Source organism: Cannabis sativa, chromosome 8, assembly GCF_029168945.1.
Source record: "Cannabis sativa cultivar Pink pepper isolate KNU-18-1 chromosome 8, ASM2916894v1, whole genome shotgun sequence".
In the NCBI taxonomy this organism is placed as follows: domain Eukaryota; kingdom Viridiplantae; phylum Streptophyta; class Magnoliopsida; order Rosales; family Cannabaceae; genus Cannabis; species Cannabis sativa.
Genome location: NC_083608.1, coordinates 38052047 through 38124135, shown reverse-complemented (window position 1 = coordinate 38124135; position 72089 = coordinate 38052047). Strand labels below are relative to the sequence as shown.

Sequence of the window (72089 nt, the reverse complement as noted above, 5' to 3'; positions counted from 1 at the left end):
TGTTTGTCGCTTATTTTAAATAAATAAAGAAATATTAAATGATGGCATTTTGTTCCCCGCAAACGACAGTGCGCTCGTGTAAATGTGTGTGATTTTGTATTTTTCTTTTAGGAAAAGAGACAAATTGAAATTTTAGTGACGCCGACACTACCACCATATCTCAAATTCAATGGTGACTTTCCTCAAAAGTAAAATCCTAAGACAATACAATTTGACCGATTCATAAATTCAAATTAATTGCTCGATCTCATCATCACCAATTAACTCCTATGGTAATGTTAATTAGGACTTCCACTTTTTAAGAATGTACTAATATAGTACAATACTAAAACAAATATCCATAAAGTTTTTTGTTTTTTTGACATAAATATTAATAAAACCTCAACTAAAGACATTCTCCCTCGCCCACCCAAATGAATAATAGATCAGAATCTTAAAGCTTGACTCAATAAACGATTTATTAATGTGTCACTAAACGTAAATATAGTGCTATATATAGCATTCATTTGCTAATTATACATATAGATATGTTGTATTATATTATATATGTGTATATTTGTGTCCATGTGAAGGCAGCTAAATTCACATGGAAATAATTAAATATACTCCAAAATATCGAAAGGATAGTATGGGGAGATAAGTGACTGATTGGAAATTGAATGAGTGCATCATGATACATGATCAATCAAATTTGTACGTGGCGACCCGATAAGAATAAAGACCTAAAAGACTATGATATGTACTAAGGAATATATAAATATAAAGTCCATATAGGTACAAACGATTTTAATATAGATAAATATACAATTTAACAATATATATACATATATGACATGCTAAAGACAACAACGATGCATCACTATAAAATGTACTATTAGTTTAATTATCTCATTTGCAGGTTTTTTTTTCAGTTTTCCAGGCAGAAACAATTGCTATATTAGTAGGATTGCGTTGGGCTCAAGATGTGGGACTTCCCGTGGAAAAAGTTTTTTTTGATTCACTTTCTTTGGTCTCAGCTTTGGAGGGTCAGACTGTGTATTTAAATGAACTGGGGATTATCTTTTCTGATATTAAAGTCCTATTGTCTAGTTTTCCTGGGGCATCTCTTTCTCATGTTAGCCGCAACTTTAATGTCGAGGCTCATAGATTGGCTAAGCATGCCCTTAGGATAGACAATGAACTTTCTTGGATGAAAGAAATCCCCCCTCCTTCTGTGTAACTTTTGTTACCGTTATTATCTTAACCTTTATCGGTTACCCCAACAAAAAAAAAAATACATATTATAATTAGAAATGACAATTATACTTTTGGGTACCTATTTTTAATGGAGAGGGGTAAAGATTGAATTTCAAAAGCGAGAGTAAGTATGGGTTTAAATATTCATATTCGAATTTGGATTGGATCGAGAGCAAGGGAATAGATACCCGCCCTAAATTTGTCCAGATATGACATATGTATATATTTAAGTTTTAAAATTATAACTATTATAATTAAAATAACTTCATGCTTTAGACTTTTTATTGATTACATTAATGTGATATTTCAGTTTTCATAAAAATGCTTGCAGTGATGGATATTAATAATCACACTTAACTATTTTAAATACAAATGATTTTAACCACTTAACTTTTATTGCTAATTTTGTATTTATAAAGTGTCTGTTTGTCACAGTTTTTGAAAAAGCTAAAAGATATTTTTTTAAAAAAAAAAAGAAAAAAAAAAGTATTTAGTAAGCAGTTAAAAAATAATTTATTATAGAATTTATGAAAAAGTTACAGCTCAAAGGTAAAGCTAGTACAACTCATAAACTTTTACAAAAACATGTTTTGATTAAAATGCTCAATAATAAATTATTTTTTACTAAAATATATTTAATTATTTATTATATATTAATTAAATAAAAATATTTTGTTTGAAGAAAATTATATTAAACATAAATAATATTTAAATTTCTTTTTTATTTTGTTTTAAAAATATTTATATTTATGTTATTCGTATTTCTAGATAGGTTATATGTAACATAAAAAGAAAGATACAATCTCAGAATCTTGGTAATTAAATTCCCTCCAATTAAACCAAGTCACGAAAAAGTGGGAAAAAGACCAAAACGCCCTTCCCACACAAAAGCCATAAAAAGATCACTAAGGGGTATTTTGGGAAATTCTAAAATCCCGACTAATCTCGACATTCCAAACGTCTAACTATAACGTCCCGCTATACTAAAAATACTAAGATGTGATTCTAATAGCCAAACACCGCGTTCCAATGTTGTCGGGCACTGAACATGCAAAATTACGAAATTTCTATATACGACATATAAAATGCATTATGAATTCAAATAAATCATCATAAATTAATAATTTAGATTAATTAATAAAGAATTTTTATAATTAAACCCCTAATTATCTAATAATTTTCAAATTTAAGCTAACCGGTCTTTACATGTTGGCAAGAGTCGGAAACTTGGGTGAATGAGCTACATTCCCATTATCTATCTCGAACGGGGGGTTGTTCATGAGTGATTAATAATAATACTAGTGACTATTCAATGATTGCATTAATAAAATAGCTACAGTGTTTACATTTATTAAAACCTTCTATAATAAGATTATTATTATAAAATGTAGTTAATTATAATTATTTATATAATTAAAATAATAAAATAATAAAATATTTTACAAAATTAATTAATAATTATAATTATATTTAATTTTAATTAATATTTGACAATAAATAAAATAAAATAAAATATATTAATAAATGACAAAAATAAAAGTACTATTATAATAATTTATTGATGACCCGTTAAAACTAATATAACTTTTATCACTGTTGTAGTAATTTACACACGCAAGTGTACGTATCGCGTAACAAGTAGTAAACTCACCAAGAGTGAGGTCGATCACACAGGGATTATAGTTAAGTACTTTAAAATTAAACTTTTACTTCTATTTGGTTTAATAAAATTTAAGAGAAAATAAAAACTAGAAAATAATAAAAACAGTGAAAGAAGAAGCAATTAAACTAATAAAGGAAATTAACAATGAATAAAAGCTAGGGTTTCATATCTATTGACTATGGCCTAATGTGATTATCTTCCTATTACCGATTTTTATACAATAGCATGTTTACTAAGGTAATTTATAGTCTTCTTAGATCTATAAATCTCAATTACATGCAAATTTTCTACTCTCGTGATAAATTAAACATGCAATCGGCATTAAACACAGAAACCCTATAAGTTATCTAAACCATACAGGTACTCTCGTCCTAGATCGAAATTCAGTTCTATTTCACTATAGCAAAAATTAACACTCACTTCTCAGATCTCGCATCAAAATCATAAACAGTTAATTGGTGATCAGACAATTAAAAATAATTAAGTAGGAATGAAATAGAATACGTAGAAACTGAGGAAAAATAAATTATATTAAAACCATAAAATAATGTCAACGATATCCATCTAAACCATAATTAAGTGTTTAGCTACTCATGTTTATGGAAGCAAAATCACACATATTAACTTAAGAAAAAAGAAGAAAAGAATGCTGAAAACCCTCTGAAGAATGTCTCTAGTATTGCAGTTGATCTCTCAAATTCGTACTCCGTATTCTACTATTTATTTCCTTCCGAATTGCTTGACAAAATCAACTGAAGCTCAGTTCTTATATAGCCATTGAGGGACTAAAAGATAGAAAAATGCACATGCTGAAAATCTTATTCTGCTTAGGATTAGAAAACCTATTCTGCTTAGGATTAGAAGGGGCGGTGAGTTTTCTGCTGCGTCAACTGATAGTATTTTAGCAATAAATCTCTCGATATTACTCGGAATTGGACGATTCAAGATGTTCTCGAAAGATAAAAGAGAGATCTAGAACTTTTATAGGGTTTGACTTTTCCAAAATCTAATCAGAACATAGTCAAATTTAGGCTTGAAGTTTCAACTTTATTTTCTTGCACAATATTCTCTATTTTATATATCATCTTTTTGTGAGATTTTTTTTATCTTTTTTTCCATCTTATTTTTTTGATATTTTCTAATCTTCTTCTATTTTAAATCTGTAAAAATAAATGATAAAAAACATAAAATTGCTCTAAACAAAAGTAGAACTAAATTAAAAACACACTAAATATTAACCTAAAAATAATACTAAAAATAACCTAACAATCATTATATATTTTTATCATTTTTTATATAACTATACCTTTTCCATGTATATATGTATAACATCAATAGAAGAATAGATGTTCACAAACAAATAAAAAAAAGACTTGTTTTTGTCCTTTGTCATTTCTTTTCTTTTTAATTATTTATTTATTTTTACTATTGTGATATTTTTATATTTTATTTTATTTTATTTTTTTGTCTTTTGTCTTTTTTATTTATTTTTTATTTTTTTATTTAATTGAATTTTTATTTTTTATTTTTATATTTTTTTGTTATTTTTAATGCAGAACTAAAAAAATTACGTAGTGCAAATTTTTTTCTACATCTTTAGGTATTTTGGATAATTTTATACATCATGTGTCAGCTATAGGGATCTAATACCTCAGTATTCTTTAATTGGGTAATTGATAACAATGATTTTTTTTTTCTATTCTTTTATTTTCTTTTTTACTTTTTATGAATGATCTTTTTTTATCATTTTTTTTCTTTTCAATATCATAAAACATAGATACGTTAGCATGTTTCGTATTAAGTACATTTCTTTATTGATTTAATTAGAATTTTAACTTTTGTTTGATTATGCATAACTTGGTAAGTTTCTTTATTGATTTAATTAGAATTTTAACTTTTGTTTGATTATGCATAACTTGGTAAGTTTTTTTTTTAGTTTCTTTAGTTCTTTTTTAATTTTGACTTCTTTATACTGTCTATAGATAATTAATTGTTACTAGTGTTTTATATATATATATAGCAACTTCCCATATTATTTATTAAATTAAAATTTATGAGACGCAATATTAAAATACACCAATTAAGATATGCTACATCTTTTGGTGCTTGACACCTCCCTTAGCATTTTACTTATTAATATGTACATATCTTTGTTGACTTTAATTAGAATTTTAACTTTTTGTTTAAATATTATACATAACTTTGTAAGTTTAATTTTATCAGTTCTTTTTTGCTTTTGTCTTATTTACATTGTCAATAATTAATTATATTTATTAGTACTTTCTTTTTTATAAATTTATTTAGTTTGTTTTTATTTTATGATATACATGTATAGGATATATTATTTTTTATTATTAAATATTGAATTAAATATATTATTTTTGTTGAAATGAATTAAGTAATTCACTACAAGAAAAGCTACTTTTGCCGGTGCATAAGCTCGTCGGCAAAAGTACGTGTAACTCGCCGGCAAACTTTTTCCGGCGTCATTTGTCGCCGACAATGGCTCGTCGGCGAATGACCTTTTGCCGGCGACATAAAGACTTGCGCCGACAAAAGTATTTACACCAGCGCATTTGTTTGCCGGTATAACGTACTCGCTTCTGCTGACTGATGTGTCTCTGACGACGTTTTGCCAGCGATGTAATGCGCCGGCAAAAATTTTGGCGCGAATCAGGGCATTTGGCACCCATTTGGCGCCTGATTTTTAAACTCGTCGGCAAAACGTTAATAAAAAAAATAAATTAAATTTAAAATTTATCTGCGACAAATGCGCATATTAAAATGTAATTAGTTAGATAATTACATATTAAAATTTTTTCAAAATTATAAGTAATTTTATATTGTAAAATTTATATGGGAGCCTGTATGATAATACTTGAGTATAATAATATTTTTTTAGTAAATATTTTATGTTTATTTTTTATATTTTTTTATTAAAAAGTAAAATAAGATAAAAGAAATTTTTATGTATAAAATTATATTTTAGTGAAGAGGAGGAGAGTCATCATCATCTCTTTTTTAGGTGTATTGCTTCCAAGGCAGTTGTGAAGGAGGTGTTCGATTGGGTGAGTTACATTGCTTGGCCGATTGAGTTTAATAGCTGGTTATGTTGGGTGGCATGGAAGATTTCTGGTGTTATTATTTTGATCTTTGTTGGTACTAATTACATGTGCTTTGGAGAAATAGGAACAATAGTGTGCATAATAGTAGTTGTTTTGCTATATTGAAAATTGTAAATGATATAAAAGATATAGTTAAACATAGGTTGTATAGCTTAAAAGATAGGAAGTTTATACAAGCCGAAAGAGGCATGTTTTTACGCCTAATTCAGTAGTTGCTGTTTGGTTTGTGGTTGGGCCGGTTGGTTGTGGCCTTGGTGTTTGCTTGTTTTGTCTTTGATTAATGAATATTCTCTTTAGTAAAAAAAAAATTATATTTTAGTGTTTTTTTTATATTTTCTGTAGATATATGTATATTACTTGTAAATATCTTAAATATTTAAGAAGAAATATAATTTTATCTTTAAAAAAAATAAGTATTGATATATAAAAATATTTTGTTATTTAAATTATGATAATTCTAAATTTTTTATTTATTTTCCCGCCATCCTTTCTCTTTTTTATATTTTCTCAAATTTAATAAGATTATCTTAGTAATTTAATTTTTTTTATTTGCCATATTCAGGATTATGTGTGTTTTGTTTTTGTTTTTGTTCTTACCAATTATTAATAATTTTGTCATTTTCCTATCTCTTTTTTTAATCTCTCAACTCTTTTTTCCTTTTCCTTAAAGCATCTTTCAATTTTTTACTCCATTTTCATTTTTTTTTAAGTCTTTTGTACATTTTTTACTATATTTTTTCTCTTATATTTTTTGTAAAGAATTTTATTTACTTTTTTTTTTTTTAGTTTTTCTTTATTAGTAAATACATAATAGTGTAAAAAATATATAGTATATTTATGATATTAATTTTTTTTTTTGTGTTGTTATTCTATTGTTTTCATAAATTTTTGTTAGTTAAAATTTTATTTTTCTTCTAAACTTTGCTGATTGGTAGATAATAGCGGAAAATATCAGATGAGCTTGCATTTAGCCAAAATAATTGGTGATCTTACTTTCAACAAGCGAACTTATACTTATATTATTATATTCTTGTTTAAATGTAATTTTTTAAATAATTATTTAAATATAATTAATAAAAATAAGAAATATGATTATAATGCACAAATTTATAAGAGTATTAGGTACATCTGGCAACGACTAAGTATATATTTTTATATATATACAATGATCTATTACTTTTGAATAGTGCTAAAATCTTTGAGTCTTTGGGACAAAGAATAGTGACTAGACTATTAAAAAAAAAAACCACGAATTGGCTATTGGTGACTGCTATATATCCATTGTTCGCTCACTCAATCATGGAGATATAAGCCTTATTAATATTATTCCCTCTTACCCTGGAATTTGTATCAACTCGGCTCCCCCGGTTTGGCCTTCATCTCTGGATCAAATAATAATAATTATATATATGTTTGATTCATAGTACTTTTTATAAAGTAATTAATAATGCAATAACATAGTTTAACTAGCCAAATAAAATAAACATAATGGGGTCTGTCATGGTTTGATTGGTTAAGTATTTTAAAATGAAATTACACACTCAACAATACTTTTTTATATATATCTGTTTTCCAAACTACTGAAAAAGTGCGAAAATCATTTCTAAATTAAATCGCGTTTTCATTATATATTCTTCTGATTTTATCAAAAGAAAATATAACAATTTATCAGTAAATATATTTTATAAACGCATCTATCATCGTAAAATACTTATCCAAAATTTTATATTTTATTTTTTTCGAAGTAAGATGGTCTGTATATATTGATTATATATAAATATAGGTTTATGTATAAACTATCATCATACAAAAAATAAATTGTTTTTTAATTTATATGAAATAAAAGAGAAAATGAAAATTTGAAGGGGCAAATGGCCCCTCGATCAGCCGCATATATGACTCAATGCTCATCAACCCATTTATATAAATATATATATATAGAAATTCATAAATATATATTATTTTAGGTTAATTACTTTGCAACTTGTCTTGCAAAACAATATTATTATATATTATGTACTACTTTCTCTATATGGCTGGAGAGAGAGGTTCTATTTTTAAAATTAAAGAAAAATCTGTATTGAAAGTATATAAAAAGAAATAATGAACACTAAAATAAAGTGAAAAAAAATGTCCACGTATAAGAGTAGTACAACAGCCTTGATATAGAATGCCTAATACAACTCTTTTTTTTCCTTCTGCAAACTAATTTTGTACGTTCCACCTATCACACAATGCTTTTATACTACAATATACATAATAGATAACAAAAAATAACAAGTCAACTGTTCCACTATTTAAAAATAAAGGTTATACATATGACTTGTGGTGATGTATATATATATATTTATCTATATATTAATGTCTCTTTTTAAGAAATTAAAAAAATTATACATAGTATATATATATAATTGTTTATATATAACTACATCAATATATAACAGCAGAGAGACCATATACAAATGTTTATACATATTCTCTCACGTAAGCACCCGCATATAAAATTCGCAAATGCACAAGGCGGCCTAGTGATAAAACTACAAAGCGATTCAATCTGTGTCCGCCGTGGCCAAGAACCTTTTATATAAATATATATAAAAAAAAATGCATATATTCATATATAGACACATTTATATATCTTATTTCTTGTCTTTTTGACTCACTAGTACCATGCAAATGATTTTTTAATCAATATTCGATCTGAATACCATAGGTGTAAATAGTTCGTAGTCAAAGAAATATTAATACTGCATGTATAAATAAAATTGTATAGAAAATTATAATAAGGGGTATTGAGGGCAAAATTATATGATAACTATATAATTGGTAATACTTAATTATTCCATGCATAAACTCATTTTTTATGGTAAAATTTTCTAATTTACATTTCGTTTTGCTTTTTTACTATTCTGTTAGAATGCTTTTTTACTATTATGTTAGAATTTCATATTTAAGTGTTAAGGTAAATTATTTATGTCGACACAATTGTACACAGAGCATATTTATTTTTTATATGATTTAATTATTTAATACTATAAAAATAATTCAAAAATAAAATTACAAAATTAAAAACTTTTTTTTTTCTTTAGTTTCTTTTCCTCCGTCTTTTTCTTCTTCTTTAAACACTGAGAGAGCCAACCTCCAATCTTGGACCCTCTCAACGTTGGCTGATGGTTACCCCAACCTCAAACGATGGCACAACCCAAGCTTTAACAACGGCAAGCGGCCCCAACCTCCTAAAGGACGACAAGTCCAAGAAATCATAAAAATCATATCATTATTATCACAACAAAAATATGTTCCTAAAAAAAAAATCAAGCCCAAGAAAATCCCGAATCTCATAGCCTCCTCCCTTCTCTACCTAGTGAAAAATACCTAAAATATCATATCTAAAAATCCCTAAAAAATCATTGTGATTAGCTTCAAACATACTCCTTTACATCGTTAGAGTGCGCTTCAAGAACAAGTCCACACTCTAAACAATGGTGTCCCCAACCGAGTGGTCGAAAACCACCTCTGTATGGTGCTTGAAATTAGAGCAAAACACATCAGACGATTTTCTCTTTTTCCCTGTTGTTGGAAGAATTTAGACAACACTAAATCATGTGAGTACTCTAGCGAGTACCCCAAAGAATGTATATAATAATACACTAAAAAAACACGTAAATCATAGTGGTTCAGTAGGAGCATCGAACTCTCAGCCTGCCTAGTCCACTTTTAAAAGAGTACTCTTGCTCTGTATATTCTATTATGATTAGCCCAAATTCCTTTGAATGGAGGCACCTACTTATAGGTGGTAAGCGAACAAATTGTGGTTATTATGATAGACCATTACAAATATTGATAGGCCTATTAATTACATTGATTACAATAGTTATAAAGTAAATGTAACACTTGCTTTAATGACACTTGAATCATTGACTGTTATTTTTATTGATTGGTGTGTATTTACACATTTTCTGGTTGACATCGCAGTTTTACTAAATGTGTAAGGTGTCTTTCTTGATACTGTAAGATATCTCTTTTACCTAATATTGTGAGGCCATTTCGATACCATGAGTTCTCTTTAGTGTAGTCCTTCTCACGGGGGAGGAGAGATTTATCCCAACAACACATGTCCCTAGTTCTTCAGTATAGCTTGTTTTGCGTTGGAGAACTAAAAAGTAGTTCGAGCCCGCCTTTGTTGTTTTTTAACTTTACAGGTTTCTTATAAGAACATGGCATAATAGTAATTTTGTGAACCTCGGGAGGTTCTTATAAATGCATGAGCCTCTTAGGATTCTTATTGATGCATGAATATTGTGGGGTTCTTATTGATGCGTGAACCTCTTGGGATCCTTATTGTCACGTGAACCTCTCGGGGTTTGTATCAATGCACGAACCTCACTGAGTTCTTATCGGTGTGTGAACCTCTCGGGGTTCTTATAGACACATGAAACATTCGGGGTTCGTATTGATCCATGAACCTGAAGGAGTTCTTATTGGTGTATAGATTGCTCAGGATTCTTATTGGTGTATGAACCTCGTAGGGTGCTTATTAATTCATGAAACAACTACTACAAGGAGCAAAATTCTCTTCAGTTTAAAATTTGTAATTTTTTAAAAATCGTCACTATTAAAAATATGTGACTATTTAAAACTATTGTCTATAATTGGGTCTTCTTGACAGTTTTAAATAGTCGTAAAGAATCCATGATGGTTTAATATAGTCACAAAAAGTTGGGCAGGATTTTTCATTAAGTATCCCCAACGGTTTAAAACTATCTGGTTATTGTAGCATTTTTAACACGCAAGTATACGTATTGTTAGCATTATAGACTCACAAAGAGTGAGGTCGATCCCGCAAGGATTGTAGTTAAGTACTTTAAAACTATATTTATTATTCTATTTAGTTATTACAATTTAAGAAGAAATTAGAACTAAAAAATAAAATAATAAAAACAATAAAAACAAGTAAGTAAATTGATATATAAATTAATGATCATTGAAGGTTAGGTTTATTGATTTTAATTGTATCTATCTATTATGGTCTAACATGATTCAATTCTTATTACTGAATTCTATGCAATAGCTTATTTACTCAAGTAATTTATAGTCTTTTCAGATATATAAGTCTCAATTATATTCAAACTTTCTATTTTCGTGATAAATTAAATATAGGCATTAAATACAGAAATCTTATAAGCTATCCAAACCACATAGGTACTCTCTTCTTATATTAAAATTTGTTCTTATTTCACTATAGCATAATTGACACTCAATTCTCAAATCTCGCGTCAAAATCATAAATATTTAATTGGTGATCATGCAAGTATAAGTAATTAAGTACGAATGAAATAAAGTACATAGAAAATTGGTAGAAAATTAAATCACATTAAAATCATAAATCGATGACAAACAATATCTATCAATACCCTAATAAATTATTTAGCTACTCTTTTTCATCGTAACAACTTCACACATATCAATTAAGAACAAAAGAAGAAAATAGAAAAGAAGAGAATATGGAAAACTCCATCAAAAAAAGCCTTCTTAGTTGCTTCAGCTCTCAAATTTTTGTACTGTCAGAATGCTTGCTGGAAAATATCGAAGTCACACTCTTTTTATAGCCAAAAAAAGATTAAAAAAAAAAGATCTAACAAATATCATTATTTGAAATTTAAAGGGGCGGGCCGCGACACTTAAATCCTATGTCGCGGCCCATGTTCCCAAAATCCACATCCTTTGGGTGCTTGTAGACATGGGCCTATGCATTCAATTCCTATGCCTAAGCAGAACCCCCTTCATTTGGGTAGTGAGCATTTACGAATTTCTGCCTAGGCATAAAGATCCAATGCCTTGGCACGCCCATGCCTTTGTCTAATTCGACCTTCTCTGCTAATTTTTAGGTCTTTCAGGCCCTGGCATGGGTTTAGTACCAAATTTTGTATTTGCTTCGCCTCAAGAGCTCTAATCGCACCAAAACTTTTAGATTTTTTTCTCAAATTAATTTCAAAGTGCTCTTGCCGTAAGAGTTGAACTGTTTGACCATTTTTCCATATTACTTCATTATTTTTCTATTTTTCTTCTATTTTAAACCTGCAAAATAATAGCTACCAAAAAGCATAAAATTGCACCAAACAAGAGTAAAACTTACTTATTTAGAAAGGCATGCGTGTTTCCCTTGCTTCTCCCATGGCAAAGAAGAAGAGGATTATCTGAAAGCCAGTCAATGCAATCATGATGGGCAATGGAGCTGAGGAGGATCTCCCTTTAATCCAAGATGTGATAACTAAACCAGAGATAATCGAAGAATTTTATGATTCAAGCGAGAAGTGATTAAGAATGGACCAGAGCTTTGGGAAGTAGAGCAAGATGTTCGTGGATACCCGAAACCAGTCTGCTGGGCTGAGGAAGTCAAGCAAGAAGATTTCCAATCCATGCTAGGCATTTATGGAGTAAGTTCAAGTCGAACCAGGTACCATCTCCTTCTTCTAGACTCTCTTATACTCAACCTATCAGAGTTGGCGATCAACTCGTGGCTAAACTTGACCTAGAGGAGATTGAGGTAGAGGCATCATACTGGAAAAATGCTATAGTTTGTATTGTTCTGGGTGTTAACCCTCCTTTTAAGGTGTTTGATGGATTTGTTAAGAGAATATGGGGAAATTTGGGAGTAGAGAAGGTTGTTAGAATGCACTCTGGTTGCACACTTGTTAATTTTAGAGATGAAGCTACCCATGACCTTATCCTTGAAGTTGGAGTCATTCACTTTGACAAAAAACCTGTGGTTCTTAGGCCATGGACAAATGATCTTGACTCGGTTAGAATGGTCAATTCTGTGCCAGTTTGGATTCGTTTGAATGGGTTGGGATTGCAATATTGGGGTAAGAATAATCTTAGTGCCTTAGTGAGCACAACTGGCAAGCCTATTTTGATTGACAAGGTGACTTAAGAACGAACAATGGTGAAATTTTCCTGTGACCTTGTGAAAATTGAGATTTCGAATGATCCACCAAAAACTATTTCATTTATCAATGAAAGGAAACAACTGGTGGAGCAAATGATTGAATACGAATGGCTCCCTTCTAGATGTTCAGCTTGTGCAAACTTGGGGCATACAGTTTCCAACTATAATAAGGAGAAGAAAGTTGTTTGGAAGAAGAAACCGATTGCTGGAAAAGAGACAAAGATGGAAAAGAAAAATGATCAACTTAATCAGGGCACAGGGGATATTCCAGGGAAAGTTATTTTGACAGAAAATAAGCCTGAAGTAGATTATTTGGCTATTGTTCAGGAATTGTCTAATGCTCAGGAGGTTACAAAGGAGAGGGGAATAGCTAGTTTTGATACTGGTAGCAAATGGATTACTCCCAAACGAAGAGCTCTCAGACAGAATAAAGCTAATATGTCAAAGGAAGCTCCAAAAATGGTAAGTTCTAGTAATGGATATGTTGTTCTACAAGTTGTAACAGCTGATGAGGTTGTGATTCCCAACTCTAATCTAATTCTTGATGAAAGCAAGTAATATAATAGGGTGGAATGTGAGAGGCATGAATAAAAAAGAAAAGCAAAATGCGATTCTTGATGTTTGTAGGTTGAATAAAATCGGCTTTAGAGCTTTGTTTGAGAGTAAGTTGAAACACGAGAAAATTCATGACATGATGAATAATTTTCCTAATTAGAATTTTTATTCTAGTAATGTCATTTCTGAGAGAATCTTGTTAATTTGGCAAGCTAAGTATGTTCAGGTGGATATTATTAGTGATTTTGCACAGCTAGTGCACTGTAAAGTGAAGTTTTGTGGGAAAAATAGGCCTTCTTTGTCACGAAAGTCTATGGAAGTAACTCAATGGAGGTTCGTAAAAGTCTTTGTGATAAACTTGCGAGCTTTGGGAAACTGAATGAGCCTTGGGTGATTTTTGGAGACTTCAACTCTATGTTCAGCTTTCAAGATAGAAGTGGTGGAAGACCAATTCAGAATAAAGACATACTGGATGCTCAATCTTTGCTTTCCTTGGGTCAAGTTGAAGAATTCAAAAGCTCGGGTTCTTTCTTCACCTGGACAAACAAACATGAGGTTGGGGATATAATCTTTTCCAAACTAGATAGAGTTTTTATAAACAATATCTGGCTGAATGATTTTCCTAATTTTGATGCTTGTTTTAAATGGGAGGTTATTTCAGATCATTTCCTTTGTTTAATCCAAAATCGTGAGCACAATAATATAGGGGTTAAACCTTTTAGATTTGGGAATCATTGGCCTTCCTATCCAGGCTATGCTCAGACAGTTATGGAGTGTTGGAATAAAACTGTTGCTGGTTTTGGTCTTGAAAGTTTAGTGCAGAGGTTGTTTAGAGTCAAGCATGCCTTAAAAATTTTCAACAGGCATGAAGTGGGGGAAGTAGCTATGGATTATAAAAATGCTAAGGAGATGTATTGTAACATTTAAGAAGAGGCAGTCTCTGAAATGCATTAGGTTTTTTGGCAGCAAAGGACAGATTTGCTCAGGTTCTCAAACAGCAAAGCAAGGTTAATTGGATCAAGTGTTGTGATGAAAATACAAGCTATTTTCATGCAGTTATGAGTAAAAGAAGACTGGAAAACAGAATCACCACTTTCATGAATGGGGACACAATTGTTGATGACTTTGAGTAAGTGGTAAAACACTTTGTTTAGCATTTTGAAAACTTTATGGGCAGTAAAAGTTCAACTTCAAGCACAATAGATGAGGCCTGTTTTAAGTAGGGTAAATGTTTGGATTTGGAGCAGCAAGTTAACTTGATTGGGTCTTTTAACAAGGGAGATGTTAAGAAAGCTCTTTCCAGCATTCATTCTTCCAAGATCCCAGGATTAGATTGTTTCGAATCTGGCTTTTATAAGGATTTATGGAGCAAAATTGGAGATGATGTCTCTATTGCGGTTTTGGATTTCTTTGCTAGTGGTCGTTTGCCTAAAAACTTGAATGAGACTGTCATTTCTTTATTCCCAAAGTGGCTAACCCCTCTTTTGCAAAGTATTATAGACCCATTGCTTGTTGCAACACATTCTACAAATGCTTCTCGAAGATGATCTGTTCTAGACTTTCAGAAGTGCTCCCCACTATTGTCAACAATAACCAAGGTGCGTTTATTAAAAATAGACTGTTGGCTCATAATATCATGATTTTTCAAGACCTCCTTAAGGGTAATACACGAAAGAATATTTCATCTAGGTGCATCATGAAAATTGATCTCAGCAAGGCTTACGACACAGTTGACTGGGAGTTTGTGGAAGACTTACTCAGGTTGCTCTACTTTTTTTCTCGATTTATCATGTGGATAATGACTTGTCTGAAAGGAACAAACTACCATTTGCTTTTAAATGGAAGAATTCAAGGTAGCTTCAAAGGCAAAAAAGGCCTCTGTCAAGGAGAGCCAATGTCCCCATTACTCTTTGTTTTGATAATGGAATACCTTACAAGGTTGCTTAGCTACTATTTTGGTAAAAAGGGCTTTGGTTTCCATCCTTTATGCAAGCACCTTCACTTGACTAACTTGTGTTTTGCAGATGACTTAGTTATCTTGTGAAGGTAACATCAACTCGATGAGACTTACCCATGAAGCCTTCATGAAGTTCTGCAATGCCACAGGTTTGTCTACTAACACCTCGAAGTCTCATATTTACTTTAAGGGGTTAGTGAAGAGGTCAAATCCAAGATCCTTGATTTAATCCAAATTGAAGAAGGTTGTTTTCCCCTCAAATACTTAGGGGTAAATGTTCGGCCTACCAAATGGAAAGCCCCAGACTGTGGAGTTATCTTGGATAAATTGAACAAGAACCTTAATTGCTGGGCTAGTAGAAATATGTCCTTTTGCTGGCCATGCACAATTGATTCACTCGGCGTTGCTTGGAATTAGGAATTTTTGGATGAGCATTTTCATCATTTCTTTCAAGATAATGGTTGTCATTGACAAGAGTTGTCGAGATTTCTTATGGGGAACAGGTCTGCCTCTCTAAAATCTTGGAGGAATTGGTTTTTGAGAAGGAAAAAATGGAATAAGGCTCTTTTGGCTAAGTTTCTTTGGGCTCTTGCTAGTAAGCAAGATTGCTTATGGGTCAAATGGATCAAATCAATTTATTTGAGAGATCATGACATCTGGAACTGTCCTAAGAAATTGGATGTTAGCTGGTACTTCAAGAAAATTTGGGTCTTAGAGATAATACGAATGAAGCTAGACTTAGCCTTGCTGTGAAAGGCAACAAATTCCGAGTCAAAAGCTAACATAATCTGCTTGTGGAGGAGGACATGGCTGACTATGCTGGAGATATTTGGGATAAACTAATTGTGCCTAAACACAGGTTCTTCTACTGACAGATATCAAATTCCCAACTTCTTACTCGGGATTACTTGAATCGGTTTATGGCTATTCAAAACATTATTTGTCCTATTTGTGAGGCAGAAGTGGAGACTCATGATCATCATTTTTTCAATTGTATATACTCTAAGCAGGTTTATGTTAATATTAACTCTTGGCTTGGAGATATACAGTGGTCAGATTCGATTTGTTGAACTACTTGACAGATGCAGGAACTTGACTCAGCATTTCCAAAGCCAAATCACAAATATTGTTATGGTTGCAACTTTGTATCATTTTTGGAAGAATAGGAAAAGATGCATATTTGATTTGTCTTGTGCTTCCACTAGATGTTTGAGCTTGGAAGTTAGGAAAATTGTTCAGCTTAGAATTATGAGCAAGGGTCCTTTTAAAGCTTGCCAAAAAAACTTGTATTTACTTAATGTAATTAAAAGTTGGTAGTGGTGGTGTTTTGTGGCTGCTGTCTGTAGCAGCTTGTGCCGTGGAGTGTTGTTGTGGCTTTGTGCCTTTTGCTTGTACTTGCTTGTTTTTTAATAAAGTTTCCTCTTGTTCAAAAAAAATAGAGTAAAACTTATTTGAAAATACACTAAAATCAATCAAAAAATAGTACTAATAAAAACCTAACAAATTCTCCCAAACTAAGCATTCACTCGTCCTCGAGTAAAACAGTAAAACAAAAAACACACAACCTAAATAAGTCAATCCACATAACTTGAGCAACTTTCAAGTAGACTAAATAACATGATTATGAAAAATTTCACCTATGCATAATAATCTAGAATTTTAGTTCAATCACACCCTTGACACACTTTAAATTTTTTTTTCACTCAGCTCACGAAACCATAATAAGCACTTAAGTAACAATTGAAATAATTTATGCATGCCAATTACAACCATCAATCCACTAATTCAAAATATTTCATATGCTTGCAATACTTACTATTCTCCACTAATATAAATCAATGCCCAACTAAGAATTAAAATGTCTTTCTAGGCTTGTAATGTTAGGCTTATGTATGGGTAGTTAAAATGGTCATTTAGGCTTGTCTATACCAGAAGCTTCTCCAATCATGTCACCCAATATTTTTCTCACAAACAATCTCATATCCCATTTTTCTTATTCCATGAGAGAATTTTATTCCACAATATTGCCACAACTTAATTTTTATTTTTTTTTTCTTTTCTTTATTTCCAAGTTGTTGCTAATAAATAAATTTTTTTCTCACATTCCCTCAATTTTCACCCTCATTCCCATACACATTTACAACTTCTCATCTAAATTCCCCTACACTAAAGATCCACTTATGGTATGATTATGGTCAAATTATAGAGATTAACGGGTTTATTTTGTGTAGGCTCCAACTATGTAGAAACAAAGAATCAAGTTAAGGCTCAAAAAGGGTAACTAAGATAAAATTACAAGGATGACTTGAAAGGCACAATCGATCCAAAAAAAATACCTAAATCACTTTCCTAGTTATGTAAAATTTATTATTTCGTCTCAAATAGCAAGCAAGCATGTTCTAGATTTTTTCACAGAACTTTCCACATTTCACAGTTAGCTTACATAAACCAATTCAATTGCTAAAAATTTACCTTTTATGATTCCATGTTCTTTTAAAGCACAAAATTGAAATTAGTCAAGAATGTAATATCACCATGCATACGGATTTTTTGAAAAAATAAATGAAATTTTCAAACTATGCTATCTACCTACTTTCAAGTTGACTCACATTTAGCAAATTGACTCATAACAACACAAAAACAACCAAAAACTAAAACTAAAATGAAAACTAAAAAAAAACTAAAGGCTAAAAATTTTAAGTTCACCGCCCGAACTTAGTTGACACATTGTCTCCAATGTGACATCAAAGAGAAATAAAAAGGGAACTTACCTAAGCACCGCATCACTATGTACTAATCAGATGATTCTTCAACGACATGGTTTTCAGTCTCTTTGTTAGTGGAAGTATTGGTGTTGGTTGCTTCGACATCTTCTTTGGCTTTTTGAGCTTCCTAAAAACCAAGATAAGCCTCCTTATTCTCATTGAGGTAATCAAAGTTAGCCTCTGGGTTAGCCTTCCAAAACTCATAGAAGACGTCCAAACCAACTGACTCTAAATTGTCCACCTCCTTTTGAAGAACCTTCCATTCAGTAATAAAAGATATCTACTTAGAATCAAGGGTCTCCTGTAAGACCCTCTTCTCCTCAGTCGAATCATTGACCTTGGTCTCCAGATTGGTGAGAATAGTACAGAGATTTTCCCTCTCATCCTTAATAGAGTTTACATCTTTTGCCAATGCCTCATTGTCTGCCTCGAGCTAAGCGGTGGATGGCATGTTGTTGATCTCCTTCTTCAAGTCTTCAATGAGCTTATTAGTAGCAAGGAGTTTCTTATTAACTTCACCTAATTGAAGACTCTTAAGCTCAGTTTCCTTCCTGGCCTCCTCCACCTCTTCATTCAGATTATTGGTGGTGGTTATGACTTTTAAAGCCACAGACTTAGCACGGGAGTATGTGTATGCTATCTTCAAATTGAGCTACACGATAAGACTAAGTTAAAGCATGTATAGTTTAAGGCCTGTATAGAAAAAATAGAAGGAAAGATACTTTTTGGGTAGCCTCCTTTAGTATACCGCCCACGAGTAACTCCATGGACATATATTCTGCCCCAGCCAGTTGGTCGTTCACCTCGGGCAGCACACGGTCCTGATAGAACATGAGCGTCTCCTTTCCCTTCTCTGTCTCTGGATTCAATAAGAAGGAGTGCCTTGAGGCTTTGGTAGTCCGAGCCCTTCAGTGTTCACCCCTTTAGAACCCTTGGTCTGGGCAGCTACTGCTTAAGATTTGGAGTTCTTCTTGGCCAAAGCGGCAGAATTAAGGGCCACCACCTCAAGTGCATCTGAGGATGAAATAGCATAACTCCTTTTAGAAATCACCTGAGGGGTCTTGGTCCTCGTAACTATGCTCTTCGACATCATGTCGTCCACCTTAGGACATTTTATTGGAGATTTCTGGTCAGAGGCATCACCCGACCTCTTCTTTAGTGCACACAGTATCCTTTGAGACATAACTGCACACAAATAAAGGAAATATATGTCAAAAAAGCATAAACCAAGTAAGGATAAACAAAACTAAGAGAAAATAGTCTACCCTGCACATGCATAGGGGCACCCTCCAAAAAAAGTAAGGACAAAGCATCCTCATCAGAAGAGTCCTCTTCTTCTTTGACTACCATTGCCTTTCCCTTTCCTTCCACTTGGGCAGAAGGACGAGTAGCTTCTTCAGGACCATCTCTGATCTTGATAGGCCGCTCAATAGGTACTTGGTCATCTTGGAAAGCCTTCTCCTATTTCTTTTTCTTTGGTGCTTCTTGATTGGGTGCAACTTCCTCCTCATGATCATACATAACCCCCTCTATAACCTACTTGATCCTATGACTATCATTAGATGGGTAAAGTTTATACTTAATGAAGTTGGCCTCAATAGCCAAAAGTGAAATATTCTGAGCCTTTGAAGGACTTCAGAGTATATCTTGAGCCCTCTTCTTGAGTTCCTGTGTAAAAGGAGGCCGGTAGAACGAAGGGATGTGCTAAAAATTGGTGTGATTGGTCCACATGCCCTTGACAAAATAGTAATCCTCTACATAACCACCAATTTTGGACACGTCAGTATCCGTGGTGTCGCTCAACCATTTTTCTTCGATTTGAGAAAAGTCGAAATACTAGGGGTGTTCATTGGATCACATCCAATGTTTTTAGGCCTATCCAGATCCGATCCAATCATATATTGGATGTTAGATTTTACCATCCGATCCGATCCAATTAATTTCATCATCCAATCGATCCAACATCCATTGGATGTTGGATTGGATCGGTTCTATCCATTGGATGTATTTCATATATATTTATTTATTTAATTTGGGTTTATCCAATATTTTAAACCTAATATTTTTTGGATCGGATTGGATCCATCCAATATTTTAGATCCAGTATGTATTGGATCAGACTGGATCCATCCAATCCAAGAAAAAAAGAGTAAAACTTTAATGTTAATTTTCATATATACATATAAATTTGACGTATAACAATATAAAATCTAATTACTCATCCAAACTAAATGAAAATACTAATTAGTTCGATTGGATGTTGGATGTATTGGATTTTTAGACACCCCATCCACCATCCGATCCGATCCAATTGGATATTTAAAAATAACATCCAATCCGATCCGATCACAATTGGATATCCAATGTTTGGCGGTCGGTTGTAATTGGATCGGTCGGTTCTCATTGGATTGGATCGATTTATGCACACCCCTACGAAATACCGAGACCTGTTCTGTTTGGGGCTAACTTAAATTCGAACAGCTAGTTGTTGTCGTGGGCGGATGGCTGACCCCATCCTTGGGAAGCGTACAACACGAAAAAGGGCAGACAAGTATTTTATGCCCTTCGAAGTAAGTTGGATCAGACTAATAAGATAGTAGTTTGCAATCCCCTTAAAATACAAATACAACGACAACATTGCACCCTATTTAGCGTGAGGTCCCCACCATGCACAGAAGCCTTCACTAGGATCTGTGGCTAGCTCCCCAAGAGAAGGGAGGAAAGCCTTAACCTTTCCTAGAAAACCCTCTTCATAGAGATTAGACAATCTCTTAAATGTCAGGATGGATGGTGGAGAGACCCACCGGGCACCCCTTGGATCCTTATTATTTATAGGATGGGCCTCTGTACACTCCTCCTCAACATAATCTTGGCCAGCTTCTAGGACTTCTCCAGTTTTAGAGATAGGTACTCCCTCCTCGGTGAAGCCACCAAAAGGCAGTACCCAAATTGCCTCCTCCTCCTCTTCCTCTTCTCCTTTGGCCTCAAGAGGAGTAGCATGACGGACCTCGCCCTAGTCCTCAACTTCCTAGACTTCAAAGTCCCCTTCAACAATCTCTCCTTCCTCAATCAAAGGTCTGGCTTGCTCCACACCAGCCCCCGCAAATAGTCTAGCCAAATAGGGGTCACTCTTTGAAGCTTTTCTCATTGTTTACGTTGTTAGCGCCATCACTCTATGCTTGGGCAGAGATTTGAGTTCAGTTGTATGCTGAGCAACGGTTACAACAAATTCAGCGACAGTAGTTCCCATAGTAGATGGGGCTGGATGGCTTTGGACAGAGTATCAACAACACCAAGTTGAACCCTATACATCCAAGAAGCGAGCAAGTAATGCCTCCAACCTTTCTTTAACTCCCAGATGAAGTGTATGTACCTTTCTCCACGTATTTAGTTAGGCCTTTGATGTTGTACCTTGGGCTATGTAGACGGCATGTGTTCACTACTTTTCTCTCAGTCTTCAAAGCTAGAATTTGAGAGATTATCACTGGATGAAGATGAACTAGCACGGAGTCGAGGGTGGTCTTCGTATAAGAGTTGGAGTAAATCCTAGTTGATGTGGTGTTTGCCTCCCTAAAAATCACCAGTATTTATCTACAAAAGATGGGAGATAAGAAAGTAAGAGTTGGAGGAGGAAGAGATGAAAAACAAACTTTATATGCCGACCAAGCTACATTAAAGACATAAAGAAAGGGCTTCATTGAAAAATAGAATTCCCAAACCCAGAAGTTCAAAACTTTCAAAGGTACTTGGCAGTCTTTAAAGTCTCATTAATGAGTGGAAATGGATAATGTCAAGTCAAAATTGATATGCAGTTAGAGAACTACAAGTTATAGTTAAATGTTGGTTAAAGTTTCAAGCCCTAGTACTATCTATTCTACAATCAGTCAAGAACAGTTCAAGAACAAATAAGCTCGTGGCGAGAAATCTAGAAAATAATGCATATACTATGACGATTATATAAAACCAAAGGAAGAAGTAACCTACTCGTTGTTCGTAGCTTTCTTGATCTATTTGGAGGACAGCGTGAAAGGATTTCCCAACAACTTTATTCAAAGATTTGAGAGAAAAAATGAAGAATTTTTTTCTCTGATTCTCTGAGAATGAAAATAACTAAAAAAGCTTCCACTAAGGATTAAGCCCCTTTTATAGGTACTAAAAAAGAAAATAATTCATTCAAAATTCAAAATTTAGATTTTCCCCCCAAAAAGTTTACGTTCAAGTACTCATTACGGAAGATAGATATCACATGCTAAGTTCCTCAACTGCCAGTGTGTGATTTGATGAACAACTTCCAAGGCATTTAATGCTCAAGTACCGAAGAGACTCTCAATCAAAGTCATGTCGGATCAATTCAACAGTCAAGACACGTGTCACGAGTCGAATAAAGTCCACGTGTGATCAAGAAGGTCCCGCGCAGACTTAGGGGGTAAATGTTATCTCAATTTTTTGCACAATGATGTGGCGTACTAGCTGAATGATACGTGTCCTACATTTTTGACCTGGGAAAATGGTTTCACTCTTAAAAGCCCATAAGGATTGATATGAGGATCCAAATTACATAGGCATGGCAGGATGTCCGTACAGAGTCACTAAAGGACATCCGACCAACCCAGTTGTATTATCATCTCTCGTGCACTGACCAGGAAATGTGAGTTGGTAACTTCAGCAGTAATCAATGGTATCTTCAAGTTTGCATGACACGAAGTTATCCCTACTTGCATGGGATTGACTCGTATCTTCAGAGAATAAGGGTAATATAGCCTGAACTTCAATTTCTTTATTGTAATTATGGAAACATATTTATTTCCCAATTTATGTATTATAGATTAAGGGAAACTACTTCAATGTAATGAGGCCCTATAAATAATGGTCTTGCCTCACTATTTGAGGGGACAAATTGAATCAAAGAGAAAACACTCAAGAGAGAAATAGTGATCTAAGAGAGAGTTACTCAAAGATCCATTGTAAGAGCTTTAGATAGAGAATACTTTGTTCTTTGTCTCACAAGTCAATATAACCTAAAGGGGAGTAGGCTATTACCACAGTCACGGGGCTGAACCTCTAAAATATTTTGTGTTTTCATTATTTATAGTCTTTGCTTTCCATTGTTTATTTTATCTAATTGCTTTAATATAGACGCACTATCGTTGGCTAGAAGCGAAGTCAACAAAATCAAAATACCAAACATGAGCCAAGTTTGAACTCAAACTTGCATAACTTTTATTACAACCAACCGATTCCTTTCAAATTAGTCCTAATCGGTCCCTAACAACCCTAGAAAGCCTTTCTTAACCTTCCTAGAATTCCTCAGCAAGTCCTACTAAAAAGACCTATTGAAAACCAACAAAAACCTAAAAAAACCAATAAGTTTTGTGCTAGAATTTACCTTAGATGCTTGGAGGAGCTAGGAGCTGAAATATTTAATCAATTCCAATTAATAAGGAGCTTGAAAGTGGTGGAAATTTTCTTGTTCTTTCTAGTTTTAGAAGGCATCAAGGAGAAGAATAGAAGGTAATATGAAATTTGACTTTTCTTAAACTTTGACTTAGTTTTGCTTTTGTTTTTCTTTTATTTTGCTTTAAGTTTCTGGTCACCTATAAAAGGTGAGTCACAGTCACCAATCTCTCAAAAAAAAAAAGGTGACTAATCCTTAGAGAAAAAGACTAAAATGCCCCACTTGCTCGCTAAGTAGCCTCGCAACCCTAGGATAACATAGTCCAACTCCATTACTCCGCTAAACCTCGATATTATAAAATGTCTAATAATATTTTGCCGCAATATACTTGATACAAACTCGTATCCATGTGACTTAAATTATCGTCCGACCCATTTCCACTGTTACCTGGTATAAAAATGTGACATTATGAAATTTTATACATAACATGCATATCACACATGAAATTCAATAAATTTTTAGAATCGAGAAATAATAATCATAACACCTATTTCATAAAAATGGGTCTATAAAACAAAAAATACACATATAACTACATAATACAATTAATTAGTATTAAGTGTCTTACTAATTTCATGTCTAAGTATGATAGTCATTACATTATTAAAACTAGTGCAAAGCACGGATGCATTCCTTAGTTACACATAATTGATTATATAATAATATAACTCCATATTAATACGTGATTATGTTAATTAGTGTTGATAATCTATTTCTCATTTTAAGATTTTACAGTTGGGAATTCAAATGCTAAAAGCATTTCATGAAAGAAATTCCAATGAAATGTATTATAAGCATTTTTTTAAGTCAATCTTATTGATGTGATATTATCGTTTCATGGGATAGTATATATTCTAGATCTTCAAATCTCCAAATAATTTTATATCTAGTTTGGATTTTTCTTTGTTATGGTATAGTGAGTAGATCGATACGATATAGCTATGATTAATTTAAATATATAATCCTAACTCTAGCTATGTATGTATAATATTCAAGCTAGAGTTTCCATATATAAACACTCACATGCAATAGCACATGCTATAGTTTCTCCTTCTCTCCTTTTCTCCATATATAAATTAAAAGGGATATAAATTAACTTTATACTACAACCGACCTTGCATGATCAACCTCACAAACATTATATTATTTTCCAATGTTTAATATTACTAATACTATATACATGGGATTTGATACTTTTAATATACATACATATATTTTAAAGAAAATAAAATAAATAAACAACCTAGTATGAACATATATTATATATTTTTGTGGCCCATTAGACTTTCCAAAGGATAATGTCTAAACCTTTAATTGCCAAAAGTGGGAGCTAGCTTGGGTTCACTTCATGTATTTCACATATAATTTTATACGTACATCATTTAGTATAGCCATTCAAATTTATATAAAGCCTGTCGGTTTGTAACTTTGTCGATTATAACAAGCTAAATAATGATCCCTATTGCAAGACGCCAAAAAGATAAAGAATAATTTGACATGAAGAGTCCTTTAATTTAAAGAATATTATATACATATATATTCTTTTTATTTAATGAAATCAAATTTGGTACCATATTTGAGCCAGATCCAAGATATGTCAATTGACTATATCCATTTTGTAACTGCTCTGCTCTGCTATATCAAAGAGGACAAATATCGTTGGACAACTGCCCAAAAACAGACTCCACCAATTAGGGTTTTGCATAGGATTCCCATTATCATATCATGTTAATTAATTTGAATTCATTGCTCATATTACTTATAATTATGATTATACATTGTGTTGTATTCAAGTGTGTTATATAAATATTTATATATAGAAAGAGAATGAGAAGGAGCGAGCTAGCTCTTGTATATATGCTTATACGTAACAAAATGTTTTATCTTTTTCATTTTCTTTTTCTGAACATACTATCACAAAATTAAACGGTAGAATTTTAAGTATTTGATATATATCTTACTCAATTTGATGCTAACAACATAGTTTCACACATTTGTTAAAAAGAAGAAAAAAAAATACCTAAGAGCATCACCAAGGACACCGCAAATCCTTTGTTTGGTGATGAATTCTTATCTAAGGAGGCTATATATATGTCGAATTTAGAGTGGAAATTACAGTCTACGGTATACATGTCGTGCACTGTAACACACGGCATCCTGTTTTTTTTTTTTTTATATATTATATTTAATTAATATAAATTTATATTATTAATTGTATTTATGAAATTACAATGTATTTTTTTAAAATTGGTGCACTAATGAACTCTTGCGTGTTTCGGCATTTGAGAGATTTTTTTAGTCTATATTTGTTCATGGTTGTGTATATTATAGTTATTTAAGACATCTTTTAAAATTTTAAAAAATTCAAAAAAAAAAAAAAAAATTTAACACGCTGAAAATAAAGTTCAAACTATCTGTTGCATGTATGACTATTTTATTTAGAAAGGTGTAATTTAGTTAATTGTGGTAGTTTTAGTTAATTAATATAATATTAATTTTTTATTTTATAAAAAAATTAATATAATAATGAGGAATATTTTTTTAGTGTAATTTTTGGTGTTGTGGTTAGAGTGAAGATAGTTTTTAACATCAAATTTGATAATAGTGTGACACCAAATTTAATGTGCTCATTGGAGATGCTCTTACTTAAGAGAATATTTTTTTATTAATTTTATAATATTATTATATATATTTAAAAATAAAAATTATGTAGATATTTAATATAAAAATAATAAATTTTATTATATATATTTAAAAATAAAAAATTACGTCGATATATAATCACATCTATATATAAAATATATATTTAAACTTTAATTTCACAACAATTTTTTGTTTTAAAAATAATTAATGATATATATAAACTTCTAATAATTTGTACACTATTATAATCACACTCTCCTAACTACAAATTTAAAATGTGTCTATCACTATTATTATTTTTTTAAAATATATGTTTAGACATAATATATAAAATGTATTTTGAAATTAATTAATTCTCTAATCAAATTCAAATTTTCTCAAAATATTTTTTAATATAATCCTTATATATAATGAGATCAATATAAAATACATATAAAAAATAAGTATAATAATAAAATTCATTCTTTTATTGTACATTTAAAATGCGTATATATAATCACATAATTAAACATACAAATATTACAATTAACATCACTTAATTAAATTTAATTAAAAAAACTAATTATACGTGTGTACAATTGCACGTAACTTCAACTTACTATATATATAAAAGGAAGCAACTCAATGAAATGCAACCCACGCACTTTAATATCATAATAATCTATATGTATCTACATATATTTGTAATAGGGTACACTCTTAATGGTATTACTCATAGATGGGTAAATTTTAGGGTTTAAGTTTAATTTTTCTATCTAATTAGTTTAATCTCTATTTTTACATTATATGGGTTGGGGTTGTTCCATCGGGTGAAAAAAAATTAAGAAAAAAATTTTTTTGGCAAAAAAAAAAGATAAAGAAAAGGTTGAGTTTGACTTAAATATTTTGTATCTAAACATATTTTTGATAGAGTGTAAAAAGAGATATTTTTTGACTTTTTTTTTTAATTAAGTAGCTAAACTAAGTATAGATATTAAAATTTCTCTTTTATTATTCGACATTAGATCAAAATCTAATAATTTAATATTTTTAAAATTAATATTTATAGTTAAATTTATTTAGTAACTATCAATAAGTAATACCCATTAAAAAGTATTCCATTTGTAATATTTATTACAAATAAATCTAGCTTAGCCTAATTTACAGTGCATATAGTTTAAGGGTCGCCCTTAATAATTGTGGAACCCTAAGCAAAAACTTAAATGTGGACCCTTTTAATTAATAAAAATTATTTAAGAAAATTGCATGATATTAATATTGGTTTGTAGTACAAAATCAAGTACAGAAGAATAAAAAAAGTATTTCACTAAAAAAAATGTTACCTTTGGTGATAATTTTTTAGTCATAACATATTTTTTTTGTGACTAAATATGACTTTTAGTCACAACAAAATATTACTTGTAACTAAACATAGTATTTAGATACAAGTTATCACTAACTTAGTTTTAGTTACAACAGTTTTAGTTACAACAGGTATTGTGACAAAAAATATATTTAGTCACAAAAAATTGTAATTTTTGCGACTAATACTTTTAGCCACGGACCTTTTAGTCACAACATAAGAATAATGATTTATAATTAGTCACAAGTTTTATTGTGACTAAAAGTAAGATTTTTTATAGTGTCTTTATCATCGTACCGCATCCTTATGATCACTATATGTATATATATATCTGAAATAAATAAACGAAAAGATAATTACCTCTCGAAGCCTATCAGGGTATCCTTGAGTCTTTTTGTGTGTTGTATCCTTAGTTAATCTCCAAATACTCACAGTGTAATTTTCTAGATCTTCCACCACACACAAGGACTAGTGTGGGCTAGTAGAATAAAGTGTATATAAAGTTCTTGTTGAATTCTCAACACATGAGCTAGAATTAATCTATAGTGATGATGGAGAGAAAAGATTAATTAGATTAATCTTTTTTAGGCTTTCCAAAAAATTATACATTTATTTTTAGTTTATACGGTATATTAAAATAAAAATTAATAAAAGTTTTATTTAATTATTGATTTAAATTCAAATTATTTATTAAATTATATTTAATTATTTGAATAAATATTATAATCAAATTCTATTAGATATTTATTTCATATAATCGATTGATGGAATCTCTCGACCACTTGAGGGAATCTCTCAACTACATTGAAAAAATATCTCAAATAATTAAAATATTTCAAATAAAAATTTAAATAAATATTTATCTTTTGAATTAACTAATTAACCCAAAATAAATCTAGTGGACACAACCCTATCTTATAGGCGTCTATCACTGTGTTAGGACAGTGATAGTGGCGCTACCTATGTCTTAAAGAGACATTAGTGGTGTCTTTTGTCCAAAAAAAATTTGTATTTTTTCCAATTTATTTAATTAATAAATTTAAAAAATAATCATTATTACAAAATAAATAATTACTATTTTAACAAATCAAAATAGATTTTTTCGAACTTTCATATACAACTTTTATCACTACACTTGATAATATTTCAAAGTGGCGACCCGAGGACCATAAACCTATAATTATAAGGTTCAATATACTAGATTATTTATTGAATCTTATGAACCAAATAATCATGTTTATTAATGTCATGATTACTCTACTATAAATATGGAATTAAATTTTTAGTAATTATAGAATTACATATACTGAGTTTTTCTACAGTGTCCATTGATATATCAATTCCAGTAATTGGTCCTCCTTGTATTGTTTTGTAATTAGTTTTAGTCAAATTACAGTGTTACCGTTCTAATTACTTCTTTATTCTTTAGTATCGTTAATTTACTAATATAAATATTATTTAGATCCAATCTAAATTTGTGCACAACTTTTTCAGTTCTAGAATTAACACTTAAAGAGAAATAATATTCAATTCGTTAGGAAAGTCAAGATCATATTTCCAGTCATCCATATTATTAGATTTCCAAAACAGAAGTTGTAAGAGTCATCTTCTTTGAGAAACTTTAACGGGTAAATCAATGAAATTATTAACATGAACAAGTTCATGATTACTCAAGATTCAGGCCCATATACTATTGATCATCATTATGGTATGAATTAGGTCTTTATAGTAAACGACGTGTTTGATAAAGATAACTTAATTACATATTGGTCCTTGTCATATATAATATATATTATATACAACACCTTCACTTAGATTTCATACTACATCAGCAATCTGAATTAAGATTTCTTACACTGAATAATGGGCATCGGTGAACCGTACCAGCAATTATTGATTAAGGATTCCATAACTTTAATATGTTGTTAACTATTTTATTCAGTGCTAAGTGATCTTAATTCTTCGTACAATACAAGTCACAGCTTCATGTATGAATGAGAAATGTTCTAATATTTATGTATAAATTATTCAATATTAAATATTAATAATTTAACATTTAAGTATATATGAAAATATTCAACTTATATTTATAAAAAGAAATATCTTTACAGGCTTTTTAAGACATAAACCCTAACAATCTCCCACTTTTCCTAAAAGTAAATTGGGTATCTCCTTTAGTCACATATTAGTTATGACCTATAAAAGATTTTTTATAGTGTGTTGTGCTTCAGCTCCCCATATTTGCTGCATTTGTTATGTTGCTTCTTTACTCAGTCGGCTTCCATCCTCTTTTTTTGTCTTCTAGTTTCACCCTTTCAATGGGAGGGAAGACTATTACATATCTTTCACATTTTGTGCTACATCTCACTCACTTTGCTGTCTTATTGGGCACACTGTTCCTTCATAACCTGCTAGCCAATTTTTCTTAGTGTAGTAATTTGAGAAGAGCTTGTGTAGTAACCTGCTGCACGTGCATGTTCTCTCTTTGAGGTCTATTGTCCATGATTCTTTCATTCAGGTTACCTCAAACAAATATTCAGTGGTTGGTTTAACATGTGTAATTTAAAACCAATATTTGTTAAACATACGAAACAACAGTGGAACAACTTAAAAACAACATTAAAAAAAATATGACAATCCTAGAGTTAATGGTTTTAATGTTTCTACTTTATCTCGTCAAAATTAATGGTTATTTTTCAGTTATTCTGATGTTGTTGTAGTGGTTCTGTTCGTGTGTAATTGGAGGTCTCAATTTTTTATTTTTGGTGTTTACAATATCAAAAAAAAAAAAAGTCAGGAGAGTAAAAATGTAAAATTTTACAATGTAAATATTTACCCAAAATCTTATATTTTTGTGTGTTGTGGTGAAAATCGAGCAAGACAGGTAAGTGGTAACTACTTTTAGAGAAGAAGAGGTTGATCAAATGACTAGCACTGGTCCACTAAATTTTTAGAGAGGATAAGATATTTCATGTTCTTCATCTTTAAAATAATTTGCATACATTTTTTTTAGATTCCATAATTATAAATATATATTTATATATATATGACTGCAAGAAAAAGTTAAAAAAACAAAAGAAGCAAAACTAGGAATCCATGTTGATGATCTGATCATGAGTCACGCACACATGTCTGCATGTCTCTATCTATATTTATATACATATATAGTTTATGAAATGCAATTGCAACTTTATGCACATGGACTACGAATTGTATTAATTTTCATGATTATATATTTTATTTAAGCTGAAAACCACAAAGAAAAGAAAATAAATTTGATGCACAAAATAAATTACACACACAATTAAATTAATTAATACTTTATTACTTAAACAACAAAACATAATTATGGAAGCTTTTAATTAGTACATGGTATAGTCAACTATTCAACAAAATCACCTAAAGCAAAGAATATTTGTCCTATATATATAAAAATATATATTCTTTTTCATTAGCCAAAAATGATGCACAATACATATTACAAAGTAAACTTGGCACACTATATATATAATATGTACAAGCACAAATTAGACCACGTACACCTGAATATGTATCTGGAAACTTATTAGGAGAATTCTTACACAAAGCATAGAGAGATATATCACTATCATCAATAGCCATACATTTTCTCCATCTCCATCACTCAAACAACATATATATATAACAATATATACAATAATGGCAAATAGCAGAACTTATTTGTTTGTTATGAAGATGGTTATTATTTTGAGTTTCCTTTTCATGAGGTTGGAGGCAGCAAGAAATAACATTGCTATTAATAATGATCACCACCACCACCGTGGAGATGTAGAGGTACTGGAGATGAAGATGATGATGATGAGATCCTCATCATCATCTTCAGACCTACGCAGTGAACAGATGTTGCGGAAGTTGGGGTTCGACGTTTCGAAACTTGTAGCAGCGGGGAAAAGAAGATCGGTAATGGTGGATAGGGTGGCACCGGGAGGACCTGATCCTCAGCACCATGCTTAATTAATTTATACGTGTATGATTTTGAATATTATATATTACTATATATACTTATATTGCTACTACCCCTTCTTCATTCTATCATATTCAGCTCCATATCACTTATTGATTATCATGTGAGGATATATATAGTGTAGTACTACTAGTACTAGTGCTGTCTTATATTTGCAATATGGGATTTTAAAGCACGTTTTGAGTAGCAATGCATGGCTATTACTGTTTAATGCTACAAATTAAATAAATTGTTTTTTATGAACTGTCTCTTTTCATTTTGTTATATATCATCGAGGTGAGTTTCGTGTGTTCTCTTTTCACTTTTTTTCTTTTTGAGAGAGAATTGATGTTTCACTTTTTGTTTTGTTTGTTCTATGAATGATTTTACGTACGTGTGATAAGAGTGATTATATAAGTCTGTCTGCATATAGTCGCGTCTTATTCTTTCAATATTAATGCATGGATTTGATTAAAAGTATAACGAGGTCGGTATATTTCGTATACGTTTCGATCTGTTTTATTTGATAGAGAAAAATGGCTATAAAGATTAAAACTCTGCTAATAATAAACTCTAGTGAATACATAAGTGAAGCTGACAAATATTGATAACTTAACTTATTTATTATGTTTAGTTCAAATCCCAACAAAAAAAAAACTTTTACCTACCATATTATTTTAAAACAAAAAAAAAAAATCAAAATTACACCTCCTCAAGTTTATACCTAGTGCGTCTTTGTATAAATAACTTATTTTTATCAGAGTATAGCTCACAAGTTCAATTGGATCTCTAAAAAATACAGGTCACAAGTTCAATTGGATCTCAAAATTAATACAGCCAACAAGTTCGTATCTACTCTACTCTGTTTTCTCAACATCTTTAAAGTTGGAATACTGGTAGATACAATAATTAAGAGTTAGTTGATACCGTTGATAGTTAAGTTAGTTTTATTATTTAGTTCTAGATTGTTTCTTGCTTATCAGCTACTGTAACAAATTCATATTTTATGTATCTTAAACTCCGATACAAATAAATCTTTACTCTAGCATACAAATGAGATCAGTCTATAATTTATTGAGCACTGAAAGAGTAAATTTAATGTGGTGTAATCCAAATAAAGACATGCCCGCATCAGCTAGTTTAGCGTTGAGAGTGTACAACTAACAGTTGTAATTAGTAAAGTTGTTATTCAACTTTGGTTGGCTTTGTTCTAAAAATTTAGTACACAAGTAATAAAATAAGATATTGTTCCTACTCTATGCTGATTCATTGTTAATGACTCAAAAATTACTTCTTTTCAATTTGACTATTGAGATTTTTGACTTTTGAGAAATGAAAGAAGTAAGAATAAACTAATGAAACAAAAAAAAAAATAATAATAATAATAATAAACTTCAAGCACAATAAAATAATAAAGAAGCGAAGCAAATTAATTTATTCTATTTAGTAAAATTACCAAACCCACAAAGAAAAAGATATTTCACTTATAAATCAAAAATATATACACTCACTATCTCAATCTCCACTCAAATCTCAATACACAATTTGCTTCTTCCTCAGTCTTACTACACAACAAACTCACACTCACTTCTATTTTTACAACTCACACTCTTTTTCTCCACACACCTACTCTCTTACACACAAAAGTACATATTTTTAAAGTTACAAAATTTAGGCACCAAGACACTCTAAAAATTGGCCACTAAGACACTCTAAATTTAGTTGTGAAGACTCATTTCTCACAATTAATAATTACCCTAAAAGAAATTGCAATATATAGATAAATAAATAAAAAAATTATGTCAAACTCCAACAATCTCGACATTGAATAAAATTCTCTAAACTCACAACTCAAACAATCGAGTTCATACTCTCATTGAACTTCACTTCAGCACTTGTCTTCACATTCTTCGATTTTTAATTGATGTCTTCTTTCTTCAAACAACCTTTAAATGAAATTGGACTTTTCTCCACCTTGCCGCATTCCATCACTCTAACTGAATGTCTTTAGTGAAATGACTCCACCTTCACACAGTTCAACCTAAAATAGTCTTCTCGACTAATTTATACAAATCTCGCTCTTTCTTACCCTTCACAACTACCAAGCCACCTTTTTTATGGTTATTTCACCATATTTTGTAAAATAGTCATAACCACAAGTATCCATAACTCTCAAAGAGATTAATTTCCTCTTTAATGTTTGAACATGTCTCACATCAGTCAGTGTTCTCACAACACTATCAAACATACAATTTTAGAGCTAGAATCATTTCCCATCAACACATTATCTTTCTTATAAGTGCCAAAGCACTCCTTATATGGGCACATGTGGAACGAACAACGAGAATAAAGAATCCAATAGTCAAAAAATAAAAAATTCATCAGCTATGATAGAGAGAACATAAGAGTCACTTTCAAAGCTTTCACTAAAAATATTAATTTGTGAAATTTGATGTGTCTTTGCATTCTTGATTCCTCAATATTGTTTTAAGATGCTTGGTCAACACTTTATAATTCCGCCTACCATGTCCTTTTTTGTGACAATAGTAGCACACCACTTCCCTCTGATCTATGGGCATGAATGAGCGAGATTGATGTCTCTTCTATCATCATATCTTCCTCTCAATGTACTCTTACCACGACTTGATTCTGATCTTGTCACAAAAGATAGCAAGAATACTATGATAGGCTTCAAGAGGTATTATTTTCTTTTCATTAGTTAAATTTAATCTATATATATTATGGTGGGATTTTTTGGCTCATGGTTCATATTTGATAAAAACTATTTTTATCAAATCTGCTTCCACTTTTATAACTCTGATATGGACAATAAAAACCAAAAAATACAATAAAAGAGAAATGAAACAACAAGTTATCTGAATAGCATGGAGCATCAGCCACCTACTGATTCCCCATCCTTCTCTGAAGCAGTTTGAGTGGAGGTAATTTCTCCATCATCTTGGTCTAAGAACACATATATTCTCCTTGAATATTCTGTGTCATTTTGAACTGAAGACACTTCTTTCGACATTGTCTAAGATAAGATGACAATTGCATTCTAAGCAGTTTCATCATCCTGCTTTAGTGGCATTGTCCAAGATTCATCAGCGAAGCCAGTGTCATCATACACATGCTAGCATGACATGATCAACCCAACCTTCCAAAAAATTTTAGTACTAAAAAGAGATCATCGATCTCTCTCCCAAGCATCAATCTCAAACAACATGGCACTAGCTCTCCTCTTCATGTCAATTAGAGGAGCATGTCTTTTGAAAGAGCTAACTTTTTGAAATGTAATGTGTCTCTATGGAAGAACAGGGATATAGAAGTACTCTTGATGGTAAAGGTCACAGTTACTTTTGGTAATGTTCTCGATATATGGGCTAAATTGGTGAAAGTGGCAAAAGCCTTCTTCTTTGCGAGTTAGACTTCTTTTCAAGCCGCGAAGGAAGATTATGTCATGAGAAGTAGGAATAGGATAATTTCTTAAATAATAAAATATGAAGAAGGTGGAAAGAATCTTATAGCCATTCAAATTTATATGGTAAGGGCAAATACTGAACAAATCAGCTATGGATATGAAACATGGATGCAAGGGTAGGGAGCCATTGGGACCACCGTATTGTGGCTTCCAAACAACTGTTTCAAGAAGACAGTAATCATCTCAAATTAATCGAGCCTAATGTTCAGTAAGAGTGTGTTGGGTTTGGTGCCCTAAATAAAACCCATTTCAATATAATCATATTTATTAATTAATAAAGATCAGAAATCATTTTATGTTGCATGGTTCACATGATTTATGTCATAATTATAAATTCTATTAGGTCCATAACATATGTATTTATTCATGATTATAGTGTTGTCAGCACAGTGGAATATAATCATGATTATATGTTCAAAAGTTTAATTCCCTGATTTGTCAGTTCATTGGATTTAGACTGGCATGATAATCAGCGATAGGTATACTTACACCTTGGATAAGTGTTATGTCCTTTCTAGGGCATTGGCAAAATTTACCTGTATCGGATGTATGGAGTATACATTGGAAGGGACCGATATTGAACTTTGATTAGATATGATAAATTTACCGTAATATCTATTCTATTCAATATCATCTAGTTGAGCCTAGATCAAATTATCTTAATCCTGACATGATTAGGTTCGATCTCAAGAGTGTTATTTGTGTTCTTTGATTTGTTAGTTAAGCCTACTTTTTGGTCAGGGTGATACGTATATTTTGGGAACACGATAGTACAATTAAGTGGGAGCGCTAAACATATATATGGAATCTATAGCTTCTATAGGTATTTAGAAGTGAAACGATGATTTCCTTCGAGCTTGGCTGAATAGAGATAAATGATTGAGATCTCATTTTAGTGATTATATTATTTCACTAAAATATCATTTATAGGTGGTCAAGTGTTTTAAGGATAAAATACATTGAAAGGGTGTAACGGTATTTTTATCCCTATGCAATGTAGATCATCTATAAGGGATCATTGATTATTGGGATTATAACAATGGATAATTAGTAGCGTATCTATATCGTGGAACATATAGAGCGTTCTATGTAACTGAAAGTGCAATTCCAAGTTCTATGGTGGATGCAATGAGGAATTAATGAGTTAGTGGATTTACTTGGTAAATTCTAGATTAGCTTATTGGAAGCTCGGTTATATAGGCCCATGGTCCCCATACTAGTTGAGACCATACTGCTTGTAAGACTCAGTTAATTGATTTTAGTTAATCAATTATAATTCTATAATTAGAATATGTCTAGTTTATGAATTTTCACTAAGCAAGGGCTTAAATGTGAAGAAAAGAGATCCTAGGTCTTATTTATTAATTGAGAGACTTTATTAAGTCTAATTAATAAATATATTAAATGACAATATTATTTAATAATTAATTTTAGTTATTAAATAATTAGAATTGGCATTTAAGTGGTTAAATTGGAAAAATTTTGGCATTTTTGAGAAAAGAAGATGGGAAAATGACAAAATAGCAAAATTGTAAAGTGGGGCCCATTATCCAACCCATGGCCGGCCACTATGCATGGATTTTACCATTTATTTTTCGATTATTTTAATGCTATTAAATCTAACCTAAACCTAGGTGGTTACCTATAAATACATAGTGATGACTCACACTTAAAGATTGATGAAATTTCACTTTCAGAAAAAATTTCCTGAGCCTTCTTTCTATTAAGTCGAAACCACATTCTCTTCTTTCTTCTCTTCATAATTTCAAACCTTGAGTGATAGAGTGAGTGCCCACACACATCAAGTGGTATCTCAATCATAGTGTGTAAGACTGTGAAGAATCCAATCAACAAGAAGGAGAATCGGGCTCAAGAAGGAGAGAAAGAGATCCAGGTTCAGATCTTGATAATGCTCTGCTACAGAAAGGAATCAAGGGCTAGATATCTGAACGGAAGGAGTCATTATATTCTGCTGCAATCAATGTAAGGTTTTCTTAAACCTTTATGTGTTTATTTCATTGTTTTAGAAATTCATATTAGGATGTTAATGAAACATACTTGTTAGTAAATCTAGATCCTGGTAAAATAATACCAATAGAGTGCTAAACTCAAGAGGCCTTAGCTTGAAGGCTAGATCTCTTATCATCACTCTCAATGACAGCTTTAAAAAGCTCAGATGCCATCACCTTTCCACCACGCAACTTGTCTAAGTTCTTAGACTTTGGCACAATTAGCTTAGCTCTAATGAACTGAGCTACATGGGGGTCATACTCATCAGGTAACCTTCTACTTCTCTTCACCCTAGCCATGACAGCTTAGCAACACAAGTTGCTTACAACTCAAGAAAAGTCTAAATTGGGTTGAAAAAGTCAAAGTAATTTTAGAAGAATTTTTCAAGGTACTAGGAAAATGTTTTAGAATTTTGGAGATCTTAGAGAAAATATTTTAAAGATTTTTGGGAGTCTAAAACTCTTTGGAGTAAGATCAACAAAGGAGAAGAAGAAGAAAATTCTAAAAAAAAAATGGCATCAATTTCGAAAAAAAAAATATTTTTTCTACCTTGAGAAGAGTACGCTTGAAGACTTGATGAAGATGAAATTTCAAGAGGCGCTCTAAAGGTATAGGCGTATTGGAGAGAATGAAGAAGTGTAGAAATTTTGATTGTCAATGCTCTTATTTATAAGTGAGTTCAATCTCCTAATCCTAAAGCTAATGAGAGTCTTTTAAATTTAAAACTTTTAAGGAAGAGCTAAATGACAAGTAAAAGATATAAAATTATATCTTTTCCCTCTCCTTTTTAGTGGAATTCGAAATTCCTATGCAAATAGGAATAGGAATCCAAATTTAAAAGGTAACATGAAATCCTAATGCTATTAAGATTAAGGGAAAATTAGAGAATCAAAACAAAAAGATAAATGATAAGTAAAAGATCATAAGTCTTTTCTCTTCTTTTTTTTTTCTCTAATTTTTGAAGGCCATTTACTATTATGATTAGGATTCCAATCCAATTAATCTTAATGTGATGAGAAAAATAAGAAAATTTTAAATTTTCAAAGAAAAAGGTAAAAGTTAAGAGAGAAAAAAAGACAAGTATTTAGAGTTAACGGGGTGCCCTGCTCATGTCTTAAGAAAGAAAGATGGCAAACTTGATAAGTGAACTGAGGTTTGCATGTTTGTTGAAAATTCTAAAGAGACTAGGAGTAGACTATGTGACAGTCAGTAGTCCCGTGATCCGTAAGGGGAAATATCGGGTAAGCTGTGCAATCCCACACCGCCTGGGGAAGGTCAAGTGGGATGATTCTGAGACTGTGTAGGTATGGGACTACACAGTTGAAGAGGGCTTAAATGGATTGATTGGTACTACCTATATCAACAAGGTGCATCTTGTTTTTCGGTAGCCCATCTCGAAAGAACTCCACAGTTAAGCGTGCTTAGCCTGGAGCAATTTCAAGGATGGGTGACCTCCTGGGAAGTTTTCTTAGGAAGCGTGTGAGTGAGGACAAAGCACGCTGGAAACACTCGTGTTGGTCTGTAAGGTCAGTCATCAGTCCATGAAGTAGCCAGAGTGTCGTACTCGTGTATAAGAGCCATTAGTCTGTGGGTGTAAGGACCCAATGGAGGCTTGAAGCGGGGACGTTACAGACTATTTTATAGTCGCAAAGATGATAAAGTGTTTGTTTCCACAAACGCCACTTTCCTTGAAGATAACTATATTAAGAATTTCAAACCACAAAGCAAAGTAGTATTAGAGGAAATGCTTTCAGATATAAGTCCTTTTAATGTTCCATCCTCTTCTACTCAAGTAGAGGATAATCCCACTTCCGCGGTTGAACCTTTGCAAGTTGATACAACCGAGAAATCTACCACTAATGTTCCTATTTAGAAGGTCACCGCTCCTCGTCGTAGTGGGAGGGTTTCTACTAAACCATCTCGTTATGGCTTGGATGGTGAAATCAATATGGTCATTGGTAACGGTATTGATGACGACCCATTAACCTATAAACAGGCAATGACAAGTCCTGAACAGAAACAATGGTCAGCCGACATAGATTCAAAAATGGATTCCATGAAAAAGAACAAAGTCTGGGAATATGTAGACGCACCTGATGACTATCGTCTAATTGGATGTAAGTGGGTCTACAAGAAGAAAAGAGGCGTTGGAGGAGAAGTCGAAACTTTTAAAGCTAGAATGGTCGCCAAGGGTTACACCCAAAGAGAAGGCGTGGACTATGAGGAAACTTTTAGCCCGGTTGCCATGCTCAAATCCATCCGAATTCTTCTCTCCATAGCAACCGCTTTCGATTATGAAATCTGGCAAATGGATGTCAAGACAGCTTTCCTTAACGGAATTCTTGAAGAGACCATCTATATGGAGCAACCAGAAGGCTATGTTCTTCCAGGGCAGGAAAAGAAAGTTTGCAAACTCAATAGGTCCATTTATAGACTTAAGCAAGCTTCTCGCTCCTGGAACAAAAGGTTTGATGAAATCATCAAGACCTACGGCTTTCTTCAGAATGAAGATGAACCTTGTGTTTACCAACTCAAGGAGAACCAAGTGGTAGTCTTCCTGGTCCTTTATGTTGATGACATTTTGATAATTGGCAACAATATCAAGAAAATGACTGACATCAAGGAATGGCTTGACACTCAATTCGAAATGAAGCATTTGGGTGAAGCTGCATATGTTCTCGGTATTCAGATTATCAGATTCCGGAAGAACAGATCCCTTGCTCTCTCTCAAACAACTTACATAGATAAGGTTTTAGAGAGATTCTCAATGAAAAATACCAAAGGGGCACAAATGCCTTTTTGATTTGGTGTCCCTCTATCTAAGGAACAGTGTCCCACTGATCCTCAAGAGATAGAGGACATGAGAAGGGTTCCTTATGCTTTAGCAGTTGGGAGTCTAATGTATGCAATGCTATGCACTAGACTTGACATCTGTTATGCAGTAGGAATTGTGAGCAGGTATCAGACGAATCCAGGACAGGAACATTGGAATGCTGTTAAGCATATCTTGAAGTACTTGAAAAGGACAAGGCAATTCGTGTTAGTCTACAAGGGTGGTGCTTTAAATCCCGTAGGCTATACCGATTCAGATTTCCAGGCATGTCTTGATGACAGGAAATCTACATCTGGGATGGTGTTTACTCTTGGGGGTGGAGCAGTGGTTTGGAGAAGTGCTAAACAAACCGCAGTTTCAGACTCTACCATGGAGGCAGAATACATAGCTGCTGCAGAGGCTGCTAAAGAACTTGTCTGGCTTAGAAAGTTCTTCATAGGACTCGGTGTTGTTCCTAGAATGGAAAAACGACTGGTTTTGCTTTGTGATAACACTGGAGCCATAGCCAACAGTAAAGAGCCTCGAAGCCACAAGAGAAGCAAACATATAGAAAGGAAATATCATATCAACAGAGAGTATGTGGCAAGAGGGGATGTACTAGTGGAGAAAGTGGACACAGAGGACAATCTAGTTGACCCATTCACCAAAGTTTTGTCAGGAACTGCATTTGAAAAGCATCGTTAGAATCTAGGATTAATTGAAATGTACTGATTGTTTTATATTAGTGCAAGTGGGAGTTTGTTGGGCTTTATGCCCTAAATAAAACTCTATTTCAATGTAATCTCTATCTATTAAATATCAATAAAGAGACAGAAGTATTTTCATCACTTATTTAATGTGTCATTTGGTTCATGTTATCATTTATATGTTTATTTGATTTATAAATTCATCGAAATCCTTATCACATTTATTTCTAGATTATTGTGTCGTCAGCACAGTGGAAAGTAATCAAGATTGTGTGATTAAATATATATTCCTAGATTTATCAGTACACTGGGTTTAACTGATATGATAATCTACAACATAGTTTACTTGCACCTTGGATAAGTGCTATGTCATTTCCAGGGCATTGGTTAAAGTAAAGCTTCGGTTGGATGCATGGAGTATGCATTGGAAAGGATCGATATTGAACTTTGAATCAGATATGATAAATTTACCGTAATATCTATTTAATTCAATATCACCTAGTTGATCCTAGATCAAATGATCTTAATCCTGACATGGTTAGGTTCGATCTCAAGAGTAATATACATGTTCTTTGATTTGTTAGTTAAGCCTACTTTTTGGTCAGGGTGTTACGTACATTTTGGGAGCATGGTAGTGCAATTGAGTGGGAACGCTAAATATAGATATGGAATCTATAGCTTCTATCAGGACATAGAAGTGAAATGATGATTTCCTTCGAGCTTGGCTAAACAGAGATAAATGGTTGAGTACTCATTTCAGTGATTATGTTAGCTCACTGAAATATCATTTATAGGTGGCTAAGTGTTTTAAGGATAAAATACATTGAAGGGTGTAACGGTAAATTAATCCCTATACAATGTAGATCATCTATAGAGGATCATTGATTATTGAGATTATAACAATGGATAACTAATAACGTATCTATATCGTGGAACATATAGAGCGCGTTCTATATAACTGAGAGTGCAATTCTAAGTTCTATGGTGGATGCAATGAGGAATTAATAAGTTAGTGAATTTACTTGGTAAATTCTAGATCTGCTTATTGGAAGCTCAGATATATAGGCCCATGGTCCCCATACTAGTTGAGATAATACTACTTGTAAGACTCAGTTAATTGATTTTGATTAATCAATTATAATTCTAAAATTAGACTATGTCTAGTTTATGAATTTTCACTAAGCAATGGCTTAATTGTGAAGAAAGAGTTTCTAGGGTTTATTTGTTAATTAAGAGGTTTTGTTAAGTTTAATTAATAAATATATTAAATGACAATATTATTTAATAATTAGTTTTGGCAAAGTGGTTAAATTGAAAAATTGACGTTTTTGAGAAAATAAGAAGGAAAATGAGAAAAATGGCAAAATTGCAAAGTGGGGCCCAATAGCAATCCATGGCCGCCCACTTCACAAGGGATTTGCCACTTTATTTTTCTGTAATTTTAATGCTAATTAAACTTAACCTAACCCTAAGTGCTTTCCTATAAATATGTAGTGATGGCTTAAGGGAAAAGATGATGTATCTCATTCATTCAGTAAAAATTTGAGCCTCTCTTCCTATACCTAGCCGAAACCTCTCTCTCTCTCTCTCTCTCTCTCTCTCTCTCTCTCTCTCTCTCTCTCTCTCTCTTCCTCTCTTCAAAACCGAAGCCTATAGTGAAAGAGTGAGTGCCCACACACATCAAGTGGTACTCAATCATAGTGTGTAAGGCTATAAAGAATCCAGTTTCCAGTGAAGGAGATTCGGACTCAGATCTTGGTGATACTCTGCTACAGAAAGGATACAAGGGTTAGAGATCTGAGTGAAAGGAGACATTATATTCCGCTGCAACCACTGTAAGGTTCCTGATACTTTATATGTGTTTATTTCATATCGTTTTAGAAGTTCATATTTAGGATGTTCACAACATACTTGTTAGTAAATCTAGATCCTGGTAAAATAATTCCAACAGTGTCATTATCATGATCAAGCTTCCGAGTGACTGGCTTATGAACAATTTTTATGATTTTATTTACAAAAAATATGATCTTTTGATGTTTTCATGTTGTACTCTTATTATTTTGTTGTTGGATTTTTGTTTATTACTTTTATGTTGTTTTAATATTATTTTGATGATTTTTTTATTAACAAGGTTACTTATGTGCAAATGCACATATAGTTAGTGATATTTTTAATTTTTATTTTTGTTATGTTTATTTTTAAAATTTTACAAATAAAAAGGAAGCCAACAAAAATTGTTAGATAACCACATTTTAGAAATAAAAAATCATGTGATTTTTTAATTATTTTTGTGTTGTTTTTATTAAACTCTGTAAAAATATAAAAAAAAAATATTTTAATGTAAATTATAAAAAATTTACCAAAAATAATATTTTGTATAGGGATTTTTTCATTTTTACACTTTAAATTTATATATTTTTTTTTTACATTTTTACAGAATTCCACACAAAACTCTTATAGCAACTGACGGAACAACTTAAATCGTAATCAAAATTCATATAACAACCCACATAAAAATTACTAGAGAAACTACAAAAGCAATTCAAACCGTAAATTTTTTTAAAAAAATTAAAAAATAACATGTGGAGTTTTCCTTTCCATATTTTTTAATAAAAAAAGTCATATTTTTTTTTTCTTTCACAAAGCACCCATAAAAAAGCTTAAACAAATAAAGGAATTGAGGATTAACCAAAAAAAAAAGATAAAGGAATTGAGGAGTGTGGAGTACGTGGGCCTAAAAGGTGGACTGGACATAAACCCAAAATCCATTTTGGATTTTAGCCTAAAAAGCTTGGATCATAGATAGTATCCGATTCGAGCGCCTTAATCTTGAAAGTTGAAACCAATAAAGCCCTCTTTGAATCTGCAACAATTAGCTTACCTCACCCCCAACCGACTTAGCGGCGCGTACCAAAACTCAACCGGAGACTTAAAACACTCCACCGCCACCGACTGAGAGAATATAACTCACGCGCTTATGAAGCGCTTGCTAATATTTTTCAAACATTTACAAACTTAACTCCCCGCCATAAAGTGATTGCGCAAGTCCACTCGCACGTCGACTAACGAACCGCTTAAACCTCTATCTTATTCGTCCGTGCATTTCACGCTCTTTAAGATAGCGTGGGTCAATCGGCCCGCACAAGGGGTTATGATACTTCCCGGGCACGACTCTTTTTGGTGCACCCACACGCTTCGTCCACTCCGTTTGAACCACACGAAGGCACAGCCGCCGTACACCTGTAAGATAAGGATAGAGAGAGAGAAACGCACTGACACTGTGCGCCAGTTCTAGAGAGAGAAAAAAATTTCCTGAGAGAGAAAGAGAGAGAGAGAGAGCGTGCGAGATCTGATCGAGAAAGAAAAGAAACGAAGAAGGTGACCCAGCTCGAAACCCTAGCGGTCTTGTAAGCCCTTACTTTCTCTGTGTAATTATCCTAAAATATATATTTAGATATACATCTGTGTCCTTTTGTTATCTGTAGTTTTCCCGGTGTTTTCGGGTTCGATTCAAGGAGGCTTCTGTAAACCCTAGGATTTCTTTGAGTTCGTGGTAGAAGCCCTAATTTGAAAATTAGGGGTTTTGTTTGTTGGGGTTTTTTTTCGTTTTGTTTAGGGGATTAGGTCTAAAACCCTAAATCGGATTGGTTTGAATCTTGAGTATTTTCGGGGGAAAGAAAACTGAAATTAGCGTTTCGGAGGGGTACATGTATGGCTTCAGAGCCTACTGTAGAAGGAGGTGATGGAGCTAGAGAGAAGCAGAGGTATTCGGCGCACAAGGTCTACAGAAGGAAAGTATTCAAAGGCAAGAAGAACACTATCACTGCCAGCGTCAACACCAACGACAACGATATCGCTAAGGACAAAGCCGATATCAATACCACAACCACCACCAGTAGCACCGTGTTAGCGCCAGAATCAGGTACTTCCACCGCCACCGTTGACAATGTTATCAAGGATAACGACAAGAACGATAAAAGCAACGATGGGAAGGAGAACAAGAGCAACAATGACAACGAGAGCAAGAAAGACAACGAGGGCAACGAAAACAACAAGGGCAACGAAAACAACAAGGACAACGAGTGCAATAACAACGAGAGTAACAAGGGCAACGAGTGCAATATCAACGAGAGCAACAAGGGCAACGAGTGCAATATCAGCGAGAGCAACAAGGACACCGAGTGCAATAACAACGAGAGCAACAAGGGCAACGAGTGCAATATCAACGACAGCAACAAGGACAACGAGTGCAATATCAACGACAGCAACAAGGGCAACGAGTGCAATATCAACGACACCAACAAGGACAACGAGTGCAATAACAACGAGAGCAACAAGGACACCGAGTGCAATAACAACGAGAATTCAACTCAACCGCGGCTGCAGGCTCTGGAGTTGGAAGATGGGAACTTGTCACAACACCTCCTTTCGAGATTAGATGCTGTCTCTGATGATTCGTCGAGCTTGAACCGACAACCTGTGGTTACAGATGTCATTCCAAACTCTAGGGACCCTCCTGGAGGGAATGGCTCGGTGAAGGAGGGTGTGGAGAACCGGGTTACAGTTAGTTTGGCCTCACAGTCGAAACATGAGGCAGAGGAGCTTCGGAGAAAGCTTGAGAGCGAGCTGGAAACAGTAAGGAATTGGGTGAAAAAGATAGAACAGAAGCAAGGGCAGATTGCTGGACGTACTCATTTGCATGTGTCTGTAAATGAACGTGTCAGCAATGGTGGATCAAAACGTTCTCATTCAGAGGTGGCTTCTGTTGGTGTTACGCGAGAGCCTATTCGACCTTTGCACCAGTTGAATATATCAGTATTGGAGAATAGTCAGGGCTTTGATATTGTGGAAAAGGAGAAGAGGACACCCAAGGCGAATCAATTTTATCGCAATTCTGAATTCTTACTAGCAAAGGATAAAATTCCGCCAGCAGAGAGTAATAAGAAGTCAAAATTGAATGGGAAGAAGCAAGGTGGAGATTTGGGAAATGGTTTTGGTATGGGAACTAAGTTTTTCAAGAGCTGTAGCTCTTTGCTTGATAAATTGATGAAGCACAAGCATGGTTGGGTGTTTAATGATCCTGTAGATGCAGCAGGTCTTGGTTTGCACGACTACCATACCATTATCAAGCAACCAATGGACTTGGGTACTATTAAAACGAGGTTGAACAAGAACTGGTACAAGTCACCAAAAGAATTTGCCGAGGATGTGAGACTTACATTTCGAAATGCCATGACCTATAATCCACCAGGCCAGGATGTTCATATCATGGCCGATCAGTTATCAAAGATTTTTGAGGAGAGGTGGATGATAATAGAATCTGATTACAATCGAGAGATGCGGTTTGGGTTTGATTATAGTGGGGGCCTTCCAACACCTACGCCTAGAAAGGTTCCACCTTCATTACCTTCTCCTCTTGATATGAGAAGGATTTTGGATAGGTCAGAATCAATGACACACTACGGTGATCCCAGACCAAAGCCTATGAGTGTTACTCCAACTGCTAGGACACCTGCTTTAAAGAAGCCTAAGGCAAAAGATCCCCATAAAAGGGATATGACCTATGATGAAAAGCAGAAATTAAGCACAAATCTTCAGAGCCTACCTTCAGAAAAGCTAGATGCCATTGTACAGATTATTAAGAAAAGGAATTCATCACTTTTCCAAGATGATGATGAAATTGAAGTTGACATTGATAGCGTTGATGCCGAGACACTATGGGAGCTTGATAGGTTTGTGACCAACTACAAGAAGAGTTTGAGCAAAAATAAGCGGAAAGCTGAGCTTGCCAACCAAGCTAGAGCACAAACTATGCAGAATGTTCAGGTGAAGGTAAAGTCTTTAACTGTACTTACTAAAAGTGCTCCCTTTTCTGGTTGTGTCTAATTTAATTTATTATTTTTCTGTTTTCTTTTTGCAGTCCCAGGTTCAAATTGTGGCAGAGGTGCCCAAAGAAAAGAAGACAGGTTAAATTTTAGAGCTTGGTTTTTTATGACAATTGAAATCATTTATTATTTCTACAAATTGATGAACTATGTTTTCTTTATTATCTAAACAGATGAAAACATTGTTTCCTCTTCGCCACCAGCTCAAGGAAATAATCAGGAGGATAATAGGAGTAGATCAAGTAGTTCTAGCAGCTCTAGCAGTTCTGGATCGTCTTCTAGTGGTACGGGGATGCCAAATGCATTTTCTGGGTTTTATCTGCTTCATTTATCTCACGTTGACATGCTTTTATTCTTGCAGATTCTGATAGCGAAAGTTCATCTGCATCTGGATCAGATGCAGGGTCACCGAGAACATGATTTGTTTGGTAATTAGGTAAAATCTTTTTGCCTGAGTTAATATCTGAGAGTTATGAGCATATTAAGCTTTATATAATTTCTTAGATGCTGACTCTCTCTCCATTGCCTTGAAAACTGAGTGACATTTTGTTTTATAGCAGAGACCCAATACTGAGTGACTATTAGTGTGTGATAAATTTTCTGTCTAGTAACTAGTGTTTTAAAATAATGAAATTCTCCCGGATAAATCAAAATATGATTAACATAACAATTCTAATGACAAAGAAATCCTTTATTTAACATTTATATCCACTATATGAAGTTTAAAGTTGAAATGAATCTAATTATAAAAGAGGATTGAATTTTTTTATTTAGGTTAGCTTGTTGTTTTGTTACCGTTAACTTGTAAATATCAGGTTTAAATTTAGTGTTGAGAACTAGATTTTGAAAGAGTATGTTCGTGCTTTTTAGCTGAAATCTTGACTGAACTTTACAATCTGAGTCTAGTTGTAAACTGGACTTTGATGAGAGGATTTTGTAATTTGAAAACTATACTTTAATTTGGCTGAATGGTTCCATGTTTCTCCTATGCATTAACCCCCCTTTCTCTGTCTTGTTGAACCACTGAATGTGGTTGTTACATAACTTATGATTGCTGAAGTTGTTACACAATTGTTTTATCACCCCTTTACGAAACTTGTTCGAGGGGGCAAAAGCAAATGGCTAATTGAGTTTTTGTGATCAAAATGGCAGATTTAAGATATTTGAGGTAGATGGTGATTTGCTCTGTGGAGATATTAAGGGTTAGAGAGTTGGGTTTGAATCTGCAATTGCTGTACAGTGGAAATGTTGTCAAGGCCGTAAAGCTAGCTATCTATGTCTATGTGCTGCTGGAATGTGTAGTGTGTTTAATCTGTTGTTTCTCAGAGTGGCCTTGCCTTTGCCGGGGAATAGTAGAGTAGTGCTCTCTTCATCATTTTCAACTGGTGGCTCCATTTCTTTTGTCACAGATTTGTATAATATTTGGTAGAAAAGAATGTGGTGATAATTAGATACAGTTTGCATAGCACGTGTACATTGCTAACTACTGCTGCTGCTCATCTTTAAGTTTTACGTGACTTGTCTTTTGGCATTATGCTCTCTTAGCAGATTCAGGATTCTTTGGTGTTATTTAGGAGATAGTCTGTAATTCAAGTTAAATTAAGTCATAATTTCTTATCAAATCAATTTATCCTTGCATCTTTCACTGTTTCATCTCACCAATTAATGCAATTTTTCTATGTATAAAGTGGTCCTCAGTATTTATGGTGTGTTTAGGAAATGAAAATATTGTTTACTTTCTTAACAACGAATCTCTTTATTATAAAAAGATTCATTTTGCAAGAACGTTAGTACGAGTAGTTTTTTTAAGGTGGAAATGAAATATTTGGGTCTCACACCAATTTGAAATTAAAGAATGGGAATGACAATTTCTCCAAATCTCAATCCTTCTTAATTATAAAAATACATTTTGATTCTTATTTAATTATTATCTTTTTAAAGTTTTACAACATATAAAAGTTTAATCAAGAGTATTTTTGTAGTTTTAAATAATTTATTCCGTTTTCAAAGAAATGTAAACGCATTGTTGAGAAAGTTGCTTATTCGGATTTTATTCTTGCAAGTAAACAATTTTTTTTTATTCTTATTCATTCATTTGATTGATGATTAATTCTTTTTTTAGTCATTGTAAGTAAATGCACCATTAATTTTTTAAAATTTCAGGAATCTCCATATCATTGGAATAAATAGTATTAAAAGGGTTTTTTTTTTACCAATAGGATAACTTTGTATTGATTTGATAGTCATGGATGATAATTTGAGAATAATCATAGGGAGTTTTGGGTGTCAATTTTGTCTGTAAATTGTAGGCATTTCATTAGTTTTCTTGACAATATTGTTCCAATAAATAAATAGGAATTGAAGAAAAATGATGAATGATGAACTTCATAATTTTTTTTTAAAAAAATAAATCAAAATTACTTATTAAAAAAAAAAAAAGGCTAAAAAGAAGAAGCAAAAGATTATTGATGAGGTAGTGGAAGGCAAGGCAGAGGCTCATGCTCGTCGGTCATCTGTTGTCGTATGAGAGAAGATGCACTGCCTCAAACTCAAAACAATGCTTTTGCCATCGCTACAATGCTCTTTCAACACACTTGGACCTTGTTTAACCCTCAAAACAAAAATCAAGTGCTTTTCTTCCTCTTCTTCTTCGTTGCAGTACACACCGTGGTCTGGTCTCCAAACCTGGAGAGATAGCCCGGTTAATGAAGATCGTAGTTGGGGACCCAATGGCCCCCAACCCCAACCATTGCCTTTACACTCACAGCCCTCCACACCTGATTCTTCCTGCGACTTTCATATACTCGCATCCTCAGCTTCGTCTCTTGCGGAGCTCGGTGCTCTGGTTCTCTCAACCAGTGACCCTCTCACAAAGTCCAGGCTTTCTCATCTCGCTTACACCAGGTGGCGCCATGAGAATCTCCCGATTGGTGTGGCCGAACCGCCGTCTCGGCCGGCTCGACCCCCTAAACCCGAGCTGGTTTGTCTTTTCGTTTCTTTGGTTTATATCCATTCCACCGAAGTTCTTGATAGAATTTAGATTATAAACTTTAAAAGCTAACACAAAATTTTAATTGGGAATGCAATTATCATTGGTTTCATTGCTCGAGTGTTCTTAATTTTTTTTTTCTTTTAATTTCCGAAGCAGCGCTTTTTAGGTATCAACTAAGCTCATTTTCTTGATTTCAATTTTATCTTATAGTTGCTACGATGATGATGCAGTAATGTTGGTATTTACAAAACTGATTGTTAAGAAATACTTATTCTACTTCAAATTTTCAGTCTTCTCTATTCATATTCATGTGTTTCCTTTCTTATTTGATACTTGAGTTCTAAGGAATCCTTTACTGGTTAAATTGAGAAGAATGAGTGTGTATATATATATATATATATATATATTCATCCTTTTCATCTTTTTCCAGTCTTTTTCCTTTACATTATTTTCTTTGCATTGATATTTATGAAGAATGTTGCCCGTTGAATATATAAGCTCTTGTTCCATGATTAACTTTTACTTATTAAAACTGATAATTTTGATGCTTTCAATGTGCTTCACTTTATTTCTGATTTAAATGTGCAAGTTTATAAACTCGTTTGTTTTAGTATTGGTAGCTAATTTACAGACATCTGTATTTCTTATCTGTTAAATCTTTGTCTATTGTATTGAGATTCAGGTATCTCCAAAGGAAATTCCAGCTCCAAAAAACTCAGCGTTGCCTCTCAATGCTTATATGCTGCATAATCTTGCTCATGTGGAGCTAAATGCAATTGATTTGGCTTGGGATACTGTTGTTCGGTTTTCGCTATTCAGTGAAACACTTGAGGAGGGGTTCTTTGCTGATTTCGCTCATGTTGCTGATGATGAGAGTCGCCATTTTGCTTGGTGTTCACAGAGACTTGCCGAGCTTGGTTACAAGTGAGGAGGGTCGTTAATTTGGGGGTAGATAACAATTTCCTGTTTCTTCAGCTGATGTGCCTTTTTTTCTGTTGTAACAAGATATGGAGACATGCCTGCTCACAATTTGCTTTGGAGGGAGTGTGAGAAAACATCTGATAATGTTGCTGCACGTTTGGCAGCAATCCCACTAGTACAGGTAATTTCAACGGCCACATTTTTTTTCCCTTTTCCTTGTTTGTTGTTATCTTTTCATATTGACTACCGTATTATCCCTTATATCTTTTCTATATTCAGCACTGGAGATTTTATTAAAGGACGAGGTTCTCAGTTTACACTGTGCACTATCACAATGTATATGAAGTTTCCCTTGTGTCAAACTAAGTCAGATATTGAGTTTAGGGAAACTAACTTTGATAATTCAGATCAGATAATTGAGTACTTTGTTCTATTATTTTGCTTAGGCTTGCAATTTTGCCTGCCTCGTAGTCATATACTTAGAGATCACAATCAACTCTTTTGGATGAGTAATAGCTCTAGTTTTGTACAGAGAGAGTAGTGGGTCTGCCTGTTATTTGTCCACCTACTGTATTCCAAAGCTTAAATGAAGTGTCCCTAGAACACAAGCGGATTTCTATTTACATACCTTAATCTTTCTAAACCGTTGTTTCCAGTATTCGAACTTCTAAGCACCTAAATCAAAATCTTAGAGAAGGCATCTGGTAGTTATTTGAACATGTGACTTTAGGTTCTGCTGGCATTGCCGCATTGCTAAAGAAAAATGCCTAAAGTACAAATTCATTGTATTATTTATATTAAGGTTGTGAATTAAAATTCATTTGTCATTTAATTGACTAGTTTTGAGAAAATTTTAACTGAAATGAATTTTCTTCTTCCATTCTTATTTCCATTTATTGAAATGCTGACGGGTAGGGTGGTGGGATTCATTGAGATCACAAGGGATTTGATAGCTATGTAGAGAGAGTTATTACTGTCCTTAGTGATGAATTTACTGTTGACAGCTCCTCTCTTACTAAACTTCCATTTTTACAAATACCCAAGTGGAAGAGGTTTTCTTGTATATAGTTCAAGTCATTAATATTTTGTTAATTTCTTCATTTCTGCAATCTGCATATGCAAGATCCTATTTTTGGTCTACTATCAGACAGTTTATCATTTTCTAATAGAAGTTATGGTATCTTTAAGACTTGTTGATGTCCTCTTAGCTCTTTGTTTTAACATTTTAAATAATGTTTCATAAATTTCCTTGATTTTCCAATTTTTTTTTTTCTTGTGTGTGTGTATAGGAGGCTAGAGGACTTGATGCTGGGCCTCGACTTGTGCAAAGATTGGTGGGTTTTGGAGACCTTAGAACGTCAAATATTGTCGCAAAAATTGCTGATGAAGAAGTTGCTCATGTAGCTGTTGGAGTGGATTGGTTTATTGATGTCTGTCTGAAATTGGGTCGTCCTCCATGCTTCACTTTTAAAGGTTTAGCAATTTCATTAGTATACTATCCATTTTCATATATACAATCATTCGTGCTCGTTCTTTCTTACTATGGCATGCAAGAACATTATACTGTTCCTTTTATTACAGACTTGTTAAAAGAATATAATGTGGAGTTAAAAGGGCCGTTCAATTATTCAGCTCGAGATATAGCTGGCATTCCGCGTGATTGGTGAGAGAACTGTTTAGTTTCATGTGTTTTTGTTCACTGAGTCACTTGATCCTCAAATTTTTTTGCTGAAATCAAAATTTTTTTGTTTAATTTTCTTTGAAACCATGCATGTTATGATTTGAATATTCTACATCGTTTATTTAGGTACGATGTATCTTCTACGAACAAACAAGATGAAAATAAGCAGCTTTCTGCAGTAAGTGATTCTAAACTTAGAATGGTTTTTCTAGTATTTTGTTGGAATGATCGTTCCTTAAAGAGAAAAAAAAATAGGAGGAAAGCTCATTCAAATGGACAATTTAAAAAAGAATTAATAAGTTATGTACTTAATAAAATTCTATTCTATTTTCATCTCCATTCCTATTATTTTGTTTATATTACTCCTAACCAAATGTATGAGGTGTGGAGAGACAATTTCTTTCACTGTTTTTTCGCCCCGCACCCCTTTAATGCGGTGTGTAAAAATTCTTAATGTTACGCAGGTTTATGCGAGGCTTGCTTCAATTATATCCATGGAGAGTCAGAATTCAAGTTTAAATACCCCTTCTCCTTCTCCTGAATGATGAGCTATGGCAATCAACGAAGATGCTTATATAGGTATTAGGTTCTATGTTTAGTACATCTGATATATGGGAGCTATTTCTTTATCCTTTGTAGCTAGCTATTTTGTATATTCTCATCTTTGCCACACCTCATATATATAAATTTAAGCGCAATTCTGTAATGATTTGTTAAGAACAGTTACTTTAAATAATCATATCTTTGTAAGAATAGGCAGCTGGTAGAGACACCGATCAATTTTAAATAACATGAAATGTGAACTCAACCAATGAAGGCTGCTCTATCATCTTCATGGTTATCAAGAAGGATAAGTGACTGACTGACTATAAGGGAAGAATATGACTGACTGTTATTATAGGTCACACACAGAAAGCAATGCCTTTTCCTTTTCCTTTGCTGTAAGTGATCTTGGTTATCTATATAATTTTAATTTTCATGTCTTTTTTCCCTTTTATTTTCAAGAAATTTTAATTTTAATGGTTTAATTTATTTTCACGATGATTAGACCACACTAACCTTTCAGTTTTTAAATGCTAATGTTTTTTTTTTTTTTTACTTTAACGTGTCAAATAATTTGTGAATTTCGTACAAGGCAAGGGTTCTTAAATAAATATTTGTAATTCGTGACGTCAAAATGGCTGAAATAAGAGGTGACTTTAAGCCGCACCAACCCGATCGCACAATGTGTAGATGAATTTAATACTTCACAGTTCATTGTTTTGTTTTTTTCGACAAAATACGTAAGACATCACAATTTTATTTTTTATATTTTACTTCAAATTTTTAATAGATAATATAAAGTTTGTACTAAATTTTGATTAAAAAAATAAGTTAATATTATATTTAGCTCAAATTTTATTACTGTACTTCAATGCATTAACAATAAAATAAATTTTATTTTAAGAGAAAGGTGTCAAAATGTAAAAAAAAAAAAAAAACATCAAATTTTAATTGAAAGTACATAAAAACTATATTAAATACATAAATAAAAATATAAAAAGTTATGAGTGACATTATAGTAACAAAAAGTAAATAAAAAAAAGTAATATTTACTGTGGTGTAAAATTTAACTTATGTTATATTTTGTATCAAATTTAACATAATTTTTAGCAAGCACCAAATTTATGTCACATTATACACTACTATTGGAGTTCATTTATATAAACATGAGCTAAGAAATGCATATACACCACATTTATAACACTCCATTAAAGATGCTCTCAGCTTATTTAAAATACATTACTAAAACTTTATTTTTTTCCTTGAAATTTTATTATTTTTTATTTATTTCAAATATATAATATTAATATTTACACGCATCCTCATATAAAAAGTGTTGCCTAAATTTTTTTCCAAAATACGTGGTAGTTCAGGAGCGAGTTAGGTAGCAATGAGACCCACGTTACGAGACACGCCGCCTAATTACTCCTAGAGTATTATTTCAAAGGAGTAATGATAGATTAGTGATCTCGAGAAGGGTTTAGCTAGAAAATAGATATCTCGTGTCTTTTCCTATCTGCGAGTGAAGTCGACCCGGAGAAAGGTGCGGGAGGACTGCTGTAAAGCTGAGGAGATGATGAAGACCTCCTCTGCTGTGAAGCCGAGGAGATGACGAAGACTTCTTCCACTGTAAAGATGAGAATATGATGAAGGTCTCCTCCGCTACAAAGCCGAGGGAATGTTGAAGGCCTCCTATGCATAAAGTTAAGGAGTTGACGAAGGTCTCCTCTGTTATCGAATTGAGGAGAAGAAGAAGACCACCTTCGCAGAAACACAGCTGAGGGAATGTTAAAGAACTTCAAGGCTAGAAACTAAGATAAGACAAAGACTACAACTATATTTACATAAACATACAGTGTGACAAGAGAGTCAATGCTAAGACAACAACCAAAGATCATATTAATTGTTGACATTCCAATGTTGACACATTTCAGAAGTATCTCAAATCAAAGGAAATCACATAAGGAGTCATCTAAATTTTAAGTTGAAAAGGAAAAGATAATGATAAGAAAAGAAGATCATCTTTTCCTCTTCTCCTTTTATACTTAAATTTCGAATTCCACTATTCAACATGGATGGGAATTCGAAATTATACTCTCAGTGGGAATGCTTGAAGAACAGAAAAAATTGTCCAAGATTGTTAAAATTGACGCCCACCTGGTAGTTACAAGAGAAACAGGCTTAGTTCACGTCATTAAGTCAACCTTACACAAGTGTAAAGTTGACTTGGGAGTAAATATTTACACCAAAAAGTAGCTCTGATGATGTGGACATCAATGTTTGACATGTATCAAGAAATATGACATCCCAGAGTTGAATAGTCCCAAGTCATAGCAAGTCAACCTGGGAGAGGTCCCTAGCCTTGCGCCCATGTTGACTTCGGGAACTTCGAAACGGAAGTTCAAACTTCGATAACTCGTTTCCAACTCACTATATTTCAGTAGTTTGTGCCATGAAGACATGGAGCATCAAATCCATGCCCCAGAAGATGAAATTACATGAACTTGGACCCTAGGAGTCAAACTGGGCACCTAAGGTTTCGCCCAGCGCCCAACTTGACATTCCTAATTAGGGTTTCAGTTTTTGGGACCATCTTAGTGCAAATGGGTCAAACTTTATATTGGGACATGAACTAGACACACTACATACATATTTGAGGTATCGAAATCAGATTCGGAAGAAGTTCATTTTTGAGCATTTAGAGCCCCCGGTGCCTGGGAACCCAGCGCCCAAGTTGACAATTTGTTAATCTGGGCGACTTCCAAAGTATTAGATCGACGATTCAAATTTTACATCATCTTCGTCTTCATCAAAAACGGAGAAATAAGTACTTTCAGGGAAGAAACAACACTTCTTGGGTGCCAGAAGTAAGACCCAGTGCTCAGGTTGACACTCGGGGTTGGCCCAGCAGCCAAGTTGACATTTTGTGAACTTGGTCTGATTCCGATGATGTTTTCTCAGAACGCTTCTGGGCATATTCTTTGTTTTCAGCAAAAATTAAGATTCAACTATTTCTGGGGACTAAATAAAACTTCCTAATGGCTAAAGTTGGTACTCAGCGCCCAGGTTAACATATTGTCAACATGGGCCAGTTCTAATCAGATTCTCGAAAAAAGTATTTCAGACATTTTTTCTTCATTAGAAATAATGAAGATTCAAGCAAACTCGAGTAGAAAACCACAAACTGAGGGCCTCAAAGCTAAGTCCAACACCCAGGTTGACCTGGTGTTGGGCCTAGCACCCAGGTTAACCTGGTGTTGGGCCCAGCGCCCATGTTGACAATCAACCTGGTACGTTGGTTTCGATCACTTAAATGATAAATTTGATCCAAGAATTCTCTTTCGAATGGTCAAAATAAGGCAAGAGACCTCGTCCTCAAGTTCAAGAGCCTTGGAAGTATCAAAATGACATCTCGGAAGCTCCAAAATGAGTACCCAACACCCAAGTTGACAAATGGCCTGGTGCGTTGGATTCTGCTTATTTGATTCTTATTCAGTTTCGACCGTCCTTCTAGTTTTTCACAATAACTAAGATTCATGAAGTCAAATTCACAACTTCGCATTTCTCATTTCCAACATGGGAAAACCACTAAAAAATGAAGAGTTTCAAGTCTCATTTCTGCAGAACAGCAACATCTCTGAGAATTGTTAACAAATTTTCCAAAACACAGACATAAAAAAATATATCCCACGACATTTTCCCACTCGCCCAATGTCCAGGTTGACGTCATATGTCAACCTGGGCACTAGGCCATGAACATCCTTCAGTAAAATAGCCATAACTCACTCAATATTAATCCGATTGATATGAATCAGCTTGAATTTCAAAGCTATTTCAACGCTCTATCAAATTATGTCTCACACTTCAATCATAATTCTGAAATTTTGACCTCAAATTTTACCCACAAGAAAGTTACGAAAATAAGCTCTAGCTTACCCAGAGCGAGTTCTGCTGCCTCAACCCGAGCTCGAAAAATTAACTATCAACCTCAGAAGTTAATTTTGACCGTTAAATAATCATCTACGGTCAAAATTAGTCAATTTATATATATATTTTTTAATTATTTTTTCCTATTTTCAAGGACCCCTTCACCTATATGGAGAGCTCCTCTAGCTTATTTTTCATGTTTAGAAAACTACTCACAAGGTCAAGACATCTCTCTCTAAAAATAAGAGATTAAACACTTAGCCTCTTTCTGTAATTACCTTCTCGTGAGAAATAAAAACTTGAAGTAAATATAGCTCAATTACTATCACGACATGGAGAGTGAACTACTATAAATTGTGCATGTCTCTCTAAATTTTTTACTAAAATTTATTATTTATTTTGCCAATGTAGCGAGCTGGTGTTCACCACTTTTCAACTTCAATATATTCTTTTGAAAAAATAGAAAAAAACGTATGATATTTCTAAAAGAATAAAAGTATTATAAAATTAAAAGTACTACGATTAAACTAAAATTATAATTAACAATAAATTTAAAATATCATAATATTTTTTATAATTATTATTTAATTAAATATTTTTAATTAAAAATAAATAACATAAAAATCTGCATATATAGCCTTCGGATTGTTTAAAAATACAACTAAGAACACTATATTAATTGTACTTAATATTAATTTGTATATATATAGGGACACGATTTTGTCCCGTAATGTACTTTCACGGAATGTATTCCGTGAGACCTATCTAATATAGCACAGAATACATTCTGTGAAAGTACATCACGGGACAAAATCGTGTTCCTATATATATAGCCTTTGGATACCAAAAATATATTTTTGACATATCCAATGGCTCAAATATATTTAAAGTGTTAAATCTCTCGTAATATGATTAAGGTTAGAACATTGTTATTGGGTACTAATAGTTCCGTCACTTTCTAAACATATTACTTACGTTTTGCGATTGACTAGCTATACTCCTAAAAAATTATTACATTAAAATATATAAGACCCGATTCTTAATTAAAGCAATAATAATATTAACATGTAATCAAGTTAGTGCCTTTTAGCATTTGTCACCAGTTTTACATAATTTGACATAAAAAAAACCCCTTATCATAATAGAGAAATCTCTCCTCCCAAGTTTGTGACAATAGAGAAATTCTGGAACATTATTAATTCGTAAGTTGACTTGTATACAAAACCAAACCAAACCAAACCAACGTGTCGCTTTCCTTATTCAGTATCTCGTACTCCACACTACATTTCAATTTTAGCCCATTACCTACAAATCATCTGCTTAGAAGTCTCGTACAATACAGTCTGTTTCTTCTTCATCTCTCTCTGTCACACTCAAAGCTAGTAACAAGGGAAGGACCAAGTTTAAGAATCAAGCAGAAACCCAGAAAGAATGTGCAGCCAAGACGGTGATTGCAGACCTTTGGGCTTTCTATTGGGTCTTCCCTTTGCTTTTCTCTCTCTCATCTTGTCCATCGTCGGAATCATCATCTGGATCGTCGGGTATAATTCTTTCTACCCTAAAAGCTATCTTCTTTTTGATTTATTCCAAATTGAAGAAAGATGTTTTTTTTGTTCTTTCTGTTTTTGGTGCTAAAGAATTTGGGCATCTGGGTGTCTTAGATTGATAGGTTGTTCTGTTGAATTTGATGGGTTTTTTCTAAATCTGATTGGAGTTTATGAAAATTTATGGAATGGAAATTTCTGGGCAGGTTGGTGTTATCGTGCATATGCCCCTGTTGTTTCTGTGTGACTGTAATAGTGGAGTTGGCCTTGGAGCTTGTGAAGGCCCCAATTCATGTCATGGAGTGGTTCACTTCTCAAATCCCTTGTTAATATTCATAATCTTAATCTGTTTCTCTTATATACACTTAATTCATTTTTTTTTCTTTTCATTAACTATGCTTGTCATCTTTATGTAACCTTACCTAGAAAAAGTACCATTTGGGTGTATGTGATTCTTCCTTATAAGTTATACCTTAACAAGTTTGGTGATATCATTTATATGAGTTCACTGTAAATTTGTATGCTTCCCGGGTTCTGTTAACGTGTTATTATTCATACTAATACACATTAGTTCATATGATTTTTTGTTGCAACTTGCAAAGACATTGAATTTCAAAGCATGAACTTGACAGTGACACAGTTATGATTGAGATGGTGAGGAATTTTGGCTTTAGAAATTAGTGGTCTTTAGATTTCTCCAAGTGGATGCTTAATTGTCGAAAAGGCCAAAAGAATAAAGATGAAGAGAATACTACTTTGGATGAGTGCTTGGTGACATTGAAAACCTTTTGTTTTTCCATGGAAAAGTAGGATTTAGGAAAAGAAAATAAATTCTTATAACAATGGTAATATTAGTACGTATATTTATACTTTTCACACTTTCTTATGTCTATATTTTCATTTTTGTATGCTTTTTCACCTTTGAACCCCTTTAGGCGCTATTAGTTTTTTCACGCGTACTCAAGTTTTGGGGCTGTGCTGACCCGTCTGTGGGGATCAAAATACCAAGTTTCACCCATGTTGATTTTACTTATCGTTTTTCAAGTTTCACCCATGTTGATTTTAGAGAGGAAAAGTCCAGAGTGAGATGATGGTTACATAGATAAACAACGGATAATATTGACATCTTTGTGGAGGTTTGTATGATGTTTGAAATGAAGAAGAATACTTGTACAAAGAGTCAGAGACTAGTGGGGTTTTAGTTTGTTTTACCTTTTTCCTTGTTTTCCTTTCTTATTTCCTGATTGTCAAAGAGTCAAAAGAGGCTAGTTTCTTTTGATTTTTGGTTTTTTCTGGTTTGGTTTTTCTGAGACTTGACTCTGTTGGATTTTTCAGAACCTGGGAGTTCTCTTCTCGGTAGGCTTTCTGCCTTAATTTCCTTAATGAAAATTTTGTTTCAGTCAAAAGAAAGAAAAAAAAAAGAAAGGAAGTTTTGACTGTAATTTTCTCCCATTATCCTATCCCTCTTTCAAACATAATAACCTAAAAGCTGCGACAGTTAATATTTTAGTTTATGAGCTTAGTGAAGGTAGAAAATAGATAAGCGAAGAAGACCGCTTATGGGTTTGGTTACAAAGTTTTGGTTGATACTACTACAAAAATAAAAGTTATTTTGCAAAACAAAATACATTCTGGGATGAAATGTAAGTCGAGATCAAAATATTAATTAAGAAAAAAACTGATTAAAAAATATTTTGGAACGATTTTTTTCTGTTTTTAAAATTTTAATTTTTAATTAAAGTGAAAACTGTTTTATATAATTTTTTTTTTAAAATATTTTCATTTCTGATTAGAAAAACAAAAACTGGTTGCAAAAGTGTTACTAAAAGTATCTTATAAAAGCCCTTTGAAAAATATTGTATTTGTTAGCTTGAAACGTACAATGCAGCTATATTTAAAGACAACATGTTTAGCTTGGGATATAGAGGACGTAGTATAGCTCTATGTAATTATGCCATTAGGAAATAAAGGGAGTGGAGACTACTTTCCCATTTCATAAGCTCCTTGGTAAAAACATCTTAGATAAATAAAGGAAAAGCTAAATCCATCATAGACTTATTAAATACAAATCTAAATTATCTGGCAGACCAAAACATTACAAAACGTGAACAAGGTTGTTCCATACAGGAAATTATTTACTGAAGTCAAAATAACTGGAACTATATATAGCATCCACAAAGCAAACACTCCCCTTAGTTAACAAGACTCGAATTTATTCAAATAAAAACAAAAGATAACTTGCCAAACTTAACTAGAACTAAATATAGCATCATTCATATCTGTTTTTAACTTCAATGGACCACTAATCAAGATAGCTATGAAGACTTGGATCTTTGGTCTCTTTTTTGATGTGGGCTGACGTCTTCCCCAATGACGAGCTCCTTAGTGGTCTGTGCAATCTCCACTATGGTTTCACCAATGGCTCCCAACATACTTGTTCCCTTTGTTCCTCTCTCATTGCCAAGTTCTTCAACTCCATGGGAACCTACTTCCTTGGTCATGTCCTGACCAGATTCTCTGTTCTTTCTCACGTCTGAAGTTTCGATTTCATGATACTCTCTCGAATCCTCTTTCTTCTTGCCTTCACCCTGAAACGTTTCCTTTTAAACAAAGACACACATAATTAACACAAATATACACCACAGAGATTATAGATTAATGTATATATAAATCAACTCTGTATACCTGTCCTTCAGTAGACATTTGTTTAGTATCCAAGCCTCTCTGAGCCTCTTCTTTCTTCCTAGCAGTGTAACCCTTAGCAGTCTCACCAGCCGAGAGAGCCATATCTTAAGCAGCAGTTAATGGCACGGCAGCTATCTCCGCAGCCTTATGGCCAGCATACTCTGCTGCGCCCTTAACAACTCTGGCAGCAGCCTTCGTACCATCTACAGCCTTCTCTGTGGAGTAATGCGCAGCAGTCCAGCCCGCCGCAGCCGCTTTGTCCTTCACGCTAACTGCTGTCTTGCCCGCATACTGAGCAGCGTCCTTACTAGTGTCCACAGTAACATCTTTCGCCTCTACTGCTTTCTGCAAGGTGTAATCTTTGGCTTTGCCACCGGTAGACACAGCAGCCTCTTTGGCCTCTGCCGCTTTCTGTACGGTATAGTCCTTAGCTCCAACGATGGTGTCTTTGGCTGCAGCACCGCCTTGCTGTGCCTTGTTTATGGCAGTTTCTTTGGCAGCCTGTCCCCTGTCCACAAGGTAATGTGCATGTTCAAGGCAAGTGTCCTTAGCTTGAGCACCCTTTTGGCCAATCTCTTCTCTCGCAACTTGTAAAGCCTTTTTGTACTTGTCTTCAGCTGCCCTTATTGCGTCATTTGATTTTTGCTGAGCTTCTGCTCTAAGCTTTGAAATCTCTCCGAACGAGTACTGCTCTTTGTTACCCTCATCCGTACTCTCTCCCCTGTTCTCTTCTTTCCCCATTACATTGCTCTTCTCTCGATTCTTATCTCCAGCATTGGAACTTTTATCCGAAGAACCCTTCTCTTTTCCTCTAGCTTCCACTTCAAACTTCCCCACAGTTTGAGGCTCTGACTTCTCCATACGCCGCTTAGCTTCGGCCTCTTTGTCAGCCACCGTATTTGCATGCCTCTGCTTATCCATATCAGAAAGTGAAACGAAGTCATCCTGATGATGACGATCATGGCTGATATCCTCCGTGGCTTTACCTTTCTCAGCTGCTAAACTCTCGAAATGGCTAGCCATCTTCGGTACTCTGACTTTCTCTACGCGGATAACTGTCTCGTCTTTGGTGTTGTCTTTCCGACTAAGTTGATCAGAAGCCATATTTCGATTATTAATCTTCTCTTTTTGAAACTAATTGTTGAACGTGTAGTATGGTATTGTTTTGCTGTAAAACTAGTGAGGTGTGATAGTTTTGGGTGTGGTGTTTTTAAAAAGCAGAGTAGTGAAATGAATGAATGAATGAATGAGAAGGGAGTAATGGATATGTACTTAGTTGTATGCATGGGCCATGGGGGTGACATGTGGAGCTGTAAATGGTGGGGTGTCTGAAACGTAGAGGCTGAGTCAGCACACTCGCTTGCCATGAGTGGCACACGTGTGTAACTTGGTTTTCGAATTTTGATCAACATGGGAAAAGAGACGATCACTTCTGTTATCAAGACACGTACCAAATAGTTTGATCTGCCACCTGTGATACATCCCCAGCATGACACTTGGGCATATACATATACTCGAAGTGTCATATAATGTGCTTTTTTAGTGAAAAGAAAACGTTAATCATTAAGAGAGAAAAATTGTTACATGCATGTTTCATTCTCATACATGTTTACCAAATCCTTTTAAGCATACCCACTATACCACATAATATATTTAGTTTCTGGAATGTGCGGTGCAAATTATGCAATATTATGTTATTTAAATGTAGTAATTTTATTATCTTTTTAATAGTTGTCACTAAACAACATATTTTATTAACATGCAGTTTTGATGCACTTAAAATAATATTGATCAAATTGAGTTTCAAATAGTGTTTTGATATGTAGAAGTGTTAATTACTTTTTATTAGTTAATTTTGATGTTTCAAATTACATGTTAAGAATATTTTTCCTTAAAAGAAATATGGGAATATTACAATTAGTTTATAGAATCAAATCAACTAACAATTAATATTTACTAGATTAACAAATAACACATGACAATTAAAGATAAAATAAAGATAAATAGAATATTAAACCAATAAAGAATTAAAACAGTGAAACAGTAAAATCAATACCAATATATATACTAATTTAAGTCCTATAAAATGATGCGATCTATAGTTCTATTCCAGTTCTGGAATACCACTAAAATCTTCTTTATTAATTGAGCAAGAACATGGTACAATGCAGTCAAGATCGACTCTATGTTGAATTCTCTTAAAATGTTTACTCTCACACGCTTACCCCATAATCTTCTTCATTTACAAAAGATTCTTCATACAAATCCCAAACTCAATCTCTCTCTTTTCTCCATACCTCTCTCTACCTCTCAATCCTTCCCTCTCGAGATCACCTCTCAAATCTCGGCCGTAAATCACGTTGTTCCTTGAAATGCTAAGTGTTGGTGGTATTTACAGGTTCATGATATAGATCCTAAAAGTGGTGGCTACGAAAACTAAGTTCTTAAGTTTGTTACGACTTAACAAAATCCTCGTAACAGAATCTCCACGTCAACCTAAGATGAAGTGCATCCAGATGAGACGTACGCTTCCTAGAAGCTAGACAGACCAAAGCGTACATTGGAGGGAATTCCCGAGTAAGAGAGGCAACAGTTGAAGTCAACTATCCGGGGCTCCCTTTCAGTAGGGAACAACTGACCATCCAGAACTCCTTTCCGGGGGGAGGCTAGCTTCCCTAAAGACTTCATCCAGTGGACACGATAGACATTCGGGAATGCCCTTTCAAAAGATATCTAACTTTCCATAACTAGAATAACTTTTAGAGATCTTTTAATTTGGAGAAACTATAACACAAATTCTACATAATTTCTTCAAATTAAAATATTGACAGTGATGAAGAAATAATGCAGCCATCATGGTTGGTATTCCAGATATCTCAGTATACTAACTTCTAAGGTTGATCAAGTTCAAGAAATGCTTGAACTTGTTTACTATTAAGACCTTAGTCCCAACGTCAATATGATTATCTTCTATTCTGACCTTCTGTAAGTTAACCAGTCCTTCTTTGATCTTCTCTCTAATCTAGTAGAGTCTTATGTCTATATGTTTGTTCTTTTCATTATAAACCGAGTTCTTGTAAAGATGGATCGATGATTGGCTATCAGAGTACATAGTCACTCTTTCTCTCAATTGTTTCAATTTGAACTAAATTCCCTCAAGCCATAAGGCTTCCTTGAATGCTTCCATTGTAGCCATAAATTCTTCTTCCGTGGTGGAAAAGGCAATCACAGACTGTAATTAGGCTTTCCATCATATACAGTTCTGGTTTTTCATAAAAATGTAGGAAGTGGTTGATTTTCTCGTATCTCTATTTGAGGCATAGTCAGCATCCATGAATCCTTTCAACTCCAGTTCTCCTTTTGCTTTCTCATAGGCCAGACCATAATCCCAAGTGTCCTTTAAGTACCTTAATAACCATATGAGGGCCTTTAAATGTTCAATGCCCGGATTGGACATGAACGAATGCTTAGAGCATGGGCTATGTCCTGCCTGATACTCACCATCACATACATTAAGCATCCTAAAATTACCATATAGTACATTTTTCATTTCCTCTTTCTCTTTCGCACTGTTTGGACATTGTTCCTTCAACAAAAAAAAAGTTGTTCACCTATCAGAACGGATGTACTCTTTGCATCTTCCACGTTGAACTTCTGAATAAATTTCTTAATGTACCCAGACTGCTTTAACTTGACTTTCCCTTCCATATGTTTCTTGAAACTTCAATACTAAGTATCTTTAGAACTGGTCCAAAATCCTTCATCTCAAACACTCTCTTGATCTTGGCTTTGATACTTTTGATCACTGATTGGTCTTTGCTCATTATGAGCATGTCATCCACATAAGCCAATAAGAACACAACTGTATATTTCTATAGATTCTTGAAATATAAATAGTGATCATATGTTGATCGTTTGAACCTGAGTTGTTGCATATAAGTATCAAATCTTTTGTTCCATTATTTGGGATCTGTTTCAAACCATATAAGGACCTGTTGAGCTTGCAAACTAACTCCTTTCTATTACACCCGGAACCCAGGTGGTTGCTTCATGATCTCTTCATCCAAGAATCCATTCAGAATAGCAGTCTTAACATCAAGTTGTTGAACTTTAAACTCCATTTAAGCTACCAAGAACAACATCAATCTTATTGTCTTGTATTTTACCACAAGTGAGAAGATTCCAGTGTAGTCTTTTCCTTCCACCTGAATAATACCCTTAGCTACTAACCTGGTTTTGAACCACTCTAGTTCATTTTCATTGATTCTCTCTTACCTTGAGATCCATTTGCACTCCACAATCTTTTAATTCTCCAGCTTTGGTACAACAACCCAAGTCTTGTTCTTCTAGAGTGAATCCATCTCTTCATCCATGGCTTAGAGCCATTTTGACTTGTTTTCTCCTAAAATTTCCTCTTCGTAGCTTTCGGGCTCTTCAATTTCAATTTGTTGTACTACCGCCAGTGCAAATGTATTGGGTCCGCGTCAGGAAACCTTTCCGGAGGGTAAATCTCTCTCTTGGTTCTATTACGCGCCAAATGATAACCTTCCAGACAAGCCTATCTGAATCCTTCCAGAACATCTATTTGGTCTTTGATATCTTCCGTCTCAGCATTAGCTTCCATCTGCGCACTTTGATCCAGCTCCATAATCGCTTCCGGCTGTAAACTCTCTTCCAGATTATTTGTTTCATATTCCATTTCCATGCGTGCATGTTTCCTACTTTCCCTGCATCACACGGAGTCACACTACCTTTCCCAGACGTCAAGTGAGGATATTCCAACTCATTGAAAACAATATTTCTAGCAATCACAATCTTTGGTCTACCCTTCTTGGAAATGTAAATTCTATACCCCTTGATACCTAAGGCATAACCTAGGAAGGTTCCCTTAACTAATCTAGGTTCCAGCTTATCAATAGATTGGTGTACATAAACTGTACACCCAAAGGTTATTAAGTGTAATAAGTTTGGAGTTCTATTATACCACTATTGATAAGGGGTTTTAAGCCTATAACACAGTTTGCACTTCTATTTATAAGGTAGGTTGCAGTAGCTAGAGCTTCCTCCCAAAATGGTTTCTCTAATCTAAAATTGAATAATAAACATCTAACTATATTCAACAGGGTTCAGTTCATCCTTTCAGCAATACCATTTTGTTCCGGGTCTTAACTACGGTTCTGTGTCTAGTGATCCCATACTCTTGACACAACATGTCAAATTTAGATTTAATAAATTCTAACCCATTGTCCGTCCTAAGATTCTTAACTTTTAGATCGTTTTGGTTTTCCACCTGAGTTTTTCAAATTTGAAACTGTTCCAGACACTCCTTCTTAGTTGCTAGCAAATAGGCTTAAACATACTCACTATAATTATCAACTATAGAAATAAAATATTACTAAATGACAATCTTGACGAAACTATTTATATGGAACAGCCAGAAGGGTATGTGCAACAAGGAGAAGATCAGAAAGGTATATATGCAAAATGATTAAATCAATTTATAGATTGAAGCAAACCTAGAAATATTAGAATATCACCTTTAATAAGACTATTAAAGTGTATGGCTTCGAATAGAATGAAGACGAACCTTGTGTATAAAAAAAAATTAAATGTAATGTAGTGGTATTCCTAGTTCTTTATATGGGTGTCATTCTACTTATTAGAAACAATGTAGAAAGGCTATCAGACGTAAAGAAGTGGTTAGCTGAACAATTCCAAACGAAGGATTTGGGAGAGGCAATCTATGTTCTCGGTATTAAAATCTATAGAGATAGAAAGCGGAGAACATTAGAACTTTTTCAAGCAACTTATATGGATAAGGTGCTAGAAAGATTCTCAATAGAGAATTCTAAGAAAGGACAATTGGTATTTCTTAAAAAATCAGTGAAGTATCATATGACCCTTTTTTTCTTATAAAATTTGAAGCTCTCACAAATAGCTCATTACTCTTAGGTTTTAGATACATAAATTATGTGGAAAAATTAAGACTAATGGAGCAGAATCAAGATGATCAAAACCTTAAACAATCAAACAATTAGCAATAATAAGATTAACAATTAGATAAAAACAAGGGCAAGCAGAGTATTTAAACTAGAAACGGTAAATAAAGAAAATAAACAAATCACCACCAAAATATATACTAGTTCAAGTCCGAAAGATTGATGTGATCTATGACTCTACTCCAGTTCTGGATCACTACCGTAATTCTTCTTTACTGATTGAGCAAGAATAGGTACAATACAATTGAGACGAGATTATCTGTTGAGTTCTCACAAAATGTTTCAACTCTCACACTTTATACCCAAGAATCTTATTCATCTATAGAAAATTCTTTTTACAAAACTCAAACCCAATCTCTCTCTCTCTCTTTTCTCTACACCTATCTCTCTACCTCTCAATCTTTTCTCTCTCAAACTCTCAATCTCCTCTGAACAGAGTTCTCAAACTCGTATCTCAATCGTGTCTTCAAATGTTGAGTCAAGGAGGTATTTATAGGTTGAAGAAATGAGGTTGTTAAGTTAATTAAAAATAAATAACTTAACCAACTCCTCATTTAGCAAAGTCTCTACGTCAGCATAAGCACCAAGGCCTCTGGGAACATAAATGAGCTTCCAGGCTTGAGGACCACAGATCCTTGCTGAAGATGCTTTCGGTAAGATATAAGACTACGGAGTTGACTATTCGAAACTACCATTCAAGGAGGGATAACTAGCTAACTGGAACTCTTTTTCAGGGAAGGGCTAGCTATCCTGAAGACTGGACCCGTAGTGGACATGATATATACTCATCCGAAAACTCCCTTCGAGACTCAACTATTATTCCACACAACTCCTTTTGAGATCAAAACTAGTGAGTGAATAGCTTCCCAAAAATGACGATTGCGGAGACCTTTTCATTTGGAGGAACTACACCATAAATTACACCTAGTTACTTCAAATTATAAGAATATCGATGATGAAGAAAGAATGCAGCCATCATTGGTTGGTGTTCCATAAATCTCAGTATATTAACTTCTGAGATTGATCAAGTTCAAGCAATGCTTGAACTTGTTTAAGGTTAAGACCTTAGTCCCAACATCAGCAGGATTATCTTCAGTACCGACCTTCTCTAAATCAACCAACCCTTCTTCTATCTTTTCTCTAATTCAGTAGAGCCTTATATCTATATGTTTGCTCTTCTTACGATAAACTGGATTCTTACAAAGATTGATAGATGGCTGGCTATCTGAATACACAACCACTCCTCCTTTGATTTGTTTTAACTCATAAATTATTCCCTAAAGCCACAAAACTTCTTTAAAGCTTCCGTAGTCGCCATAAATTCCACTTCCGTGGTGGAAAGTGCAACCACGAACTGTAACTGAGCCTTCAAGCATATACAATTTTGGTTTTTCAAGAAAACAAAAAAAGTGGTTGATTTTCTGGTATCTCTATTCGAGGCATAGTCCACGTCTACGAACCCTTTCAACTCTAATTATTCTTTTCCTTTCTCATAGGTCAGATCATAATCCCATGTGCCCTTCAAATATATCAGTAACCATTTAAGGGCTTTCCAATGTTCCATGCCCAGATTGGACATTAACATGCTTAGGATTCTTAAAGCGTGAGCAATGTCTGGTCTTGTGCTCACCATCACATACATTAAGCATCCGAGAACCACAACATAGGGTGCATCCTTCATCTCTTCTTTCTCTTTCGTATTGTTAGGGCATTGTTCCTTTGATAGAATAAACTGACCCCTAAAGGAACGGATGTACTCTTTGCATCTTCCATGTTAAACTTCTAAATAATATTCTTGATGTACTCAGACTGCTTCAAACTAATAGTCCTTTCCTCTCAGTTTTGAGAGACTTTGGTACCATGTATCTTTTGAACTGGCCCAAACTCTTTCATCTTAAATTCTCTTTTGAGCTTGGCTTTAATACTTTTGATTATTGATTTGTCTTTTCTCATGATGAGCATATCGTCCACATAGTGCAATAAGAACACGTATTGAGATTGCTCCAGATTCTTAAAGTAAAGGCAATGATTGTATGATGATCGTTTGAACCCAATTTGATGTATATACGTATCAAATCTTTTAATCTATTGTCTTAGGACTATTTCAAACCATACAAAGATCTATTAAGCTTGTAAACTAATTCAACTCTTTTCCCTTCCACCTGAAATCTAGGTGGTTGCTTCATATAGATCTCTTCATCTAAGAACCCATTTAAAAAAGCAGTCTTAACATTAAGCTGTTCAACTTCAAACTCCAGATATGTTGCCAAGGATAACATCAACCTTATCGTCTTCTACTTTACCACAGGTGAGAAGATTTCAGTGTAGTCTATACATTCCACCTTAGTAAAACCCTTAGCCACTAACCTGGCTTTGAACCTCACTGGTTCATTCTCATTGATTCCCTCTTTCACCTTGAGGATCCATTTGCACTCCACAATCTTCTTGTTCTCTGGCTTTGGCACAAAAACCCAAGTCTTGTTTTTTCGTAGAGAATCCATCTCCTCATCCATGGCCTGGAGCCATTTAGACTTGTTTCCGCCTAAAATTGCCTCTTCATAGCTTCCGGGCTCTTCAATTTTAGTTTGTTGAACTGGCGCCAGTGCAAATGCTATTATGTCTACTTCTGCGAACCTTGCTGGAGGTTGAATCCCTCTCTGAATTCTATCACGAGCCAACTGATAACCTTCCAGACCTATCTGTCCGAACCCTTCTGGCACCTTTGTTAGGTCTTTGTTATCTTATTCTTCTGGCTCCATAAAACCTTCCGGATGTGCATTGTCTTTCGGTTCTACACTATCTTCTGCCTGTGAACCTTCTTCCAGGAGCTTCGTTCCGTACTCCACTTCCACACTTCTAGTGTCTTTGATTCTAGTTTTTCTTGTAATACACAGAGACACACTACCCTTCCCGGAGGTCGAGTGATAAAATTCTAACTCAATGAAAACAAGATTTCTAGCAATCACAATCTTTGCTTTGCCGTTCCATGAAATGTAGATTTTATATCCCTTTGTTCTTAAGGCATAACCTAGAAAAGTTCCCTTCACGAGCCTAGGTTCCAGCTTGTCAATGGATTGGTGAGCATATGCAATACACCTAAATGTTCTTAAATGCGTTAGGTTGGGGGTTCTATTGTACTACATCTCATAAGGTGTCTTAAGGTCTATAACTCTATTTGGGCTCCTATTATCAAGGTAGCTTGCGATTGCTAAGGCTTCCCCCCAAAATGGTTTTCCTAACCCATAACTGAATAGTAAGCATCTAACTTTGTTCAAAAAGGTTCGGTTCATCCTTTTAGCAACAACATTTTGCTCCGGGGTCTTCACTATAGTTCTATGCCTAGTGATGCCAAATTCTTGACACATCTTGTCGAATTCGGAGTTAACAAACTCCAACCCGTAATTAGTCCTAAGGTTCTTAATTTTAAGATCAGTTTAGTTTTCCACCTGAGTTTTCCAAACTCTAAAATGTTCTAGAAACTCATCCTTAGTGGTTAACATGTAGGTCAAAACACACCGACTATAATCATCAACTATTGAAAGATAGTATTGCTTACCAAAGTGAGTAGGCACTCTGTATGGACCCCAAAGATCAACGTGCACATATTCAAGTATCTTTTTAGTTGTGTGCCTTGCCGGAGTAAACTTTAACTTATGTTGTTTCCCTAAAACACAAGCTTCACAAAATGGTAAGGCACAAGAATTTAAATTTTCAATTATACCTTGTTTATGCAGTTCTTTGAGGCCTTGTTCACTGATATGTCCAAGTCTGTGATGCCACAATTTCATATCCAATTCTAGTCCTTTCACCATACTTGATTCTCTAACTGGAACAGTTTCTCCTTGGAGAACATATAGACTATTGATCTTTTCACCTTTCATTACTACCAAAGAACCTTTGGTGATCCTCAGGCTTCCGTGCATGGACTTGTATCTGTATTCTTTGTTCTCGAGCGCACCCAGGGATATGAGGTTTTGTCTAAGGTTCGAGATGTGCCTTACATTCGTTAGCACCTTAATTCTGCCATCATATTATTTGATGGCCACCTTCCAGTTCCAATGACCCTGCAAGAATGATCATTTCCCATTAGAAGTTTACCTCCATCAACCGACTTATAATAAAAAAAAAATCTCTCGATTTGGACTCATGTGATTAGTGCATCAGGAATTGAGAATCCACTCCCTGTTCATTGAAGACTCTAAGATAGAGAACAACTCTCCGTCTGTGGAGCAGTGGTCATTATCTTTAGCGATTGCAGCAGAGTCTTTCCTGTGATTATGGTGTCGAAAGTCCTTCTTATCTCCACTGTGAGATTTGTTGAAGCCTTGTTGTTCTTTGTACTTCTTGCAGAATCTTTGCAAGTGTCCAGTCCTGCCATTGAAGTAACACTTCCTTGTGTCCTTCTCTCTGGATTTTGATCTTGAGTGAGAGAACTCACTTTCTTGAGTGGTCTTCCTCTTGCCAAATACACTTCTTCTTTCTTGGATTCTTTCTCCAACTGTAATTCGAAATCTTTTGACTTAAGTGCGGCAAAAATATCTTCCAATGCAATAATATCCATGCCATACTTGATGACAGCCTTAACTTCTTGATATGCGATTGGAAGTGATCTCAACAAGATGATGGCCTGGCTTTCTTCATCAACCTTGTGATTTATGTTTGCCAAATCTACAATAATCTCATTGAATCTATCAATATTCTCATCTAAAGAAAGGGAAGAAATCATTATAAAATCGTATAACCTTTCTAGCAAATTAATCTTGCTAACAATCGATGGTTTTAAGTATAATTCTTCTAATTTATCCTAAACTCCTTTCGTCGTATTCTCTGCGATGAGTTTTCTTCAAACACTATTTGATAGATACATGATGATCGTGTAGTATGCCATCTCCTCCACTTTTGCTTTTCCTCTGGAATAACTTCTCATCTCCAAGAACCTTGGAGACTTCTTGGTGCACTAAGATTCCTTTCAGACTTTCTCTCCAAAGCACAAAGTCTCCAGTTCCATCAAACTTCTCCAATTCAAATCTCGACATTGATGACATTCAAGTTTCTTCAAGGTTGCAGCGGAAAGAATCTTGATTATGCGATTTTGATTGATTACTAAGCTCTAATTTGTGGGAAAATTAAGACTGATGGAGTAGAATCAAGATGATCAAAATTTTAAACAATCAAACAATTAGCAATGACAAGATTAACAATCAAGAACAATAATCAGATAAAAATAAGG

At 33.6% G+C, this 72089-nt stretch overlaps 5 protein-coding genes across 6 annotated transcripts; 4 read left to right on the top strand and 1 right to left on the bottom strand.

Annotated features, from left to right (window-relative positions):
• Window positions 1–31110: 31110 nt before the first annotated feature.
• Window positions 31111–32394, top strand: LOC115700214 (CLAVATA3/ESR (CLE)-related protein 7-like). Its single transcript, XM_061102284.1, has one exon. It carries the CDS (start codon window positions 31369–31371, stop codon window positions 31681–31683), a length of 315 nt encoding a protein of 104 aa, XP_060958267.1. The 5' UTR covers window positions 31111–31368; the 3' UTR covers window positions 31684–32394.
• Window positions 32395–43311: 10917 nt separating this feature from the next.
• LOC115701046 (transcription factor GTE4) lies at window positions 43312–48193 on the top strand. Of its 2 annotated transcripts, none has more exons than XM_030628735.2 (5): window positions 43312–46508; window positions 46603–46648; window positions 46741–46851; window positions 46929–47003; window positions 47720–48193. In XM_030628735.2, the coding sequence occupies exons 1-4, from the start codon at window positions 44394–44396 to the stop codon at window positions 46985–46987; spliced, it is 2331 nt and encodes a 776-aa protein (XP_030484595.1). In that variant the 5' UTR covers window positions 43312–44393; the 3' UTR covers window positions 46988–47003; window positions 47720–48193. The 2 variants fall into 2 exon arrangements, with proteins under 2 accessions (XP_030484595.1, XP_030484593.1); XM_030628733.2 differs by having other exon boundaries at window positions 43312–46514.
• Window positions 48194–48844: 651 nt separating this feature from the next.
• On the top strand, window positions 48845–53140 carry LOC115701060 (uncharacterized). Its single transcript, XM_030628750.2, has 7 exons — window positions 48845–49547; window positions 50242–50483; window positions 50565–50661; window positions 51770–51953; window positions 52062–52143; window positions 52288–52339; window positions 52626–53140. Exons 1-7 carry the CDS (start codon window positions 49101–49103, stop codon window positions 52704–52706), a joined length of 1185 nt encoding a protein of 394 aa, XP_030484610.2. The 5' UTR covers window positions 48845–49100; the 3' UTR covers window positions 52707–53140.
• Window positions 53141–57803: 4663 nt separating this feature from the next.
• LOC115701083 (signaling peptide TAXIMIN 1) lies at window positions 57804–58700 on the top strand. Its single transcript, XM_030628783.2, has 2 exons — window positions 57804–58172; window positions 58382–58700. The coding sequence occupies exons 1-2, from the start codon at window positions 58063–58065 to the stop codon at window positions 58503–58505; spliced, it is 234 nt and encodes a 77-aa protein (XP_030484643.1). The 5' UTR covers window positions 57804–58062; the 3' UTR covers window positions 58506–58700.
• A 1500-nt stretch (window positions 58701–60200) lies between these two features.
• On the bottom strand, window positions 60201–62080 carry LOC115701055 (seed biotin-containing protein SBP65). The gene is given in 2 exon segments (XM_030628746.2): window positions 60201–60775; window positions 60861–62080. Coding segments are annotated over 2 exon segments (1389 nt in total). The 5' UTR covers window positions 61965–62080; the 3' UTR covers window positions 60201–60490.
• Window positions 62081–72089: the final 10009 nt, after the last annotated feature.

What these genes read in the sequence shown, in the direction of transcription:
- LOC115701046 (XM_030628733.2), top strand. Translation starts at nt 44,394, where the DNA reads ATGGCTTCAGAGCCTACTGTAGAAGGAGGTGATGGAGCTAGAGAGAAG. An exon ending in TGCAGAATGTTCAGGTGAAG is followed by an intron (nt 46,515 to 46,602) that starts GTAAAGTCTTTA and finishes TTCTTTTTGCAG; the next exon opens with TCCCAGGTTCAAATTGTGGC. An exon ending in GCCCAAAGAAAAGAAGACAG is followed by an intron (nt 46,649 to 46,740) that starts GTTAAATTTTAG and finishes TTATCTAAACAG; the next exon opens with ATGAAAACATTGTTTCCTCT.
- LOC115701060 (XM_030628750.2), top strand. Translation starts at nt 49,101, where the DNA reads ATGCACTGCCTCAAACTCAAAACAATGCTTTTGCCATCGCTACAATGC. An exon ending in TCCATGCTTCACTTTTAAAG is followed by an intron (nt 51,954 to 52,061) that starts GTTTAGCAATTT and finishes CTTTTATTACAG; the next exon opens with ACTTGTTAAAAGAATATAAT. An exon ending in AAAATAAGCAGCTTTCTGCA is followed by an intron (nt 52,340 to 52,625) that starts GTAAGTGATTCT and finishes AATGTTACGCAG; the next exon opens with GTTTATGCGAGGCTTGCTTC.
- LOC115701083 (XM_030628783.2), top strand. Translation starts at nt 58,063, where the DNA reads ATGTGCAGCCAAGACGGTGATTGCAGACCTTTGGGCTTTCTATTGGGT. An exon ending in ATCATCATCTGGATCGTCGG is followed by an intron (nt 58,173 to 58,381) that starts GTATAATTCTTT and finishes ATTTCTGGGCAG; the next exon opens with GTTGGTGTTATCGTGCATAT.
- LOC115700214 (XM_061102284.1), top strand. Translation starts at nt 31,369, where the DNA reads ATGGCAAATAGCAGAACTTATTTGTTTGTTATGAAGATGGTTATTATT.